Raw genomic sequence first — 72,089 nt, 5'->3', positions numbered from 1 at the left:
TGATAGGACATTTCGGCTCCACGTCGGAGAAGTTTCTCTTCTATGCCGTCTTCCGTGTGTACATGGCGTAAAATGAGGGCGTGGGGGAAACGGAGACTTGAATATATAGGGGCGTGCTATTCTAATGACGATCGTTTTCAGCCGCGGGATTTATCAAGGGCAGGTATTGCGTACACCTGGATTTCAAAGGTACGCACAGCTTCATAAATCAGGCGGTGAGAGGAGTGTAAGCATAATCTAACGCCAACATATACGCCCGTTTCTACGCAAGAATGATAAATGAGGGCCAGTGTGAGTAAAGGAGACCTCAGGCCATTTGCTGTAATAGTTAAGGTTATAGCAAACCTGCAGTCGGATAAATACCAACAATACCTACAGCCACTTTCTGCCATGGTTCATCTGGCAGCGGCACCGACTGGAGAGGAGCAGGATGTGACTTGACATTTTTGTCAGTGAGCTGACACACGTAGCAAGAACATAAAGCACCATGAACCTGAGCATCCATCCCTGGCCATCAATAGAGATCATAAAGGCGTTATTTGGTCCTCACCTCTCTCTGATGTTCTTTGTGCTCTAAGGAGACCAGCACAGATCGAAGAGCAGCAGGTACAATAAGCCGTGAGCCTCGGAAGATGGAGCTGTCCGTAATAGACAGTTCCAAGCACAGTTTATAGTACCGCAATAACTCAGCGTCCAGCCCCTTGAGTGTAGGAGGCCAACCATTGGACGAAGTTTAATTAAAGCAGGACAAGAAGCACATGCAGCATCAACATCAGCAGCAGAAAGAGAATTACAGGCAGAAAGAAAAGCAACAAACTCCTCATCATCAGGAGCTGGAGCAACGGCTTTATCTGCAGGAGAAGCATTTTGACGTGTACACGTGATTCATCAGGAAGAAGATCTTCCTCTGAAACAGTATGACCAAAGGACAGCAGGCTGGTTTGCCGGAAATGACACTTGTGTTTATTAAGCTGCAAGCCAGCAGCTTCTAGTCGTTGTAAGACCGCTTGAAGTGCTTTGTCATGCACAGACATGTCAGATCCATGGAAGATACAGTCGTCCAGGTAATTTTCAACCCCTGACAAGCTAGTCAGGATAATGGTCATCATCTTCTGAAATGCAACGGGTGCTGAAGCCAATCCATAAGGAACACGTCAAAAACGGAACAGTCCGTTGTGAGTAATAAAGGCTGTGAGGTCATGACATGCAGTGGTACTTGGTAGTAAGCATTAGTCAGGTCGATGATAAAGAAAACAGTAGAACCTTATAGTGCAGAGAGTAGTTCATCCATGTCTGGCAACAGAAAATAGTCCATAATCACTGTTTTATTTGGCTCTCTAAGGTCAATGCACATCCTAATTTTACCTGACTTTTTCTGTGTAACGACAATTGTTGACACCCATGCAAAGGCGTCAATGCGTTCTATCACCCCAACTGCTTGTAAACAATTTAATTCCTCTGACACAGCAAGACAAACAGAGAGTGGAAGATGGCAAAGTGTTTGCCGCACAGCTGACAGTTTCATCCAGCTTTACGCAGTGTATTAGGTTTTTAGCACATCCAAACTCAGTTGACTCAGCAATAGTGCACTGAAAGACTTGCACTGGAGGAACAGGCACAGGAAGGGCATTGATTGTTTTCAATCCTCACATGCAGTGCAAAAACGTATGAAAACGTAGCAGGAACTGAGTGGTCATGTAGGGAAATGTTCCAACAATCTGACAATCATCCAACCACCGGAATTTTGGCTCACAAGCCTGGCTTTGGGTTGCGATAGCACAATTGTTACTGAAATGGCATACATAAGTGCTGTAAGGCAGGATAGATATGAAAGACCCAGAGTCAACCACCAAATCCACCACAAAAGTCTGTGAGTCAGAAGTAGATATAGTCACTGTGCTTGTAATACTAGGAGTATGAGCTGAATATTCTGTGTACAGTACAGTAATTTCTGGTAATTTAATTTCACGGATCTTGCGCTTGTTTGACTGGCTGATCGGTTTAGCATAAAATCCAATGTTTTTACACTTCCAGCATGTTGCAGTTGCAGTCGGGCAGTTCACAGTGTTAGCTAAACGTGCCTCCGGTCCACAGCAAAAACATGACTTCCTCTTCCCCACCTGAACAGAATTAAGAGGTGCATGTGACGGTTTTTACCGTTGTTAATGCATTTTAATGTGTGCTGCACCGCTTGTACGGGGGGGCTAACTTAGTGTGTGATCAGTTTCCAGTAAAAGTCTCTTACATATCGGTGGGCTAAACACATTCTCAACTAACTGATCGTGAATCATTTCGTCAGTACGGGCACCAAACTCAAATGAAACAACAAGCTCTCGCAAAGCAACAACGTACTGTAAAACTGTCTTGTGAGGAGCCTCACAGCGTTTACGTTCAGCTATTGTTATAGCTTTTGGCACGAAGTTGGCTTTCAATGCATCCTCTCCATCCTTATACGTTGTACCTGTAGGCAATGATAAGAAAAGCCGTTTACCCTCTGTGTCAAAGGCAGTGAAGCAGTACAGCTCTCCATCTTTCGTCCGGCCAAGTATCCCCTGTGGCATCAATAACCTGTAGATCATTTTCAGAAATCCACAGCCATGGGTTAAACGGCATAGCTGGCTCACCGGGGCAAGGCAGGAAAAACTCAAGAAAGGCATGTTAGCAACAGCCATCTTCCTGACCAAATCTAGCGAGAAAAAAAATGCCTAATCCCCGTCGCCAATTTGTGGTGTCTCTCAGGACAGCAGCAACAAAGTACTGTAAGTACTGTGATAAAAGTTGTGTAAGCAGCAACAAAGTACGGGACAAAGGCAGGAGTAGCGAACTTCATCCATCTTGTTTTACTCTTTCACTTCCGTTCTTACACATTACATCATACAGTTCAGACTTCCTTTTTTAAAATAGTAGTCCACAATATAATTTACTTATGAACACAACATATACTGTATGTTTGACAGTCGGATATAAAATACATCCGACTTTATACAAAGAGCTGGGCGATTATACATTTGACATTTTGTGATGATATAAACAATCACACAGCTGAGATTATCACAAAATCTAAATAAATGTGTAATGTTTTAAACATTTACACACCATTTAACATGGTTTTTAATGCAAAACAACTTCCAGTACAGTAGTTCCCTTGGGGGCAATCCGGAGCCACTGATCAAGGGCACAATGGCCCTCTATAGTTCCTGGGTCACCGCTACTTGGCATCAACCTGGAACCATTGTGTAAGCAGGCCAGATCATTAACCAGTAGGCAACCACTACAACACGACTGACACCATCACAGTTAATGACATAACCTTCGGGTGACAGCTCCATCCTGGAGAGATATTGATCTTAGTTGTCACAGACGTCACTGAGAAACTACTGATCAAAACAATAAAGCCGTAGAGGAATGTTCCATGATCTATAGTTTACATAATCCAGTGAGCCAGTTATTACAGTCTACTGAGCCTCCTACACCCTCTCACGACTCTCCTCGCCGAGCGCCTGCATCACACACTCTGTTTACTGTTTGTGTTCACATGCTGTCTAGAGTTGTATTGGGGAAACAGCACTCTTCATTTCAAATAGTTGATTATTGTGCCCTATAATTACATTACAATGTACCCAGGGCCAACTCTATCGGCTACTTAATGAGGTTCAGATGAAGCTGTGCTGTAAATTGTAACTGTGCAGGTTTAGGGGTCACTGATGCACTTCTGATAATGAGAGTTTTGAAGCTTCGCTATGCACAACTGAACCATGCCAGGACCTTCCTGTCACTCCTAAATCCTGAAGCTGTCCATGTGCACCCTGTTTTCTGGGCCCTTTTCCCAACCTGTCATCATAAATCCCGAACATTTAGTGTCTACATTACATGTCCCCAAAGAGAGAAGGACGCCAGGAGAAAGGTCTCTGAAAGTTAGTCAGTGGTCTTATAAGAGTCACTGTATTAGTAATAATCATAAATTAAACAGTATAGTTCAGCAAGTGAAGTCAGGTAAGAACAGGTAACTTACCATGGCTGAATTCATCCAACAACAGTTGGGAGCACATTTTAAAGTCAGTAATCCATGTAAAAGTATCCAAAAAAAACAGTATCCAGCTGACAGAGGTTGACTGAGCTGCAGGTCGACTGAGACAGCCAGAGGGTGTCCAGAGTGGTTGTGTTGTGGATGAACACTCATCTGTTTCTGAACTCCTCCATAGTGGGCTGTTATAGGCTAAGAGAGAAGGGGGCGGGGCTTCTTCTGTGTATGGTTCTGTTATTCAGCTCCAACTCTAGTCCTTTACAGGTCACTCTACATGCACTCTTTTAAACTATCTCTCTTGATCCTTCGATCCCTCCTTATTTCCATCACTTTCTACCCATTTATCTTTCTGTCATTTAAACTACTGTGTGTTCAGTGCACATAAGCAAACTAGGAGCATTATATTTTCCTTTTTTTTGTAGACAGCAGCAGTTTGGGTGTTTGAGTTAGAGGTGAGTCAAATAAAATGAGGAATTATATATCTGTGAGAAGTTTTAGAAACACGACAGTTCACCATTGGCAAAATATTATTTCAGCTGATTGTTCTGTTCTAAAGTAGCAAGATTCCGACTAATGATTCATTTAACAGCCACACCTTATATGTTTCATATTGCATGACTAATAGGGCTGTGAATCTTTGGGTAGGCAGCGAATCGATTCGATTCACGATTCATAGGTTTTCGATTCGATTCAAGAAGGATTTTTGCAAATTCAGAAAGATTCGATTCAATGCAATTCACATTAAAATTCGATGCGATTCGATTAATTCGGTTCGATTCTTAATTTTTTATATGCATTCATAGGATTATTTAAATGCTTCCCCCAATGGGTCTTAGTCAGGGTGTGAATACAGCTGCCTTCGGGGGTCAGAGAGTGGGGGAAAAAAAACAAAAAAACAACAACAACATTTTGTCTATTGTTAATGTTAGTTCATGTTAATTTTTAATGAATCTATTATTATAAAAAATATTTCCAAAGCCTATAAATTAGCATTTGTAAAAATGTAAACCAAGATTTAAAAAGGCTTTAAAAGTATAGTTCATCATGCTAACTATTTTGTAGGAATGGATACACAACCTTAAAGTGTTCCTACATTAAACATCCTCCATTGTGAGACTAAAAATACCATGAACTTTCCCAACTAAAACCTTAACTAACGTTTCCTCATGGAATAGCTACACTCTTTGTTCTCTTTATCCGACTGAACATTTTCCTTGTGATTCTGAAAGAAAACACGCCGGCTGTCTACTTGTGCTATTAACGATTATGAATGCAACTTTAATCCGCATCTGATTGATGGATAAACCACGCGCTCTTATTTCAGTGTAATTAATGTTGTAGTTATTTCATCAGTTTTCTTCGTACATTCAGTTTAACGACATTAAGTTACATTTCATTCATCATTCATGATTAATCGGAAGCGTGTGCATTTTAGACACCTATTATACGTTTTCTCTTTCCATGTAATAAATGCGCACCCTTGAATAAGTGGGGTTTTACTTTAACTGCTCAGGACGGGTATGACCTAACCTGGCCCTTGCCAGATGAATTTCGCTCCGCCTAGCTTCACTCACATCCATCTGGAACCGATCCATTGAAATGGCGTTTCAGAAGGCTGGGCCTTATCAAAAATCCTTGCATATGATTGGATAAGCCACTTGTCTGTCATCTTTATCGACGTGCTATTTCAACCACTCACACCGAAGCCAACCCGTGACGCTGAAGAATCCGGTCGGGAGAAGGCACTGATCTATATAACATCGTTTCCACCAACAAAAGCCTTAAGAGCCGTTCTCTGATGTTCTTTTAATGAAACAATATTAGGTAGATTGGACAACACGGATGAAATCAATGTTAACAGCATCAATGTTAACGCTTGTTTCCTCGATGCGAGCCGCCATTGTTGTCTGAATCAAAACAGTCTCACGGTCGCTTCTCCACTACGTCACATCTATGAAACTCCCGCCCTGCGTCCTGATTGGCTAAACCATAAAGTTGGTTGGAGAAATCAAGGGGGTAATCCATCGACCGGAAGTTGAAGCCGGCCGGGTGCCGCCATGTTGTAGCAGAACTTCACTTGCGTTAGCATTTCCATTGACTCCCATTCATTTTTGCGTCACTTTGACAGCGAATAACTTTACATCTGAGGCGTTTAAAGACTCCATTTGTCCATTATTTATTTCTAAAGAAACACGACAATGTATAAAGGGCTCCATTACCTTCTATGTTACACTATGGCCCCGTAGAAACAGATTTAGTAAAAATAGGCTAACGATTGCGTCATAACCACTCGACTCTCTGTCGCGCTGTACAGAAGTTACCGTACAGACAGGAGGAGAAGCTCGCAGGCAATCGGGGGGACGTCCCGTCAAGGGAGAAGCCCATAGATAATGAGTCCATAAAAGCAACGGAATACTTACTCCTGCTCACTCACGCCAAAGAACTCTTTGCTCAAGTTCCCCGTCTCTGCAAGATTAACGTTGGCAGTTTTCACGCACAGCTACTAGAAGATTAACGTCTGTCAGACAGGTTGCTCACGTCATCAAGCTTAGTTTGAGTCGGTCTGAGTCTGCGCGTCAGGAACGGAAGTTCTCAAAAATCGCTAAAAGTGGGCTTCAACTGTCTCAACTGAGTTCCAATGAGATCGCTCTGTCCATTTCTTTTACTGTCTATGGGAGAAATCACTCTCAATGGAAGAGGTTCCAGATGGATGTGAGTGAAGCTAGGCGGAGCGAAATTCATCTGGCTAGGGCCAGGTTAGGTATGACCCATGTTCGTAAAACTTCAGTAGGCTATCTTATCTTAAAGAAAATAACGGCGACGTTTCCACGCAACGAACGCGTTGTTTCATAGCAGCCCGCGCAAAGATATGGCAGCTTTATCAATGGCTTGCTTTCTCGATAGAGAGCTGTCATCTGCTCATGTGAACACCAATGGCTGTCCTGAGGAGAGCTCAAACATGGACTGCTCAAAAATCTGTAGATGAGAGCTATGGGACCGAGCGCGAGCGAAATCCAGTGAAAGATGGTAAGAGTGCAGCGAGTGTGTGAGAGCTGTGAGGACGCAAAATGACGCCGCACAACGCCTCATTAATTCGCGCATGTAGTCATTTAATGTTTATATGTTTTAAAGCACTGAATCGATATAGAATCGCAAATTATTCGATTCTTAGCATTTTAAATCGAATATTGACCGAAATAAACGATTCACAATTCGAAATACATGTTTCAAGATCGATGCATATGCATCGTCAGGATTTGTAATCGATGCATCGAGAAAACGAATGAATCGTTACACCCCTAATGACTAACGTTTAGTGCACACAATAAATTAGTCTAACACAGTGCTTGTAGACAACATTAGAATCATAAATGAAATCAAAAATGACCCTATATACATGCCCTTGGCCTTATTGTGATTGATTAAAGGTGAACTAAGTAACTTTTTTACCTTAACCGAACAGCTTTGGAGTCATTGTAATGTTTATATTACTGATTTCGTGTTGAATGGTGGTCGTCTCGCACCCCCCTGGTGCCTGTGAGCCGCAAAACCACCCTTGCAACTTTGGGCCGGCATCGTGTGATATCAGGTCTCACGAGGTAACAAATTGCTTTACGGCAAAAAACAGATCTGATAAAATTCTGATAAAATGAGCATCAAACAGAAATAACCCTGCGCCGTATACATGTGGTGTTGGGCGTGCGCAGCTCTTAAAGGGGCCATACCTTATTTCCACTCGTTACAGCGTCCATCCTACTGAACAGGTACCGGTGTACAGGGGGAGGGGATCCGGCCGTGAGTGCGAGCCATCTCTGCGTGAGTGCTATTCACGACAGTACAAGTACTCCACGGCGACTCTAGGGGTCGCTGTTTGACAAAAACAGAATTCCTACTTAGTGCTGCTTTAATTATTCCAATAGGAAATAAAACAGGTTGCTCTATGTTATCTTTCCTTATTGGCTGAAGTTACCAAGTGCCTTTAACCCTTCAATTCCAACCACCTGTCATAAAGAGACCACTTTTCATGATTACATTTCAATCAGTTCCTGAGGTTTCACATTCTAGTTGGTAATACTGTACTTTATGTTTGGCATGTGAATTCGGTTCATGTTGACTTTAAGTATTCGAATACAGATGATTGTGATACACTATACAGTAGTGACCCGAAGGATCCTATTAATTCTGTTAATAACATTTAGAAAAATACAAATATAATTAGGCTGTTAAAATGTTAGTGCGGCAAAAAACACACATTATTTATACAAATAATTTAGCTAAAGTAATATTGTTTTAATAATGTCTAATTTAATACTTGTTCAAAACAATCACTTTAGCAAAGTTTGCACTATTTTTTGTTTACTTTGATAAATAAATGAGTTTTGTTCAACAAATATACTGTCATTAAAATATGTTCATTTTTAAAAACACAGAAACAAAATTATTTTAAAAAGTGAAGATTATGAAAGCACTGAATGAGATCCCACAATAATTTAATATAGCTTTACAGTAGTAACAATAAATATGATTTTTTATTATATAATATGATTAATATCATATTTTTTTTAAATATGATGGACACCCAAATATAGGATATTTACCATCTGAACCATGTCATGTCAACAAATGGAAAAGTCAGCCAGCTGTTTATTATTATCATGTTAATTATTGTGCCTTTCGCCCCAACAGCAGGGCACCTCAATTTACCCCAATTACCATACGTTTACATATTCATCCATTATTGAAAACTGTAGCTTTTATTGCCTTGAACAAAACTTTCAATAATTAAGAAGACATTTGTTTCAAAATATTTTCAATAATTGTAGTGATTCTCATTTGCTACATAAAGGGGTCATATAATGGTACATGCACTTTTACAAGTTGATTGTACTGAAATGTGTGTCGGCAGTGCCTGTACACAACCATCATAAAATGATAAAAATGCATCCAGTGTTTTTGTTTTAATCTCCTTATGTTTTCCCCTGCCTCAAATCGAGCCGTTCGGCCATGTGACGTCACACGGTCGGAAGCCCCTCCCACGATTGTTGATTGATAGCAGCGTTTCAACACAGATCCGCCCTCGCTCGTGAGCCAGCGGTCAATCATAGTCTGCGCGGACCGGCACGGTCATTGTTGATACTGGAGCACTGTCTATGAGCAGAATGGCGTCTAAGCGATTGTGGTGTTCTGTTCTTGGGTGTAATAACGAACACAGCAGTCATTTTAATGTTCCTAAATCCGAACCGCTGAAGACGCAGTGGCTGAGTTTTGTTTTCGAAGGGAATATTCCCCACAAGCAACGTCAATGCTCTCATGTTTGTGCGAATCATTTCTCACCAGACTGCTTTATAAACGAGGGTCAGTATAAAGCTGGATTTGCTAAGAAGCTGCTCATGAAAAAAGGATCGGTACCAGCTATTCGTGTTCCTGCTGAACCTCTAGAACAACTCAAGTGAGTGTAACGTTTTATTAAACTTTATATTAATATTTATATTAATCTTTCTAAATCGCTAGCTGCACGCTTCACAATGAATGCATCTAAGGTTTACACCTAGGGTACATTACGGCATGTTTTCTATGTATGATGTTCTCAATATAATTCATAATCCCACGTTTATACTGAACAACGCGTTATGGTTATTGTGTTATTGTGTTAAAAACGGTGTAGCACAGAACAGAGAGGCGGGGTGAGCAAAGCTCATTATCATTTAAAGTCATATGCACTGAAACGGCGTGCTGAAAACAGAGCTGTTTTTGACCAAGTAAAATAAGTGTTTTCTTACAATACTAATGAGAATTTTTAATTAAAGTATATTACAAACTTTTAATTTAGACCCTAAAGAATCATACTAGCTTGTACAAAAATGGCATTACATGACCCCTTTAAATCTACAATTCTTTTTTTTTTTTTTAACACATTGAATGGTAGATAATCAACTTTTTGGATCAGCCAAATTTCCACATGCATCTTGAAAAGTGAATGTTTTGTGTTATCTAGTTTAGAGAAAATTCAAATCAAAGGCGCCTTTTACCCCGGTGCGCCTTTAGCCCTGAACCATATCATATAAACACACTGGTAATTCAAGTGACAACTATTCAGTACCATAAAAAAATCAGATTGTGTACAATGGTACCCCCACAATACGTTTTTGTAGGTTCCAACTCTGAGACTGGTGCTGTTATTTTGTTGATCACAGGGGCTGTATGTCCTCAGAGGGGGCTGAACGTCTGCCACGTTTGGATGTTTACAGGAGAGAAATACCTGGGTGTGATAAAGTTACAGGTTATATGTGGGAGTTTGTGTGTCATGTTGCAGAAATCTATCTCTTTTCCTCTCTCTATCCCTCGCTAATCATCTGTCTATTTTTCTCTCCATTCTTGTCATGCCATGAGCTCTGCATGCATGTGTTAACTTTTGTATGTCCATGAGGTCAACATTTCCACTAACAGATGCTTGCATCAAGGGTGTGATGTTATCAAAATAAAAGGCTCTAAATAGTTGGCAGTAGGCCTGTGACATGTGTCTGTTAGTCTTATTACCATTTGGATTTGTGTTTCTAGCACTGAATCCAGTCACTGTCAACCTGCTTATGAGTCTGTGACAAAATAAAATCAGGTATCTTGATTCCCTTAGTTATCACACACATTTTGGAGTTGGAGAAGCAACTAGTTTGCCAAGCTACAAGCTAATAATTAAAAGTGGTTAAACTAAAATGACTCTTTTCAAACTACAGTATGCTGCAATCTAATAAATAAGTAGCAACATTGAAGTTAGCCCTGTATGGTGTTATATATTATAATTTAAACAAAAACTATGAGGAATATGTTTAACAAGAAACCATGAAAAAATCATTACATTTGCTAATGAGTGGTTTAGAAATGAGCACAATGTTAGCTGAATGCTAATGCTTATCTTTCCATACAGGCCACATAATGACAAAACTTACAAAACTTACTGATCCTTGCACCAGTTGGTGTTTCAATAAACTATTAGTTTCATAATATGTCAGTTCCATTCATTTCTGTTTTTTGATGACAGTAGCTAATAATTCCTCACTTTTACACTTTTATCTACCATACTAATAGAGCCTACTAACTTACTACAGTTTTATTCATGGAAAATTGTACTTGTGGTATTTTGTCAGAGGGCATAAACTTACACATTTTAGGGGCAGGGTCTATCAAGTCCCTGAACAAAAGAATTCTACATTTTTCCTTTTGTACAGAAATAAATTCTTACAGGTTCAGAATGACATGATGGACTTATGTAGTTGTGTTATGCCTTGGCATCAGAAATAGTTTGACCTTTCGGGACCCTGATGACATCGGTGAATCATTCATTTGCAGAGGCTGCATCAGTTTGGACTGTACCGGCCTGCACCAGCCCCTCATTACAATTCAGACTGCTGTCAGTGATTCAAAACCTTGTTTAAGATAATTAGGCATTGGGGAACACAAAGCTTTCAGCAGTGAATGAATCTTTAACTGCAAAGACTTGGAATAATAAGTGCACGTATGTGTGTTCCTCTCCTTCTCAGACAAAAATTCATGATCACATCCCGTATCCAAATATGCTGATAGCCTTGAGGCCATAGGGATTTAATAATAATAATAATAATAATTCATTACATTTATATAGCGCTTTTCTAGGCACTCAAAGCGCTTCACATGGAAGGGGGGATTTGAGTCAATGTCTTAAAGTGTTTATCTTTCAAAGCATGCCGCTGCTGATAATGAATGACACATTACAGGTTCAGACGAACACAGACTTTGACTGATTGATAGTTCCCCAAGAATAAGACCGAACTTCCTTGAATGTAAGTGTTTTGGCATACTTTTTAAGGAGGTCAAAGGATGAGTGAAGAAAAAACTACTCTAATGTGTCTTTCTTCCCATATCTGGAGCAGAGGTCACTGACATATTGTGTCATTTATCAATATGCTCCGATCTGCATGATGTATGTAGCAGGCATGATGAATGTAACAGACAGAATATTTTTTCTTCTTTGGTGAAAGTTTTGTCATGATACATTACCGACCAATTAGATTCATTTTGGGTCAAATGTCTGGACCCACTATACACATCTCAGAGCTTTTGAATGGGCTAACACACCAAAATCTATTTCTTCAACCAGCATTGACACTGTAAAGCTTGACATATGAAGTAATAGTCTGAAAAATCTCATTTTTAAAATGGAACAGTTTACTAAACTTTTAGAGAAAATATGTAAAAAGTTTGCATATGTGTTTTTGTTGAGTATCATGGAGCTTCCCTTCTGCAACTGACAAACGGCAGATCAGCTGATAAAAAGAGCAAAAGCTTTCTCAAAATAGTAAGCTCCAATCTGATTGGTTGGGAGTTAAAACCAGTTAAAACCAGGGAAATTTTAAGATACATGTCTTCTACATAGATTTAGCCATTGAATTTGACAACATTATCAAGGTTTATGTTATCAAATCTTTTAACAAAATTTAGAGTTTAATTTGAGGCACTTGTAGGGCATTTTGTCATTTTCACACCTGGCTCGTTTGGAGCATTTGTTTCGGAACCTGGTGCAATTTCTCCTTTAGTTCGGTTCATTTAGGCATATATGAACACAGAAATCACACTTGGATAAGCAAAAAAAAAAAAAAAAAAAAGGTGGTCTTGGCCCACTCTAAAACAGACTATGGAGCAGTTCGTTTGTGGTGAGAAAGCAATCCATCTCAATGGATGAACAAACCAGGCTGTATCCAAATGTAAGAAAACCTGCAGTGATTGTTTTGCTAATGCCTCTAAAAAATGAATCATGGGATAACCTGGAGCAAAGACGAAGTGAAATGCCTAAGTGAAATTTGGTTGGACTAACATTTCAGAACAAAATACAGAGGAAGCCCAGATTACTGATCAAAATGATAAAGCAATATAATGTCAGCTACAAAGAAAGCCGCAATAATTACGCACAGCTGTTCCATCCTGACGACTGACTGCTATAAGCAGAATCCCAGAACATAAACAGGTGGTCTCTGACCAGTGAGAGGACAGTTTATTTGCACTTAACTTGGATTATCAAATTTTGGTCCCTTTAGAAACGTTGCCTTGTGAAAGTCGAACCCAACCAAGCAGAATTTGCAACATTGTAAAAATTGCAATCCCTGGTTCAGAACAAAGCAAACGATCTACAGGTGTGAAAACGGCCTTAGTAGAAAATAAATAAGATATAATTGAGAGCATGTTTCAACTTTGTTTTCAGTGTTATGTCCGAGTCCATATGTTATTGCGCCTAAATTGAACATAAATCGTTTTTATGTCAGTCAGACAGTATTTTCCTGTCTAAATGGATGGTTCTTTACCAGAATGAGCTGCAAAGTGGACCAGGTCCTTTGGTGACATTCAAAACTGGATTTTTGAGAACAGAGGATAATTGTGTAAGGGCAGGTTTGGGTCAGGGATTAGCTGTCTGAGCCTATAATATTGATGGTGAGACTCTAATAAGGACAGATCTGGGGTCAGAGGTAATGTCTCTTTTAGTTTGGACAGAAACTGGGGCCAGTGAATTGTAAGAAAGAGTTGTTGGCTGCATACTGGGTTATGTTATGTAACACTGTTGTCTGCCTGGGGACAGACATTGCTGTCAAAACATGTCCTTGCGCCGAGTGCAGTTTGGGATACAGCAGAATCTGGGTTTTCTGTGATGTAACCAGATTTGCACTCACTAACCGTGCAATTTATAAACAGGAATTAGAGGTAGCCAGTCCAGCTCCTTTAGCCTTTGGACAATCCCCTTTCAGAGATTAGGAGAGCGAACCCTGCTGTAAGATTCAGCATAACCCAGCATGAATTCCATGTTGGTCCAGTTTGGTTTTTGGTTGGTTAGAGCTGGTATAGTGCTGTTCTCAAACAAATCTGTACTCTGGTCCACCAGCACTCCCACTTTCCATGTTGGGGATCAGCCAACTAGCAAACCAGCATTCCATGCTGTCCCAGCATTCAAAACATACCTGGTGTCCAGCAATGCTGGATTTTTGAGCAGGGAACGCTTGACAAGGAGGCTTTATCTTCTTCTGTTCCCTTCAGACTCCTGATTTGGTTGTGGTTGTTGTGAGTGTTTACCAGACAGCACTGCATGTGATGCTGACACACCATAAGCTAGCTTAGCTTCTGCAGCTAAATCACATGCACTTACTTACAACTGCTTTATTGCTGTAACGATTTTATTTGAACTCTTTCCCCGCCATTGACGCAATTTTCCGTCATTTATGAGACAACGCTTCCCTGCCATTGACAGAATTTCCCAAATTTCCGTGTTTTCACTGTTATATGGTAGGGGGCGCTATTACGCATCTTCTGAAAGAGTAGAGAGTTTCCGGCTCAAAACACAGGCAAAAAAGGAACAGAAACAAGAGATAAAAGCATTTGAAAAGTATTTGAAAAAAAGCAATTTTCTTCAAAAAAAGCTTTTTGTTCAAAATATTACTTTTCTTCTGAAATGTTCTCACATCAAGTGTTGATCAAAAAAAGTGCATGAAGCTAGAATAAAACCAAACCAAACCTTTTTAAAGCCAAGGCTTTGTTATTTTCTTTTTCCTTTTTGTAAATTGCATAGTCCAAAATATTCTAGGCACCATGAATGTTTTGTGAAAATGATCAAAAACGCTGGTGTTCCCTGCTGAAAAATCCACTATAAACCAGCACAAATCCCATGTTGGTCCAGGCTGGTTTAGGTTGGTTAGAGCTGGTTTAGTGCTGTTCAAGCTTGTGGACTATAGTCATACTGTTCTCAAGCAAAACTGAGCTGGTTCGCTGGTCCACCAGCACTGAAGGCTTAAAATCAGCTTGTACACCGGTACACCTAAATGTGTTTATGGTGTGAGAGACGGATCACATGATTAACCTTTATGTATTTTGTCTTAAAGTCTGTAAGAGAGATATAAATAGAAGGTTTTGTGTGTTGTTATATGTGTGATTTAGGATCAGCCTCTCTATTTGAGCTTGAAACCTGTACGTAATTATGGGTGATGCTTGCAGCATTGCCGTGGTAACAGCACCGGAGCGCTCGCCGGTGGGCCGGTTACATAATTCTCTCTCTTTATCACTGTCAGGACAACATTGCTCTTTTACCCAGCTTCCATGGTCTGTCCTTCATTTTTAGACCCATTTTATTGCCAATACAATCAGATATACACGCTGTAGGGAAACAAACTCAAGTATGACTGATTACGAGTGGTTTGCTGGCTGAGGACTTGAATGAATATTGCTCAGATGCCGAAATACCAAAGTCTGAAATCAAAAGTCAGAGATCTCAATATGAGCTCAAATCTTTCTCGTCAAATTCACCCAAGATCAAATGACCTGAGCTGTGATATTTGTTTATAGCTGTATATTCTTATAATCAAGCATAATTTGAGTAGTCTCATGAGAACGAACAACTTCTGAATAATAAAAATGTCCTCTGAAAAGTCTTAATTGGTAATCTTTTTTTCCGTTTAACCTAGTCTACTGTTAACATGTTCATTAGTTGTCCATGAACAAAACTTTTAATTTAGCTAATGCGTAACATTGCCTTAGGTGCTCTCAGAACAGGGCAGATTGGAATGAACTCAGTGGGCTGTGCAGTAAACACTACCGTCACGTCTGTCTGCCATCCATTAAAGGAATGTTTCCCTGCTCTGAACAATATGTGACTGGGTCATGGCCTGGTATTCAGAGCTGTCTATGGAGAGCCTGGTGTGCATCAATACTTTGTATAGATTTTGATTCTGTAAGCCACATTAACCAGGACAAATGGGAACAAGTGTGGTATAGATTAAACCAATAATTGACATGTAGAAATGGGCCTAGAACAGTGTGTTCTGTTCTGTCATGCTTTTGTGGTGCTCTTTTGTGCTTTAATGTGAAACAAAGCTGAACTGAAATGCAAACATTTGTGTTCAGAATCACTGTGGTTGGGATGAGCAGTTAAAAGTTTGTGAATTTGGCAGCTAATTTTAGGCTTATGGAAAGTTTTAGGCATTTAGGTTTGAGACGGCAAGGTTAAAGGGTTAATAACACGGAAAATTGTAATCTTATTAAACTCACCCTCAAGCCATCCTAGATGTATATGACTTCCTTCTTTCAGCCAAACACAATCAAAGTTATATTTAAAAAATATCCTGGCTCTTCCAAGCTTTATAATGGGAGTGGAAAGAGCCTCTTGAAAGAGGCAAAAGGGCGTCCATCCATCATAAATGTAATCCATATGCCATGGGGTTAATAAATACCTTCTGAAGCGAATAACTTTATAACTTTTTTAATAACTTTATAACTAAAGTTTATAAACTATAATCACTGGCTTCCGGTAACGGCAGTATGTGAGTTTAGTTCCAGCGGAAGAGTGACCTCTGACCTGAGGTAGGATGTAGGAGTAGCGTAAGCTTAGGTCAGAGTAAACGCCTCGCGGTTCAAACGGGCAACAAACTCAAGCTCCTTTGACATTTCTCTTTAAAAATTCTTGTTTTAGACATCTAATTCGTGACCGGTGTTATGTTATGCGCTTCCGCATTCATCAATACATCATGCTTTATGATGGATGGATGCCCTTTTTGGAGCTTTAAAATCTCAGGCTCTATTCACTCCCATTATAAAGCTTGGAAGAGTCTATTTTTTATATAACTCCGAATTATTATTTTTTGGCTGAAAGAAGAAAGTCATATGGATGGCTTGAGTGCGAGTAAATTATGGGATAATAATTTTTGGGTGAACTAACCCTTTAAGGTCAGGGTTAGTTTGGTTTCATGTAGTCTGTATATATGTAAGATTAAAATTCAAACAATGAAGCCTATCCAAAATCCAGCAATACCCATCAATTTCCATCCTGTGTGTATTTTTTTTCTTCTAGCAATTAAATGTATTGAATAATTATTGGCTATGACCTCCATTGATTAATGTAGCTCAACACTAGTTTACAACAAAGTTCCTCTGAAACCCTCCACCTCCTACAGCTCCACTTGTCTAGATCTGTTACAGGATTTATGAATTCCTATTCATGTAGCAGCAGTATATCTTACACGCTCACAGCAGTGTGTCTGTGTATCTTTTGTCAGTAGCACTCGGCTAACATTGACATGTATCTTGGCTAAAACTATTCAGAGAGTTGACATGACAGAAATTAAACCACATGCCAAATCCTGCCACATCATGCTCTACAATTGTATTTAACCTATAGAAATTATCAGATGTTATAGGTCTACTCCAGTCTTTCCAGTAAGTACAAGTATCTGTTAGAATTAAACACATTGTCATTGGTGGAACAGCATTCAACAATAACTGTCTGAACAGCTGCCTCAGAAAGTACATAATGCCAAAACAAAATCCCATTATGTCAAAACAAGGCTTTAAACTGCCCAGCTATTTATGGTTTCTTACAAGAAAATAGCTGTTTTGGAAAATTTAGAAAAGACAATATGCACAAAATTGTCTAACACGCACTTGATTAGTGACTTGATCTAGTACTTCAGTAGTGTTTTCTTGGTGTTCCCCTCAGTGAGTTTGCCATGTGTTGTGTAATCTCAGCTACCTGAGAGTACCCTACCGATTCTGGTGAATGGCACTTACGTATGCAATAAATAGTAAAAAAATTCATTAAAAAAAGCACTTTGACAAGGAAGTGTTAAAGAAAGAAAGTGTCATACTGAACTTTGACTAGTTCTGTAAATACTCTTGGAGTGAGCTAAGATTTTGTACCAAGCGTCTAAATATGTGAATGTCATGCACATGCGCCTGCTGTGCTTGGCTGTTTTCTTGGTTTCAGCCTTTTGAAGTGCAGAAACCTCAAGTAGTTAGAGTTAATCTCTCTATTGCTCCCCTGTCTTTCATTCATTTCTTCTTCTCTGTGACTTTATGACACTGTTATGTTCTCCTGAAGGTCCTTCTGGATGTTCTATTTTACACTCAGAATAACAAACAGGTTCAGTAGGTCATTTGCTTTGTTTTGTTTTCTTCCTTGTCATTCAACTCCTCACTATAGTGATCTGAGCTTTTGCTTTTTGACTGTTAGTAGTGTTGCAGTCCACGGTTAACGTGATTCACCGAGTAGAGCATGTTCCTGAATCAACATCCAACATCCTTATAGTCCACCTCGCCTTGTCAGCCCAGTTTCACAAAGGAAATATTCAAGTGACGTATATCCACATACCATTCCTCCAAGTACCATACAATTGGCTTAGTTCACTGAATTAGGCAACACATTCTCATCCTTTGGCGTCATATAGGTGACGCCAAATGACATTTCGTCGAAATCTTACGCACATTAGCGTCAATATTACACGCACTGTTATGGGTAGGTTTTGGTCTGGGGTAGGGTTACGTTTATGACGCCTTGGGATCTGCGTCTCATATTGACGCTAAAGGATGCCATGTGCGTAAGATTTCGACGAAATGTCCAAAGTGTCACATGTATGACACCTTGGGATGAGAACGGGCTCGAATTAAGCCTACTTCTTGTGGGATTTTGAACATGACAAAGTTACAACAATCCTGATTTCATGAGTTTGTTTGCATATACAATCTTTAAGCTATTAAGGTTACATATATTTGGCTTGCTGTCTGCAGTGGAGGGGCTCAAGGAAGCAGCTTCAACTCAAACTTAAAGGGCTTTTGCAGGAACTTTTTAATAGTTCCTAGAACTATTGGTGGAAGTACCAGTTTTTTGGCGTGTTCGCACCGCAGGAACTAGGAACGATTTTAGTTCCAGGAACTCCTTTCGGAGGAACTAATTTAGCTCCTACTTCAGAGTAGGGTCTGTACCAGCACTATAGGAACTACCAGTGACGTTACTGTACGTTGTACGGCCGAACGCGAAACACCAGCACCCGCCATTTTAAAAAAAGCTGTGTAAACACCCATTGGTAAACACAGATTATAGCCTATATATTTACTCCAGAAACTAACTCTACGAACATGGAAAACAGTGATAGATGCTTCTTAACCTTTACGCTAAGGAGAAAATCCAACGCAACTTTGAGGGGACCAAGCGAAGCATAACAATGTATTTCTTCTCAGCAAGCGACACTGGACATCAACCACACGGCATACACTAATACCTTTTCATATACTGTCTACATTTTACAGTATGTATAGCAGTTCTATTTAATAACGTATTAAGACAGGACTGTTAGGCCCTGTTTACTCGAAGGGAAAACGCAGATATTTCCCTGCGGTTTGGCCTCTCATTTACACGAAAACCCCGTCTTTATCACAGAAAACGATTATTTCTAAAATCTCCGGCCAAAGTGGAGATTTCTGAAAATCCCAGTTATGTGTTGTCGTGTCAACTGGGAAAAACGGGGTTTTAGGCAAGGGGGTAATCCATCCACTGGAAACTGAAGCCTCCCGGGGGCCGCCATTGTATCAGACTATCACGTGCTGTTAGCATTCCATTGACTCCCATTCATTTTGGCGTCACTTTGACAGCAAATAACTTTACATCTGAGGCGTCCAAAGACTCCCTTTGTCCATTATTTATTTCTAAAGAAACACGACAATGTATAAAAGGCTCCATTACCTTGTATCTTACGTTATGGCCCCGTAGAAGCAGTTTTTGTAAAAATAGGCTAACGATTGCGCCATAACGAATCGACTCGCCGTCGCACAGTAGAGAAATTACCATATAGACTGGACGAGAAGCTCGCAGGCAATCGGGGGGACGTGCAGGCTGTAAGTCCGATTAAAGTCAAGGGAGAAGCCCATAGAGAGTCATAAAGTTGATCCTGCTACTAGCTCATGGACAGCTAATACTCACTCTCTCCGTATCTGTGAGATTCGGAAGGGAATTATTCAGATTTCACTCGGCACAGCTACTAGAAGACATGCAGGTTGCTCACGTGACAGGCTCAATTTGAGCCTGCGCAGTACGCCTGGCGATCAACTTTTAACGGGCTTCAATTTTCTCCGTTGAAATCAATGGGGTCGCTGTGTCCATTTCTTTTACTGTCTATGGTTTTAGGTTCTCTCTTGTCGATTCTGAGGATTCTGATTGGCTTGCATGGCTTTATCCTTCTCCCTACACTGCCGCCCATAGGTTTGGCATAGTTATGATGGCGCTCGACGGCGTATTTATGCGGGTGTGTGCACGAGGTTATTATTGAAAACGGGGGGGGGGGGGAATATTCGTTTCTCTAAATACCCGGCTTTGTGTAAACCTTAGACAGATCGTAAACTAATGAATACGGAGAATGCGAGCACTGTGTGCTCAGGCTCTGGCAGGCGTTCTCAGCGCCATCAAAATAAAGGTCCACCGTCAAAATAAAAATCACAGCAACAAGCGCGGCTTACGTCACTTCAAAGTTCCTACTGGCGTTGCGAATGCAACCAGGAAAATGTGCCTAACGGTGCGTGTCCACTGGCGCAAAGCAAGCGGAGCAGAGCAGAGTGGGATTGACTGCGGGCCGGAGAAAGCGTTGAGAGCGCTGAAAGGTGAGTGGGTACTTATATAATCTGGCAGTTAACTGTAAGATTAGATTGGTTCACTCCTCCCAAAATTACTCTTTGGAACTTCACGACTGTGCTAGATTACACAATAACAGCCGCTTATGACATAAACTGTATATCTCTCTCTCTTGCTCTCAGCCTGTGCCATTAGAGTCATAAATGAACTGATCAATAATGGGTAGACAGGACATGGAATGTGATCTATTTTAAGCTGCTCAAGAATTAGACTTCATCCTTATTTGGTCACGTCCATCAGCTGAGTTACAGAAACCTGAATCCCTCTAACCAGGATACATATCTCTCAATATTGGGTGGAAATTACAATAACTATAGCTTGCCGGTTACAAATAAAATACATATAAAAAAAACTTAAACATGTTTTATTTCAGCTAGTTGCCTAGTTAACCCTAACTTTCTTTTAGTTTATATGTACATATATATATATATATATATATATATATATATATATATATATATATATATATATATATATATATATATATATGTATATAATGAACAAAATGAAAAACGCAACACTTTTGTTTTTGCCCCCATTTTTCATGAGCTGAACTCAAAGATCTAAGACATTTTCTATGTACACAAAAGGCCTATTTCTCTATAAAATATTGTTCACAAATCTGTCTAAATCTGTGTTAGTGAGCACTTCTCCTTTGCCGAGATAATCGATCCACCTCACATGTGTGGCATATCAAGATACTGATTAGACAGTATGATTTTTGCACAGGTGTGCCTTAGGCTGGCCACAATAAAAGGTCACTCTAAAATGTGAAGTTTTACTCTATTGGGGGGTCCGGGTGTGCCAGTGCTAAAGTGCCAGACACCATCGAATGTGAGCATTTGCCTAGTCAAGTCGGTTACGACGACGAACTGCAGTCAGGTCGAGACCCTGATGAGGAGGACAAGCATAAAGATGAGCTTCCCTGAGACGGTTTCTGACAGTTTGTGCAGAAATTCTTTGGTTATGCAAACCGAGTGTTGCAACAGCTGCGATGCTGGATGTGGAGGTCCTGGGCTGGTGTGGTTACACGTGGTCTGCAGTTGTGAGGCCGGTTGAATGTACTACCAAATTCCCCCCGGAATTTTTATCTGTTGGTATTTTATCGAATCCATGATGCCATGTATCTGGACAAGATGTCCAGGACCTCTGGCAGAAAATTAGGCCCACAGCATTAAAAATACAGCAGAGTATTTCATTTTACACATGGGGTACTTTTTTTATCCCTGTGTGCACCAAACTGATCTTAAGTGTTTGCTGCCAAAAAAGCTATTTTTTTTTGTTTCATCTGACCAAAAAAAAATATATTTTTTTTTATATTACAAAAACACAGAAAATTTACTAAATACACAAACTATAATAGTATATCAATGATACTAAAATAACACTGATAATTTCCATCTATACACAAATCTCTCATTTTTTTTGTAATAATGTAAAAGTTTATATTCACTCGTATTCAATTTCATGTCTTCTTGCTGAATAAAAGTTTTAATTTCTTTTAAAAAAAATTACTGACCCGAAACTGTTTGCAGAAGTCACTGTCATCATACATTACTCAGTATATGTGTAACCATCTATGTGAAATTTTTCCTATTCAAAAAATAAAAATAATAATAAATCAGTTCACTATTCTTGATTTATACTATATTCATAAAAAGTGAATAAAAAATATATGAATAATTAATCAAATATATTTATTTTATAAATATATATATATTTTATAAATATATGTAATTACTTTATAGATTTATTTTATTTAATAAATATATTTAAATGAATAAAATGTTTCCATATTCATAAAAAAATGGCTTATTCAAAAAAAGCCATTTTTCGCTTGCATTTAATGCTTGGCAAATGTGATTTTTTTTTTAACCCATGCATGCAACGTATGAATGGATTTGAAGACAATTTTATTTGTATTCCTATGTGTTTAACAAAAAAAAAATAGCAGTTGTAGGTAATAGTTGTGTCACTCTGACCTGAGGTGATTGTTTTATATGTGATATAACAGTGTATGTCTGACAAAGAGGTTGTTCTGGCTCTGAAAGTGTTTATGCAATAGCATGGAATACAGTTTCCCCTGATTCACACTGATTGTAATCACTCATGATTGGGCCGTTAGGTGTCCTCTATCAGGGGCGTTGTTTTCTGCAACAACACTCTCTGAAAAAGTTGCATAACTCTTGTTAATGATCACTAAACTTTAGACTTCTGGGTGTGATGGCGTCATTTGAAGCACACTTCTAGGAAACTTTAAGTTAAAAGACTGTTGCACCATTGTTTGATCTGACTGATGGTTTTATACCGTTGTACTGCCTGACGTCCAACATGATATTATGGGTTCAATAACCTTCTGATTTTGCAACACATGCATTGTTAGCCATAAGAAAGGCTGACATCACAATGCTCTGGACACAAAAGAGTGTGGTAAGACATCAAAGGGGGGTATTAGTATATGTGGCCTACTTAAAAATCTCATAGGATTGCTCCTGTAGACTTTGGATGCATGACAGTAGAGGAAAGGATAGGCAGATAATCATAGTATATCACTTGGTGATTGCAGGTTAGTTTATAAATATTTGAAGTATATTCTTAACTGAGGCATCTCAAACAAGGAACTCTGGAAAAGTGTTGTTGTCCATAAAGGTTTGATAAACTAACAAGCAGGTTTTGGTACTTCATTTGGTACCACCACACTGATGATGATTAAAATGTCCAAGTAGAGAATGGATGCAGGGACGGAATGTATCTGTCTTCTGAAAAGAGGCTGGGAAGAGTGTCAGTTTCATCCAAGGAGAAGGCCAAGTGTAGGTTGTAACTAAAAAGATTGGTAACACTTTATTTGATGGTCCCTTTTGAACATTCTTCTGACTACAAGTAACTTTGCAACTACATGTCAACTAACTCTCATTAGAGTATTAGTAAACTGTCTGCTTAATATCTGCTAACTCTTTATTGTGATGCTCCTCCAACAGACATTCTACTGAGTAACTTTAAGACTACATGGCCGCTTAACCAGACCAATCTACTAATACTCTATTAATAATCTAATGAGAGTTACAGTAGTAGACATGATCAATGTTACTTATCAGAAAGTTCAAAGGGTGATATTGTCACAATGTGAAATTCGTAGAATGCATGGTCAGTTCTGGAAATGGAAAGATGCAGAATTTCCCTCAGCACTGCCTTAACCTGAGTCCTGTGGAATTTGAGAAGTGTAACCCGAGATAGTTTCTTGATTACTACAGATTTGAGTTAAAGGAAAGACATGGATGGACATCATTTTGGCATTGGCTGAAACAATCACCTAATTTCTCTGACAAAAAAGATGAGCATTTTAACAGAACAAGACATACAGGACACAAAATATTAATGGAGGATATTTCATAACCTCCCATTACATAATCTTTTCTACATAGGCCTAAACCTTCTTTCATCTCTCTGTCAATCACCTCTTGGTACTTTGTGTTTATGCATAGTTGGTTATATGGCTCTTTGGGTTGATTAAAAGTTGTTGATGTTCTTTAGGTACGGTTTAAAGCACAAGTATGTTCTTAACATGGAGAGTTCTTAAAACGTTCTGTAGAACTTTAAAAAATCCTCTATGGACTCGGGCTTTAAAACCATTTTGCTTAATGAGAGCCTTTGTGTTCGAGAGTGTTCTTTGTTTAGCAGTCTCTAAACTAATAAAATGATCAAAACTTTGTAAGTAAGTAAAGTTTATTTATAAAGCGCTTTTCACAGATAAAATCACAAAGTGCTGTACAAGAGAATAAGTAAAAACAAACTATATAAAATGTACATATGTAAAATTAAAGTGACACTAGTGAAAACCCATCAACCAAAAGCCTTCCTAAATAAACATGTTTTCAGATCCTTTTTAAAAGAGACAACAGTGTCTGCCAGACGCATGGACAGGGGCAGGGCTGGGAGCAACAGACTGAAACGACATGTCCCCTCGTGTCTTAAAACGAGTCTTAGGGACTGCAAGCAGGTTCTGGCCAGAGGACCGGAGAGTGCGGTCAGAGGAATACGGCTTCAAAAGGTCCAGGATGTAATGTGGGGCCTGACCGTTTAAGGCTCTGAAAATCAGCACTAAAATCTTCAAATCAATCCTGAATTTTACAGGGAGCCAATGGAGATCCAATAAGACTGGTGTGATATGAGAGCTTCGAGGGGCACCTGTTAAAAGTCTAGCAGCAGAATTTTGAACAATTTGCAATTTGTTCAAAGCAGACTTATTTAGACAGGTAAAAACAGAGTTGTAGTAGTCAAGTCTTGTTGATATGAAAGCGTGAATTATCATTTCCAGATCCTTCTTTGACAACATTTTGCGAATTTTAGAGATGTTCCTAAGATGATAAAAGCAATTTCGGACGAGCTGTTTTGAGTGTGTCTCCAAATCAGATTGATAGAGACGATCCAGAGGTATATTAAAAAAACGTCCTGGCTCTTCCAAGCTTGATAATGGGAGTGAATGGCTGGATGTTTGGAAGTCCATCAAAGTGAATGTATTCATGATTAAAGTGCTCCACGCGTCTCTGATTGATAGTTTATACATTTTTAGCACGTAAAAGTTATTTTATTATAATTCTAAAAATGTCTCCCTTCAGGTCATGGTACTCATGTTTTGTTTTGCTGATTTTAAAGTAAAAGAAAGAAAACATTTTATCTTGTTAGTATTTCAAGATGGACACTAACTGGACTCAAGCACTTGGGTTTACTGGATTATTCAAACATTTTTTTTTTTTTTTTTTTTGAAAAGTCATGTTAAAATGTGAATATCAAATATGATAATTTGGACTTTTGAGAAACGATTATTTGTACATCTCTCAATCACCTTGTATTGCAAAAAAAAAAAAAACACACACACAAAAAAAAAACAGAGCTTTGATCATAAAACAAACCATTTAAATGGGAGCTCATTTCTGATAGCTGCCTGGAGGCACAAAAAGAGGGGCTCATGGTAGGAAATTACCCAGAATCCCTCTCAGATTTGAAGGAAAAGCAGAGATGCTGTATGTGATCCCCTCACTGTCCTCCAGTCCAGAGACTGAAGCGCTGCACAGACGGACAGAGGATGATGACGCCAGCTGACAAATCAGTGAGTCAGTGATGTGTCTCAGTGTAGAGCTCAGAGACCCTGAATATAAGGACACCAGACGCAGTGTCCGCGGGTGCAAAAGTCATGGAGCTCGAGAATCAGAGGCAGAAACTGCTAGAGGCATGAACTCAACTGAAGGGTTGTCAGAGAGTCAAACAAGCACAAGTGTTGTGTAAGTCAGTGGCTTTAAAAAGAAACTTCCTTTGCCTTGACTTCAGGCGTTGGAAGTGTCTTTACATGCCTGCAAACTTATACAATTAAACAATTATAACAATAAGAAGCAAACGTAACCCTTAAATGCAAGAATGTTTCAGCAATCATTATTACACATTCGGGTCTTTAGCGACCCGGATCTATATCTAACATCTGTCGCAATAATATAAAACTCTCCTGATATTAGAGTAACAATTACAGAAGAATAAAATAAAGCATATGGCTGACAGCTTCTTCACCAGATCCATCATCACGTGACAGTGACTCTAATATTTGATTGCGTTCAGTACTTGCTCTGCAGTAAATTGCTGAGCCGTTTCAAGTTTTTCTGACTTCCTATTCTTTTGTTTTCTGCCTGCTGTACTATGAGTGAAACGTCACTTCATCCTTGTGAAATAAAGGTGAATTGCACTTATTCGGTCATCAGATTTAATTATTGTTGTGTATAAAAAATATACTTACACTATTACACACCTCATGTTGTTAGCGACCCAATACAATTTTTACAAAAAAGAGTAATATGTCTAACTTTAAAATAAGAATGAGGAGGAGGGTAGAACTAAAGACCCGAGGTATGCGTTTAAGGGTTAAACAATTATATTATTAATCAAGTTTTTTTTGTGGCCAAAACAGTAAAATTTTTAACATTTTAAAGATAATTTTCACCATTGTCTGCCCTTTCTCTGACACGTTACAATTAAACCGGCTGTTGGGTCTTAGAGAGTCCTATGGAAACATACTATTCACATGGGAAATGAGCTACAGTGCTTTGCTCCATCTATTCATGAGCTGTGGGTTGCTGTCGTGCAGCTATTTTTTAAGTCCTCCATCCTTCAGCCTTTTTGAAAAGCATGAATTGCATTGTGACAGATTCATAAACAGTCTTTCATCCTGTTGTTTCCAACATTGTAATCCTCCTTTTCTTAGTTACAAAAAGGTCTTTATGGCTGAATGAGTTTGCTGAAGGCGTAGTGACTTCGTAATAATGGAAATCACAGGCTTGTTTCTTGACATGACAGAAACAAAAATAAAAGTGTTATTTGAACTTTTTTTTTTTTTTTTTTAGTAAGAATTATTAGCAGAAAACTTCATGTAGTGATTGAGATGGGATTGCATCCATTGAGCAGTCCAAATGGTCAAAATGAAGTAAAAAAAAAATCTTGTTTTACATGGAAACATTAACAGTGATTAATGATTTTAATGTTACGCCATTTAGAAATGTCCGTGTTTTTCTGCCTACAAGTAAATTCCCAGCCGATACTTTTGTATTTTTTGACGGATGTGCGGTAATCCCTCTTCAAAGTTTAAAAGCCGTAATTAATCAGAAAAATCATTTTAGAATTTTTTTCTGATTATGGCACTGCACACAATACGATTTTGCCCTTTTGTATATATAAATATTATAAATTATATTTTACTATTAGGGCCATATCATTATACTTGCGCTTTTTCTTTTACAGACGCCATCTTTAAACACAATTGCCATTCATGTAGTGCATAGGTTCACAAAAACAGTAGGCCTATGTAATTTGCTCCATAAGTTTCACCGATGTTGTGTCTATCAACAAGAATCTAATGGGATTAAAATAAATAAAGTGCCTGCCCTCCTCAGGTAAAACTAGTCCCATCTGAATAGGGCTTAAAAACCATCTCCAGATAATTCATAAGAACAAACAAACAGATTTCACTCTTTCTCTTCCATTACTCCTTGCGTATAAGACTCCACTCTTATTTCTCTCGAGGACAGCTGAATTGGTCTTTAGGGTGTATGTGCGATCTTTCCATGTGTTTTTATACGCATGTTCTGCATGAGGTCTTGGAATAATGAGTGTGTTTAAGCGTTCTTTTGTGTGTTTCTGCTGAGTGTACTAGGGTGTGTGTGTGATCAGGTGTTCTCACAGGGGTGCCTCCATACCCTGAGACATTCTTCCCACCCTCTGTTTAACCGTCCGCCTATGTCTTTCTCTTTCTCTCTCTCTCTCTCTCGAAAATATCTGTGGTGAGTGTGGTCAGCGTAGCAAGATTTTTTCACCCACTTGAGAAATACACCAATCTTTTACATAACAAATGAAACCCATGCACACTTCAGGTGCACACAGCATTCTGTGAACCCAAATGCAGAAACAATTGTACTCCAGTAACGTGATGTATATTATCAAGTAAAACAGCACTTTTAATAAGAAAATAGATGGGAATTGTTCTGACTGGCTAGTAAAAAAGGGGAGGGGCCGGACAATAAGAGGACTTGGTGAAGGGCAGAGATATTATTACATTCTCATATTCCTTTGATTTTTGTTTTACCTGTACTAACCCTGTAAAGCCTGACATATGAAAAATAGCCATAAAACTAAAACATTTTTGTGGTTGAGGCTTGCTCATATTCAGATATGAAAATGAAGTAAACAATGGTTAACCTCAGTCAGAATTGAACCTACAGGTCACCTACACTTAAAGGGATAGTTCACCCAAAAATTTAAATTAGCCCATGATTTACTCACCCTGAAGCCATCCAAGGTGTATATGACATTCTTCTTTCAGACGAATACAATCGGAGGTATATTAAAAAAATGTCCTGGCTCTTCCAAGCTTGATAATGGGAGTGAATGGGTGGATGTCTTTGGAAGTCCATCAAAGTGAATGTATTCATGATTGAAGTGCTCCACGCGTCTCTCTGGGTTAATAAAGTTGGAAAAAATGGGGGTAAAAAAAAATTAAGGTTTAAAGGGGGTTTACAAATTAACTTGACGCACAACGTAATGACAACGTTCGTCTGAAAGAAGAATGTAATACACACCTAGGATGGTTTCAGGGTGAGTAAATCATGGGCTAATTCAAATTTTTGGCTGAACTATCCCTTTAAGTCTCTTATAGAGAGATGAATAATTGTAATCATGGAGTTTAGCTAATCTGAATCTAACAGTATGCATCTGTGACAGGCTCTCTGATTTTGCATCTGTATGACAACATAAAAGGACAGGCTTTTATTTGTCCAGTATTACACACGCTACTTACAGGGTTAGACCGACCTGTTTGCAGACCTCATTTTTTTTACTCTGAATCTCTTTGTCATTCTTTCCGTTTATCAACCTCGGTTTATTTCATGAACAAAAAATATACGTAAAATGTGAAGTATGCAGTACAAGTTGTATAATGATTGTTTTATGAACATAGCCAGGAAGAATGTAATCACCATTAAGTTTCTATGAGTTTCTATTTCTATTCAGTTCAGAGTGACTTGACTGAAACAGGCCTGGCGTTAATGCTCCCTCTGAAATGTACGAGTTATCAGGTCACAGACTGACATTATATCATTTAGGAGCAGCGTGATCCATTTGGGGTGGAAAACTCAATGTCATCTGCTATCTATGAAGCAATATCAAAGAGAGAGAGAGAAAGAAAAATAGAGAGACATGAGGGCTTTAAAAGCTGGCTTCTATTTATAGCTGCTCTGGTGTTTGCTGGAAGGGTGCTCCATAAGGACAGACAGAGACAGACAGATAGTGAGGGGGTGGCTAAATGGCAGATGGTGTGAAACTGAAATGGCAAGAGTGAAGGAGCATCAAGGATAAAGGGTTAATTTGGGAAACAGCACTTGGCGTGTTAGCACATCCAACATTTCAGATTAAATCTGGCTAAATTAATAATACTGTTTAATGATGTCTAATCTAATGAACTTAATGATAGCCTTGTACTTTGTATCAAGTCAAACATATTTGCATTTTGTAGTGTCTTTTCTTAGGTCACTGCTTTTAGCTGTACACCTAGTTGACTTTCATAACACATCAGGCAAAGAAATGGTTCAGTCACAGTTAGAGTCTACACAACAGTATGAAGGAGTTTTACCTAGTGTACCCAGACCTGACCATTTGGAAAACATGAGCCTTTAGCTGTTCTCAACACTAAACAGTAAAGTAGTAGTTCTGGAAACCACCATTTTATCTATGGCATTCCATTGTAGGAGAACATGGTCTCTCACCAGCATGAAACTACAACCCAACAGGTTGCTGTGGATTCCGGCCAACCTACTTTATTGCCAGTATCTCCTCAGTTGATGCATAACAACAAATGACAGATCCCAGACAGATCTCTAAAGTGTTGGTCTGGAGAATAAATGGTTGGCTGAAGTTGTGGGGCATGGAGAACCACATCTCATGTTAATGTACCTTTCAAGGTATTTAATGATTTTTCCTAATTAGGCACGATTGATAGGGTTTAAGGATGACGTCTTTCTTAACTCACCGAGTTCATTTAAATTGTCATAAAATTGGAAAGAGCTGCATTTGGGACAATACCAACAGGACTGGACCAAGGGCTATGAAACTCCTTGATAATTCCCAGCTGTAATATATTCAGGACTTACAATAGCTTATCCACTTACTGCTGGGCATGTAGAAATTGAAGCACGTGTTTGTGGATAAGGGGCATCAACCTGTTCATCTGCGCTTGTGTCTCGTACATGCCCAGTAATAGAGCATTGGGAGGAAAAAATACCCGGCAAATCAAAATTGCAGTGTGACCTGAATTCGTTTGGTCATATCTCCCCCTTTGCAACCTCTTATTCATATGCATAGAATAAGTTGGTTGGGACTACTGGGCAGGTTGTGTGCGCCCATTCTTCCCATCCCTAGTGTTTGATCACCATCTCCAATATGAGGGAGAGGGACTGTTCGTGTGAATGTGAAAGCAACTCGAACTCTGCTCCACATTTGTTCAGGAAGTAACATCCGCAAGCATTTTAGCCAATGACAAAGTGTAAGAGATAACCTTGAAGATTGTGAAAAGAAGATTTACCTTGGAGAAGGGTGCAGTGTAATTTTGCAGAGTAAGTCAAATCAGAGCGGCAAATGAATAGCTGGCAATCATCTGTCTCCTTAAAAGAGTTTGTTTGCAAGGAGAAGAAAGATGCCTTCATGTGATGCACATGGGCGCATGTAATTCACTTTGCATGCAATTAATAGCACCAATTTAATTAAAAAACACACACACACACACAATTTATTGACCTGTGTTAAAAGACACAAATCTGAAACAAGTTCAATGATTCAGGGATACTGGTAACAATCTCACGGATTCAGACCGCAGCAAATGTTATTTCAGGGGGCTTCCACACTGGGCACATTTTCTGCGGTCCGGATCCGAGTGAGATTGTTCCCGGTACCCCTGCATTATTGAGGAAACCACAGCACCATAGAGAACATGCAAACTCTATAAAGAAAGGTCTCAGGGTTCAGGTGGGACTTGAGTAGGTGAGGAAAAAGTGCTACCCACAATGCCACCATTCTACATTGGAAGCCCTGGTAACACTTTACATTACGGGTGCACCGTGCACTGATATGCATTAATTCATGCTTAACTAATGCACAGATAATCACGTGTTAATGTATGACTCATGAAGAACTAAACCATTAATTAATGATTACTGCATCAGCAACTAATGAAGAGTCTATACGATTAATAGAGTTATGTAGAAATAAAGTAACATATTAATTGCTATGAATTAAATGTGTCATCATGTATTAATTCCGTAATAACATATAGTATTAACTAATAGTGTCAATTAATATGTAATTACCACAATTTAATTAATCATTAGCTAATGATTTGCAAATGTATGATTATGATATGACTACTTGTTGAGGCACATGACTATTAACTAATTAAGTAGTATGTTATTATGGTTATGGGTTTTGACATCCCCTCTGATGGTCTGTGGGGCAGTTGCACATGCAGTGAGTGTAATGTCAGAGAATGTGTAGGTTGGGCTGCACAAAAATATCAGCACACCAGAATCTGAACTACTGACCACTGTTACACCGTGTTTAAACTCAACGTGACCATTATCGCGTCATGCCGCAACAGCTGTCTATACTGGACGTGACAAACCATTGCAAGTCAATTTGTCCTTCATAACAGAAGCAGCACAGGAGGTTGGAGTACCTCAGAAATAGAATGTGGCATCAGTTTACTGTCAGGGTTTTGTGTCATGTAGCGTTGTGCCGCATCCAGTGTAGTATCACGGATAATAATGAGTTCTATTGTCTTTGTCCGGTCTAGACATAGAAATTGAAATCCATGGCTTAGTGTGGATGTCAAAACCAAAATGACATTGTTAATAGTTATGTGCCTCAACAAGTAAAGTAATAACCTAATGATACTTTTGCAAATCTTTAGCTAATGATTAATCAAAGCAGATAACTGGAAGTTGAAGTATATAGCTTCGACTCATTGTGGTAATTGACACATTAATTCACACAATAAAGCTATATGTTATTAAAGGGTTAGTTCACCCAAAAATGAAAATTCTGTCAGTATTTACTCACCCTCATGTTGTTCCAACCCCGTAAGACCTTCGTTCATCTTCGGAACACGAATTAAGATATTTTTGATGAAATCTGAGAGCTGGATCACTCCTCCATACTAGTCCATTGGCTTCTTCAGGGATTGAACTTGCCGGCCTCGAAAAGTTATTAAAGACATCGTTAAAATAGTCCAAGTGACTACAGTGGCTCAATCTTAAATTTATCAAGCGACGGGAATACTTTTTGTGCGCAAAAACAAACAAAAATAACGACTTTATTTCAACTATTCATTTCCTTCTCTTTGGGCCTCTAGTCAGTTAACGTAGTGTGATTCTGTAGAGCTACGTCACACGTAGGCTCACTATTGGCCGACGCTGGTCATGTGCGTGATGCGTGTGACGTATAACAACAGAAGCTTACGCTATTACACTAGTGAACTGACTCGAGCCCCACAGAGAAGGAAATGAATAGTTGAAATAAAGTCGTTATTATTTTTTTTTTTTTGCGTGATACATGATGACATTTATTCAATGTTGACAGAAATGCAATATCATATACATAACTATGTTTTCAGTGGTGTATAAAGACCTTACTTAATGAAACGTTATGTTTTTATTACCTTGGAATGAGCCATTTCTATCTACATACACCGACATGTTTCTACAGTAGCCCTAAATGGACAAACTCGTTTCGTCACTATGTTGTTCTTCGTGCAAAGAAGCTAGCTAAAGTCAGCGAACAAAACACTGACACAATGATGAACAAGTAACTATAATATTCGCAATAACAAATCGTTATTAACTGGCTACTCTCTGCCGTCTTAGACGACGACATCTTTTCTTGTCGGCCACCGTAACTTCTGTTGGTTGCAATTCGCAACCTCACCACTAGATGCTGCTTAAAATCACACAGTGCACCTTTAAGCATGAATAAATGCATATTAGTGCACCCGTATTGCAAAGTGTTCCCGATGCTCTTTTGCTACTTTTGATGCAACATGCTACTACTCTCATTGAAATGACAAAAATAGAACAATTGCAGTAAGCAACCTCAAATATTACTATATTGGGCTGAGTGAAAAGCTGGTTTTTCTGCCTTGTCTGGATGTTCTAGGAGTGCCTCTTCATCTCCTACATGCAAATTTGTTTTTAGCATGCTAAGATAAGATTTCTGTATGCATTTACTTTAACTCCTAGCTTTTATTGCACTGTTTAGATACATTTACCTGCAGTAAACCTATAATCCTAATAGATCTGATGATGTTCAAAATGAGTCAAATAACAAAGATGTGGGAAAGTTTCCTTTAAGTGTTAAAACTAGTAAAGCAGCCCTTTAAACTGCCTAAGGTGCAGTTTCATGTTGCATGTCAGATTACCGTCAAGCAGGAGGTCACCTGCATGTTATGAAAGAGATCTGAATCCAGGCTCAGAGCTACAATAGCAGGCTCTGTTCAGCCCAACCAGCCCGTCATCAGCTTTTATTCTGCAAGAGCCAGTAACAGTGTGTTGGACATTAGTTATATTAGCGTTCAAAGCTGGTTCTCATTACAGATGTCCCTTGCAGCAGAGAAGAGGGGGGAGATTACGCCATTGAATGGTTTTTTTATATAAACACACTTATGCAATTGAGGTGGCGCTGACCGACTTTTCATCTGGTGTGTATTTTACTGAGTTTAATATGTTATCTAAATTATTAAGCCTACCATGTACTGGCCAAACCTGAGTGCATGTGTGATCTGGAGATAGCTAGTTTAACTCAAATGGCAGTTGCTATAGCGTATGCATGCAGTGACCTGCAAGCATATGACCTGCATGACCTGCATGAAAAGCAAAACTTTTCAACTCACAAGCAAAACTTTTCAACTGGCAAGCAAAAGATTTAGACTGCATGGCAAAAAAAGACAGCAGAAAAGAGAGCAAAATGTGTCCATTTGTGATGAAAAGTGTTCGAAATGCACAAAGAAAAATAAAGGTTTTCAAAGATTTACATGCACCGCAAATAATTTTATCAACTTCTTTATTTTTAAAGTTCAAGAATACTTTTTTGGAATCTTTTAATTTTTTTAATTGCAAAATAATTAGTTTTACTCTCAAACGCAGTATTGTTTGATTGAATAAAAAAGACACAAAGGGAACTCCATAGACAAATCCCCCATTTATTTATTTTTATTTTTTACTTTTGCTTCTCTAAAATCTTAAATATTTAGTTGAATCCTTAACCAAAAGAATTCCAGCCCAGCGAGTTGATAACCACTGTAACCAATTCAACAAGTCATTCAGTTGAATCAAGTTTAGAACTATCTGTCAGGAGTAGATCGGTATCTCCAGCAGTCACTACGCAACGATCACTCTCCCCGGATTACTAATCACCTGCACCTGTTCATCCATCCCGGCATAAAAACACCCAGCTCACTCTCAGTCATTGTCAAGCCTCCAACAGGAACAGACCCAAACCCAGTCACTAAGAAACTCTCCGTGTCATCCAGCAGCAAGTAACGTAACGTATACTTACCTATAGTATACTAACCTTTCTATCCATGTTCTGATGTCCTCAGGATTCACGCTACGGTCCCTGCCCGGTCCTGAATCCATGTCTCCTTCCTGAATCTCGTTCGCCAATGGATAACCTGAAAGAAAGAAAGCAAGTATCACAGAACTGAGTTAGTTTGATGTAAAGCACCCTGAAGAGGATCTGCTCACCTGAAAGTCTACACGCCAGAGTATCCTCCTTCTATTCACCTTTGAGCACGCACCTTGTATGTGACGAAATAAAGTTTATGTTCATTCACTTACCTCTGTCTCCGAGCCTGTATCCTGACAGAAGGCTTGACCTTAAACAGAAAGAGGTGAAGAAAAGATGGATTCAAATCAACCTGTCGTTGCTGCAACAAGTTCCACACCAGCTACCACGGTAAATCCAGTGTTACCTTCGGCTAGCACTTCCACAAACGCCGCTTCTTCGATCACCTGCTTCGCGAGTCCACCGTCGCGCCAAGCGCCATTCTCTGGTCGGGCGGAGGATTGCAATGGATTCCTGTTGCAGTGTTCGCTGGCGCTGGAACAACAAGCCCAACTATATCCTACGGAACGATCGAAAGTGGCATTTATTATCCAGCAATTATCTGGAGCGGCGTTGAGATGGGCTGAGGCGTTGTGGATGAAGGAATCACCCGTGGTAGTTTCAGTTCCAGATTCCGTGAGGCATTTCAAAGAAGTTTTTGGACGCCCAGTGGATGATTCCTCGTTCGGTGAACAACTGCTGCAGCTGCGTCAAGGGAAGAAAACAGTTTCTGACTATTCTGTGGAATTTCGCACTCTAGCCTCTAACAGTGGATGGAATGAGAGGGCACTCATCTCAGTCTATCGCCGTGGTTTGAATCCAGCTCTGCGTCTTCAAATGGCGATTTATGATGACAACTTGGGAATTGAAAAATTCATCCAGCAGACGATACGAGTGAATCAAAGGTCTCAGGGTTGTTACAAAGAATATCCGGTTGTCAGTCTACACTACAACAGAGCACAGGAAGTTCTACATCCGAGAGTCAAGTTGAAGAGATGCAAGTCGATACTTCACGACTTTCCCAGACAGAACGTACTCGGAGGAGAGAACTGAGACTGTGCATGTACTGTGGTGCCAAGGGACATTTCAGACTTACCTGTCCAATTCGACCAGGGAGGATGATGGTAAGCTCAGTTTTTGATCACACCATTGTATCAGCACCCCTCACGATTCAGGTTATCATAAAGACTAAAAAATTCTGCGTATCTGTGACAGCCATCGTCGACTCTGGTTCAGCGGGAAATTTCATCTCCGGAAAACTCTGCCAAGATCTCAACCTCCCACAAGTAAACACTCCAAAGTCCTACTCCATTTACGCCGTGACTGGTGAGTTGATTAATCAGGAAAATGTCACAACAAAGATAAATCCCATTCAATTATGTGTGGAAAATACGCATCAAGAACTGTTTGAACCATTTGTTCTCCAAAATAGCCAAACAGACTTGATCTTAGGTCGACCATGGTTAATTCGCCATCAACCCACCATAAATTGGCAGTCTGGAAAGATAAAGGAATGGGGCTGTGCCTGTTCCCTCAATCGAGCTCCACTCCTGACCCTTTCCAGTGAGTCAAGATCTCCAGCCATCACTGTAAATTCCACTTCCATAGAAAGTCCCACTGAAAATCTGTCCACGAACATTCCTGCCTGCTATTCCTCGTTCTCTGATGTTTTTAATCCTGTCACTGCTTCCAAATTACCACCTCATCGGCACTGGGATTGTGCCATTGATCTGGTTCCTGAGGCACGATTTCCCAAGGGTAGGATCTACTCTCTCTCCATTCCCGAACAGGAATCCATGAGAAAGTATATCAAGGAAGCCCTAGATCAGGGATACATTCGTCCTTCCACCTCTCCTGCAGCTGCTAGCTTCTTTTTTGTGGCCAAAAAGGATGGTGGTTTGAGACCATGTATTGATTACAGAGCCCTGAATCAAGTCACTGTGAAGTTCAGTTATCCTTTGCCACTCATTCCAGCAACCCTTGAACAGATCCGAGAAGCCACGATATTCACCAAACTCGATTTACGGAGTGCATACAATCTAATCAGTATTTAAAGAAGGAGATGAGTGGAAAACAGCTTTCATAACACCTGCAGGGCACTACGAATACCTCGTCATGCCGTATGGTCTGGTCAACGCTCCTTCTGTATTCCAGAGTTTCATGGACGAGGTTCTCAGAGATTTCCTGGGAAAGTTTGTACTAGTGTACATTGATGATATCTTGATTTACTCAAAAGATCCCGCGACCCACCAACGCCATGTATCTCTGGTACTTCAAAGACTCCGCGACTTCACCCTGTTCCTAAAGGCTGAGAAATGTATCTTTCATCAGACCACTGTCGATTTCCTGGGTTACATCCTTAGTGACAGAGGAGTCGAAATGGATAAACGCAAGACTGAAACCATCTTGTCTTGGCCCATTCCCCAGTCCGTTAAGGAGCTCCAGAGATTTCTAGGCTTCGCAAATTTCTATCGAAGGTTTATTCAGCAGTACAGTATTCTCACAGCTCCTTTGACCTCCTTGTTGAAAGGAAAACCAAAGATGTTGCTCTGGACTCCAGAAGCTGAAACTGCGTTTAACTCCCTAAAGACCGCCTTCACTACGGCACCATTGCTACATCATCCAGACCCTGAGAAACCATTTTTGGTAGAAGTCGATGCCTCCACCACCGGGGTCGGTGGAATTCTATCACAATACTCTGAACTTTCCTCCAAACCCTTGCCATGCGCATTCTTTTCTAAGAAGTTATCCACAGCGGAAGCTAACTATGACATTGGGAATCGAGAGCTCCTAGCAGTTAAACTTGCCCTGGAAGAGTGGCGACATTGGCTAGAGGGAGCAAAGCATCCATTCCTAGTACTTACAGACCACAAGAACCTCCAATATCTGAGAGACGCAAAGAGACTCAATCCACGCCAGGCCAGATGGGCATTGTTCTTCACACGTTTTCACTTCAAGATATCATATCGCCCGGGCTCCAAGAATATCAGAGCTGACGCTCTCTCTCGACTCTATGCCTCAGAAACCCCAGTAGAAGAACCAGAGACCATCTTACCCGAGAGATTGTTTGTTAATCCCATTCAGTGGGAAATTAATGAGCAACTTCTAGAACTGTCTCGACAGCAGCCCAGAATTCCAGGATGTCCTCCCGAAAAGATCTACGTGCCCGAAGAATTCCGAACTTCCTTAATTGATTCTGCTCATTCTTCGGTGGGAACCGGTCATCCGGGCATAAACAAGACTCTAGCAACCCTTCAAGCCAAGTACTGGTGGCCCCACATGCACAACGATATCATGAGTTTTATTCAAGGTTGTATCCCCTGTGCCATGTCCAAGGTTCCAAGAAACCTTCCGGTGGGAAAGTTAGTACCCTTGCCTGTCCCACATAGACCCTGGTCACATATTGGAGTTGATTTCATCACCGATCTTCCTATGTCTGAGGGAAACACCTGCATCCTAGTAGCCATCGACCGATTTTCAAAGGCATGCAAGCTAATTCCTTTGAGAGGACTCCCTACGGCTTTTGTCACCGCCGAGTTATTGATGGAGCATGTTTTCCGCAATTTCGGTCTCCCAGAAGACATAGTCTCAGACAGAGGACCCCAGTTCATTTCCCGGGTCTGGCGAACTTTCTTCAATCTCATGAATGTGACAGTGAGTCTATCTTCCGGATATCATCCACAAACCAATGGACAAACCGAGCGGAAAATTCAAGACATCGGGCGGTTCCTGCGCACATTCTGCCACTCGAATCAAAACATCTGGAGCCGTTATCTCATCTGGGCAGAATATGCCCAAAACTCGCTCAGACAGTCATCCACACAGTTAACCCCTTTCCAATGTATCCTTGGTTATCAGCCCCCGCTTTTCCCATGGTCCGGTGAGCCATCAGAGGTACCCGCAGTGAATAAGTGGTTTCAAGAGAGCGAAAGAGTCTGGGATCAAACCCACCAGCACATTCAACATGCCGTCAATCTTCAACAGCACTTCGCTGATGTTCGCCGCCGCCCAAACCTTGAGTACCAACCTGGACAACTAGTCTGGCTCGCTACGAGGGACATTCGGTTACGTCAACCCTGTCGCAAGTTAAATCCCAAGTACATCGGGCCCTTTCCCATTGTTAAACAGATCAATCCAGTCACCTACCAACTTCGTCTGCCCCCGGAATATCGGATCCATCCCACGTTCCACGTATCCCTGCTGAAACCCCATCATCCATCAGTATCTCACTCAGTCACAGAGGCCGCTCCAGAGGATAACCCCCCGGTACCATCTATTGAACCAGATTCCATCTATTTAATAAAGGAGGTATTGGACTCTCGACGTCGAGGGGGTCAGTTAGAGTATCTCATCGACTGGGAGGGATATGGACCAGAAGAAAGAAGTTGGGTACCCCGAAATGACGTTCTTGATCCTAGTCTGCTCCTTGAATTCCATGCTCAGCATCCTGAGAAACCTGCACCACGGCCCAGAGGTAGACCCCCACGGCGTCGGGGTCCAAGGTCCGCTGGCGCGGACTCTGGAGGGGGGGGGGGTAATGTCAGGAGTAGATCGGTATCTCCAGCAGTCACTACGCAACGATCACTCTCCCCGGATTACTAATCACCTGCACCTGTTCACAATTAGTAGTCACATCCATCCCGGCATAAAAACACCCAGCTCACTCTCAGTCATTGTCAAGCCTCCAACAGGAACAGACCCAAACCCAGTCACTAAGAAACTCTCCGTGTCATCCAGCAGCAAGTAACGTAACGTATACTTACCTATAGTATACTAACCTTTCTATCCATGTTCTGATGTCCTCAGGATTCACGCTACGGTCCCTGCCCGGTCCTGAATCCATGTCTCCTTCCTGAATCTCGTTCGCCAATGGATAACCTGAAAGAAAGAAAGCAAGTATCACAGAACTGAGTTAGTTTGATGTAAAGCACCCTGAAGAGGATCTGCTCACCTGAAAGTCTACACGCCAGAGTATCCTCCTTCTATTCACCTTTGTGCACGCACCTTGTATGTGACGAAATAAAGTTTATGTTCATTCACTTACCTCTGTCTCCGAGCCTGTATCCTGACACTATCAGTCCGATTTGTGAATAAATCAGACCTGATTTATGAAGCCAGATCAACTGATTCCCTGAAAATATCAGACTAAAAACAGTGATTTGTTCACAAATTAGATGCCAGAATTTTAAGGTACCAAAAACGATTAGATGTAAAAAAATGTTTTTAAAAAATAAAAAATCATCATATTCTCCCAAGATTGAATTATCCGAATTATGCTATCACAAGGGAGTATGCTTTGTTTGAAAGCTAGTTGGGACATGCAAGGAGGCAGGTGACAACTGAGATTATAGTTTTTAACACAAATCACCAATTAACACGAATTGCAGAAGACAGAAGAGAAAAGCAACTAAAATTATAAGAACATAAATTGTATAATAATAGATGAGAGGGAGACAGAAAAGGCTAGAGCTTTGTTTATCAGTCAGTCACAGTTATCAATTTCTCGAGTCCTTGGCTGCCAGTAGCAGAGCTAGAACTGACTCGTGCTCTCTATACAAAAGAATACAAAATCACTCTATACAAAACTGCTACCACATCTGAGAAAATCAGGAACTGCAGCTGCTCCAAGGACACGCACAGCTACGAAATGCGTCATAAATGACCCTGTTTCATTTCAATTATCATGCATGATTATGATGCAGAATGATTGAGATGTGGGTGTAAAAACACATTATTAAGGCTCATCACAGATATCTGTACCAATGTTATGCTCTTATTTGGACTGGCTGATCACATGGCTGCTGTGATCTGACTGCTGCATGGGAAAACAGTCCATTTCCATTTATTCCCCCTCTAACAGAGAAGCTCCACAACTTGATTCTTGTGTAATTTTCTCTCTGTTTCTCCGGTTACCTAATCTCCCAGTCGGACGTGAGTTTGGGAGAGACGAGGGATGCGGGGAAAGAGGGCTGATATGTGTTTCTCACTGTTTGACTCAAGTTAATGGTTCTGTCAGGGCGCTGATCACAGTTAGGTACCAGATTCCACAGATGTGTAGGTTATGAACCGCCCTGAGAATCTTTGTCAGCATATTCTAAATCGCAGGGCAAAAAAAAGAAAAAAAAAGAGATCTCTTTAAAGAAAAAAAAAAGATTAAAAAAAATTATATAAAAATAAAATAGATAAAGTAGTATAAGAAACAGTAAACTATAAAAAATATATATATTTTTGCATTTTAGTGATTCAGTAGAAATGATTATTTTTTTTTTTTTTGTAAGTGCTTTATTTGTGAAAATTGCATAAAATATGAAGGGGCAGATTTACTAAACAGGGCAAATTATTAGAGGCTGTTTACACAACACCGTTTTCAACTAAAAACTTAGGCCCCGTTTACACGAGAACGATTCCGGGTGAAAACGCAAAAATATTTTATCGGATGTGCCTTTCGTTTACACGGCAACGGCGTTTTGGGGACATAAAAACGCAAAAAAGTGAAACCACCCTCCAGAGTGGAAATCTTAAAAACGCTCCACCGTCGCGTTCCCGTCTAAACGGTAAAAACGCAAATCTGCTCACGGTGGCTCTCGTCGCGTACGCGTTTACGTCACATGCATGCGCCAGTACAGGAAAATAACAACCAACATGTCAGATTATTTCCGTACGTCGGACCTTCAAGTTGCCCTAGCAGCTCTGAAAAACATACAAGAGTCTTTTCAGCAGTTGTACAAAATATTCTAAGATATTGGTGTTGTTGTGTGGCAGTGCTTCACATTGCCACCTAGCCGCCTGGAGTGCATACTACATCGAATTTCACACACTTTTGCGTCACCATATGCACGCGGATTTCCCAACCATAACGCTCGTCTAAACGCAGAATAAAAAGTGATAACGCAACGCCACTTTTGCGTTTTCTCTTTAGATCGTTTCCGTGTAAACATAGCCTTAAACTTTGTATGCGTTTTTGGCCGTTCGTTTACATGACAACAGCGTTTTGGGTGCCTGAAAACGCAAACTTTCAAAAACGGGTTTCAGTGCAAGTTTTTGAAAACGGTCTCCGTGTAAACAACAAAAACGTGAATCTCTGAAGACGATGACGTCATGCACATGCATAGTACGTGTTCAATCTATAGTGTTGCATCGCCATCTAATGGCCTGGCAGCAGAACACAGGGTTTTTAGTCGTTTTCGCGGATCCGTGTGAATGGGGATCGTTTTGACAATGAGACGCAAAATCGTTTAGACGCAGCCGAATCATTTCCATAATGACAAACGCAATCTACCGAGAGCAGCGCAAATTAGCGTCTGGTTTAAGAAATGCTTTTTTTGAGACGTAAATAATGGCACAAATACCAGTAAATTGACTAGCGCAAACCTTAGTAAATCACCTTGCGTGATTCATTTAAATACTCTCCTCCCATATATTTTGCATCTGAAAGGGAAACTCCTATGCATATGCAATAATGTCAGCCGCAAAAATAACCGTGCCCACGCCTTTTCAGCACAAATTTTTCACAGTGTGTCTTAAGTAAATCCTGACGGTAGTTTTTTTTAATGCCAAAAAGTGGGTTGCGTTGGCGCTAGCTCTTAGTAAATCTGGCCCTAAGACTTCTTTTCAGAGAATTCATCTTGAATATATTTTGAATTAAGTTCATTTATACCCCACTGGATTTATCCAACGAGGTCAAGAAGATCAGTTGCCAGCTCATTCTTCCCCCTGAGCTATGATTCTGCAGTTCTGTTCTCCACCAAATCCATTGTAATGTGCAAGTTGATTCTCGACAGTATTCCAACAGAAAAAACATGGAGGAAGAGCTTGCAGCTGTTTTTGCACTGATTTGCACATAAAATAAGTAGAAAAAAAAGGCAAAAACTGCCAAGTTTGTAGTGTGCATCTAGCTTATGGGAAGATCTACTAAGGTGATATTTGGTATCCCAATGTATAAATTATAAATGTAAGTATATTGTATTTAGAGCATTAAACTCACTTGTTGTGATTAGTTTAATCCAAATACATAAATACTTCAATAATAACTCAACAAATCGTTTCTCATTTAAATAAATAAACTTCTAAACACCAAGCTGAGGTACATGTAGAATCTGATAATGTGCTTAATAAACAATTTGCGCTCTGTAGATTGATATTATTATTATTATTTACTTTTAACATCACCAGTAAAATGATTGTTCTGGTTCCACTGTGTAAAATGTAATTGTACTGCAATTAATATGAATGTGCAAATCAGGCCATAAATCCACAAGTGCATGGATGCTTGCTTTGGTGTTGCCACTTCTCATAGTCCTCATGCCATTCCCTTGCCACCCCATAAATCATTTTCTAGATCTGCTCCTGGCTTGACTCTTGTTTCTCAGATGTTTCTCCTGGGAAGAACAGTCATTTCCTCTAGAGTGTTTCGATGTGTCATCCAATTTAATGCAAAGACCGATTCCAATATTAATTTTTCTAAATCCTTCCAAGACCAAATTCTCCCGAGCTGTGCCTATACGAAGATTTGTGCAATTCCCAAAGCAAAATATCCCAGCAAGCAATAGCCGTCATTTCACTGTCTTGGTTAACCCCATATAGTTCAGCTATTAGTAACTCACTTCTAGACAAAATAACCTTGAATTTGGTTACATGTCGTTTTTGCCAAAATAACTTGCGAGACGTATGATATTCCATCATGTAAGCAAAGTCAACAGTGATGACAAGGTGTTTGGTTTTATTTATTGGACATGTTATCTAACTGATGACTCTATTCTTGGGCTATGGTTTTCACTGACAGCCCAAATTTAGCCTTGTTTTAGCCTAGACGTCAGGGATGTGTTTGGACAGCTATTAGACGTCTTTAAAATGCAAAATTGCTTGCTTGGATTCTAGAATCTTCTCCATTTAAAGAGATAGTTTACCCCATTTACTCACCCTTATGTTGTTCCAAAACTGTATGACTTTCTTATGGAAGCCTGTTTCAGCCACAGAATGAAAAAAGAATTGTAAGAAATAAATTTGTAATTAAAAAAGGAAGTAATATATTTTTTGTTTTACAATTCTGACCTTTTTCTCACAATTGCGAGTTTATATCTCACAATTCTGACTTTTTTTCTTGCAGTTCCTGAGAATAAAGTCAGAATTGTTAGTTATTAACTCAAGTCAGAATCGTGAGATATAACTTTTACCGCAAATTGCAAGTTTATATCTCACAATTCAGCCTTTGTAACTTATATGAAGTTTATATCTACAATTCAGATTTTAAAAAAGTCAGAATTGCAAGATACAAAAGTCAGAATAGTCAGATATAAACTCGCAATTGCGAAAAAAAAAAGGTCAGAAATGTTAGACAAAAAGTCGCGATTACCTTTTTAATTTTTATTCTGTGACAGAAACAAGCTTCCATACTTCTGTGGAACATAAAAGAAGATATTTTGAGAAATGCCTGAGTGTTTATTTGGTTTTCTTTTTCCTCTTTGTGACCTTGCAATGGAAGTATGGCTCCAATGAAATGAAGATGACTTGACTAGACAATGTTGTTCAATGTTCTTCAGAACAACTTTTGTGTTCCAGATGAAATAAAGTCATGCAGGTTTGGAACAACACAAGTATTAACAGAATGTTCACTTTTGGATGAACTATCCCTTTAATTCAGGGGTTAAAGAGCCAAATCTAACAGTAATTTCAATGAAATAAGTATAAAATTGTTGAAATGTAATTGTAAAAACGATAGTCTGATCCATGCTAATGTAAATTATCTGTCAAAACATTGCTGTCTTCAATAAAAACTTTCTACAGGAAGTCTAATGTAAATCTACATGGGAACGCATAGTATGTGGAATATTCCTCACATCAAAGCAACAAAAACATTTTGGACACTGTTTGGACACAATTCTAATTGAGTAGAAATCATGTTTGAATCATGCACAGGTCATATCCACAGTGATTACGCCCATTTCTCTGAAAGTGCTCTAACATTAACCAAGTGTGACCCTCCAGGTAAAGCTATCGTCTGATAAGTCGGTCTTATAAAGTGCTTGGCTCTGTGCACAGTTTCTGACGCACATTAGATGATGTTGTCCTTGAATAGTAACCCTCTGAACCAAATCACCATGCTATCACATTTATTCCATGTATAAAGTACATGCGACTTTACAGGCAGCAAGCTTAAGTCCATTGGTGTGGTACTGTATGATAGTAGCATTATTGCAGGGATGGGAAGACTCTGACCTTTTACAGCCAGACCCGAAAGACACAAAGGAGAAAAATTTGATAAGATACTAGTTATATTAATAAGGTTAGAGGTTGCACCAAGTTTGAAGAGTTAAGAAAGTGCAATCAAACAATAGCACCAGTCTCTTATCATCCACGTCTGGACTTCCAGGAATAATTAAAGGTGCCATGAGTAACCCCTCCATAAAATGTTTTTCACCTATACATAATTACACGTCAAGGTAATCTCGTCATTAAAATCATAAAACACAATGAAATGTGCTTTTGCTTCTTAATATACAGTATTGTGCACCGTAGCGTGACCATCTGGGATATGAACCCGGTTCTCCACAAGATTATTAACTTTCAATCATCAAAAAAGTGTTGAACTATTGATGTTTAGATGTTCAAATACATTAATAGACATTATTTTCCCTTGTGAAAAGTAAACTTTAGCATACTTTTTTTTTTTTAAAGTGCTATGTACAGAGATAATATACTTAAATGCCCGGTTTCACAAACATGGCTTGTTCACCCGAAAATGAAATTACTCGTCCTCCATCAAGTCGTTCCCAACCCCTAAGACCTTTGTTCATCTTCGGAACACAAATTACGATATTTTTGATGAAATCCGAGAGTTTTCTGACCCCACATAAGGTAGCAACGTCATTGCAACTTTCAAGGCCCAAAAAGGTAGTAAAGACATAGTTAAAATAGTCCATGTGACTACAGTGGTGTAACCTTAATGTTATGAAGCGACAATACTTTTTGTGCCCAAAAATAACGACTTTATTCAACCAATCTCTTTTCTTTCACGTCATTCTCCTGTTGACGTAGTAAATACAGTGCAACGCTTCAAGGTTCTACGTCAGAACGCCAGAACTTAAGTACAACATTTTTTATTTAAGTAAAAGTATTGCTATACTTAAAGCAACACTAAGTAGGAATTCCGTTTTTGTCAAACAGCGACCCCTAGAGTCGCTGTGGAGTACTTGTACTGTCGTGAATAGCACTCACGCAGAGATGGCTCGCACTCACGGCCGGATCCCCTCCCCCTGTACACTGGTACCTGTTCAGTAGGATGGACGCTGTAACGAGTGGAAATAAGGTATGGCCCCTTTAAGAGCTGCGCGCGCCCAACACCACATGTATACGGCGCCGGGTTATTTCTGTTTGATGCTCATTTTATCAGAATTTTATCAGATCTGTTTTTTGCCGTAAAGCAATTCGTTACCTCGCGAGACCTGATATCACACGATATCCGGCCCCGCCGGCCCAAAGTTGCAAGGGTGGTTTTGCGGCTCACAGGCACCAGGGGGGTGCGAGATGACCACCATTCAACACGAAATCAGTAATATAAACATTACAATGACTCCAAAGCTGTTCGGTTAAGGTAAAAAAGTTACTTAATTCACCTTTAAGAAATCATTTACTTGAGTACAAGTAGAAGTACTGAAAAATAAAATGAAAAATATACAATTTTCTATTTTTACACAAAATGTGGGAATGTTAGCAATATGGACGCTAAACACTCTCATGCAATTTCTGTTTCATTCATACTGGAAGCCAGTGGACACCCTCATGCAGAAAGTCCACAAGTAAGATTCAAAGTAGTATTAAAAATCTCATATTCTCATATCTCTCTATTATGGTCTTTAGCGTCTATGATCTATATCTAAAACGGGTGGATCTCTAACTGTCACGATAATATAAAACTCTCCTGATTTTAATAACAATTACAGAAGAATAAAATAAAACATATTTTGTTACCTTTTAGAGCTCGTAAGGGTTCAGTTTGAGCAAATGTTTTATACCATCATCATTGTCATTGTCAGAGCTCATTTCCCAGTACATTAAGCATCTGGCTGATGTTCGCGATATAAAACATATTATTAAAACTATTATTTGCAACATCTTCAAAATCAATATTTTAATCGCTGACAGCTTCTTCACCAGATCCATCATCAAGTGACAGTGACTCTAATATTTGATTGCGTTCAGTACTTGCTCTGAAGTAAATCGCTGAGCCATTTCAAGTTTTGCTGATGATACTTCCTATTCTTTTGTTTTCTGCCTGCTGTACTATGAGTGAAACGTCACTTCATCATTGTGTACCAGACATCACCACCTCGTGGAATAATGTGAATTGCACGTATTCAGGCATCAAAGATTCAATTATTGTTGTGCAGAAAATATACTTACACTGTTACACACCTATACAATTTGTACAAACAAATGAATGGAAAAACAAGCCTTCTTTCATAATTTTATAATTTTGTCTTGTTTTATTCTTTATAATGAATTGATTGAGCAATACTAAGAAGGCTGATGTCTAACTTTAAAAAAAATGAATGAGGAGGAGGGTAGTGAATGACGTCACTAAAGACCCGAAGGTGTGCGTTGAATGGTTAAAATATGTCAGTGTCATTGTTTTGACTCAAGATGTACACCCGTATTGTTTTTTTCTTAAGAACATTTATAAAAGGTACTAAAATGTCCTATCTGAACTAAGGCATAATCCTGGCTTAATCTAAGCCCTGTCTGTGAAACCAGGCCTAATTTCATAATTAGGCCTACTTCAATTGTCTTTAAAATATGGTTAAAGTGTACAGCTGAATGTACTTACAATTTAGTACATTTAAAACTTTAAATGTAATGAATAACTACAGTTATAATTACATGTGCTTTAGTGTGTTCATCAAAATGTACTGCTTTAAAGCACGACAAAATATTTATAAAAAATTATGATTTAAAATGGGATTAAAATGGGATTTAAGGCACTTAAAGGTTCTCTAAGCGATCCTGGGTGACGTCACTTCTTGTTGACGTTCGAACTCTTGTCAAACAAAACGGAGGCTAGCTAGACCCTCCCTCCTCCTCATCCGCACACTAACCCCCCAAACCCCGCCCCCAAGTCCTTCTTGTCGGTGATTGGCTGGAACAGTTTGTTATGTTTCGGGGAGCGGGTCGCCGCAGTTTGTTTTTGTTGCTGTTTGTGGAGCATGGGCCGTCTACAGAGTTCGCGTTTCTTTACAGTGTGTTCATGGGACAAAATGTTTTGGCCTAAAAAATGCGTGAGATCGCTTAGAGCACCTTTAAGGACTTAACTCTCTTTAAGAACACTTAAGTGCCCTTTTTACATTAATATATTATCTGTCATTTAAAAAAAAAAAAGATTGTTTAAAGTATTCAATAAAATTAAGTGCACTTCTCTTTCATAAAAAATGGAAAATGAAGCTTCCCTTGGGGGCCGCCATTGTAGCAGACTATCACCTGCTGTTAGCATTCCATTGACTCCCATTAATTTTGGCGTCACTTTGACAGCGAATAACTTTACATCTGAGGCGTCCAAAGACTCCATTTGTCCATTATTTATTTCTAAAGAATAATTCACGACAATAAAAGGCTCCATTACTTTGTATCTTTATGGCCCCGTAGAAGCCGTTTTTGTAAAAATAGGCTATTGTGTCATAGTCACGGGACTCTGTCGCACAGTAGAGAAATTACCGTATAGACAGGAGGAGAAGCTCGCAGGCAATCGGGGGGACGTGGAGGCATAAAGTCAAGGGAGAAGCCCACAGAGAGTCATAAAGTTGATCCTGCTGCTAGCTCATGGACAGCTCCTACTCACACTCTCCATCTCTGCAAGATTCGGAAGGGAATGATTTAGATTTCACTTGGCACAGCTACTAGAAGACTTACAACTGTCAGACAGGTTGCTCACGTCACATCTACGCCGTCAAGCTCAGTTTGAGCCTGCGCCGTACGCTCAGCCATCAGGAAGTGAGTGCTTCTAATTGGCTTCACTTTTCTCCGTTGAAATCTATAGGGTTGCTGTGTCCATTTCTTTTACTGTCTATGATAGCGGCCCATTGAAACGGCTAATGAGGTGCCTAATGAGGTATATAATCTATGGTTTCTACAAGCGGAAACCGAGGATCGAGCGAATATTACGTATATGCGACAATGACGAGGGACGAGCCATTATTTAAAACTGGAATTTCTCTGGATTTACAAATCCTTGGGAACCTTTGGGATAATGAATGTATAGTCCTACACAACTGCATGAAATATTACACTGTGCAAGTGTTTTTTTTATATATATATTTTATTACAAAAATCTTACATTGACTGGCTTTTGTTTACTGCCGTTTTAAAAAGAAAATACTCCACAGTGGTGTTGATTTATGAATTTGCACTTCTTAAAGCATATTAAAAACACCACATAGACATATGAACAACATTAAAAGCTTAATTTTCACCACAGGGGGACTTTAAGCTAATGAAATACATGATAATAAAACCAGTTCAGGAAATGATTACAGAGACATATGTGTAAAACATGGTAAATAATGTCTGTTTCCATGTTGTATCCATGCAGAGCAAAGGCTAGCATAGCATGGTTTGTTTATCCTCCTCAGTTCGGTTGCTACAAAGCTAACAGAAGGAGTGCGATTGTTTTTTTAAATCATCATCCTCTTTTAAGTGTCAGGTAATGGAACAGCATTTATGGTCGGAAGGGGATATGACGGAATATTCTTAATACGACTTTGAATGGGATTCAGCAGAAAACCATGTGAGATGTTTCCAGCATTAATGGGCTCTTATGTTGCTTCCTACGATTATACTTTCCCCAGAAGCTTGAGGGGAAAAAAGGGAAAACAAGACGGATGAGGAACATTTGTGCGTCTACACAGAGCTCATATGACTTTCCAAGAAGGCCTGGCAGCAGAGAACTACTCGAGGCTGAGTGAACCTCTAATAGCCATCATGATACAAGAGATTAGGTCCAATTACATATATTTTGTACTTTGCAAAAACATGTTGAAGACACACTGGACAAAAGCAAGTTTTTCTTTTCTCTCATAAAATGACTTTGTACACTAAGATGCATCAAAAGATACTAAGTTTTGTGGCTAAAAGGGTCAGATGGGAACTATAAAATCAATATATAGTTCAATATAAGTTCATTACGTTCAAGTAATAATTAGACTGGGCCAAATTATAGGCCAGAGAATAGATTCAGAGGTGAATTCATTACACAGTTGTGGTACTTTAGTCCATATTTTAGCACAAATACCTCCGTCTTATTCACGAACCACCCACAGTCTTAACCAATTCCCACACACACTAGTGCTTTTAGTGCTACATTAGGCATATTAAGTCATTCTTTTTCAATACACACCAATGCAAAATACTTATTATAGATTGTACCTTATTCACTTACCGCCTGCCATAAATAGAAAGCAGATGGTAAATATAATTTTAATTAAGTGATGTTTGTTTACTTTTTCGAGTGATTGTGGCAGCAGCAATTCATCAAAATCATAATCAAGGCAAATAACCAGGCATATATCCAGACAAATAAGCAGCCACCTTCAGCATTTAAAGAGTTTATTCAGGTGCCGCAGTCCTTTTATATCTTCAGTTTAAGTATTTTTTTAGGCTACATTTTTTTTTTCAAGTAATGAATGTGTGTGTGTGTGTGTGTGTGTGTGTGTGTGTGTGTGTGTGTGTGTGTGTGTGTGTGTGTGTGTGTGTGTGTGTGTGTGTGTGTGTGTGTGTGTGTGTGTGTGTGTGTGTGACATAATAACCCTGAAATCCACAATAGATTGAGATCATGTGTGTGTTGTGTGTTAGTAGATGAGTGTTCCTTGGGTCTTCTTATCTGACTCATTCATCGAATTCAGAATAGCAATGCTAGCTTACTAGTATATCTAATCTTTATATGGCAGAAATTGCAAGAGTTGAATGCTAATATGCTATTCTGAATCAAGCCATTCATTGTGTAAGATTATGGAGACACCGTAGTGTCAAGTGTCAAGTGTCAAGGGGTCAAGGTTTGGCTTTCTATCATGAGCCCATTAGCCCCTGCTGGTAGATGTCATAACTACATCATTAAAATGGGCAAAAAGCATCATGCTTTTATTGATTGCCATCCAAAAGCTGCTGGATATTCTGACAGAATACTTGAGCAAACATGGTAGAATTCAAAATGTATCATTCTTGCACCAGATGTTCATATAAATTTGAATGCTAATGGGTTAGCTCTCTTCAGGTTTTATAGAGCTCCTTGTTTTTAACATTCTTTTCTAAGATGACCAGATGTCCGGGTAGCCTCCATTTATCGTGGCCTGTCCCAGCTGGACCTGTCCTTGGAAATGTCCCTTTTTTTCTTTTTTTTTTAGCTGTGCATTCAAAACATCCTGACATCCTAGATAGTTTATTGTTTAAAAACAATACATTACACAATGTATTTTATTATTGGAAATGTATTTTCTGGTCCCTTAAAGTACACATTTTGCAATATATATTTGCATTTGAAGGTTTTTAAAATATATATATATATTTCATCTTTATTTAAAAAAAAAAATTGTGAAGTTCATTGAGACCTTTTTGTTATTCAGTATTAGGCCTATACATTTTTGATATGTGAGTCAATATAGCAGTGTCTTTCTTCACACATACGAAAATCATTTAAACTCAAATTAATAATTCAACTCCATTATGTAAATAATGCTAAATAAATCAGCAGTAAGCAGTAGCAGCTAAGCAAATTATCAATAAACTATACGTTTTCCCCCACTTGATGATTGCTGCCTGTTTCACACAGTATCTTTAAAAACAGCATTATATAGGGACTGCACAGCATGCAGTAAAGTACATTCCATTTTGAATACAGCTCTCAACTGCAGCACTGGCCACAGTGAAGCGGGATGCAGACGGTGAGGCAATGTTGCAGAAGTCTGAACCCCCCCAGTCTGTGTCCATGGCCAACCAGCACTGCCACACCATTACATAACACTACTGCAGAGAGAGAGAGGGAGAGAGAGGGACAGAGCGTTTAATAAATCACGCACAGACACACTGCAGGATTCTCCACAGCTTCAGCTGCAGCCTGCACACATACACCCATTTCACACCGCAACGACAATAGACAATATTTTGGACTTACTACGAATGTTCAACATTCTTATTATGTGACGCAGCTGTGGACTTATTTGGCACACCTGAACAACACAAAACACTCCCGTCAGCATCTGTGAGAAACGTGTGTGTTTGTGCGTGTGTGCGTGTGTGTTTACAGACGAAGAAGCACGAGTGCAGCCGCAATGTAGGCCTACGCTTACGTGCGTTCATATGATTTCATAGCTACAGTTCAGTACAGCCCTGAGGCAAAATGAAGATGAAATGGGGATTCCTCTGTGTGCAGATGAACGGAGGAGAGTGCTGTGGAATGAATATCAAGCAATTTACGCAAGCACGACTGTTTGCCTGAGCAAAATTCATCGCCATGATGCTGATGTTGTGGGCCGTTGCCAGGACATTTATGCGTTTGCTAAGGCGTTGCATTTTTAGGTTGCATTTGAATAAAAAATGCTTGATTTTGTGTAAAGAGGTCTGTAAGTGAGGTCTATTTTAAAGTCCATTTTCATAGTTAACCCTGAAAAGACTGATAATAAATAATAGTAAAAAAAAAAAAAGGCTTAGGCCTACAGTTTATGAAAACCTTTTCACAATATTCTAATTTTGAATTTGGGTTTTTATAAGCTGTAAGCCATAATCATCCAAATTATAACAATTAAAGGCCTGAAATATCTCACTTTGCATGTAATGAGTCTATATCATATATTAGTTTCACATTTTAAGTTGCTGAAATAAATTAACTTTTGCACGATATTCTAATTTTTCGAGTTTCACCTGTAATAGTTAATCTTATGTTTACTTAATAAAAATCAGTAAAGATTTCACAGCAAATAGACACATGTACCACAAACTGAAGGTGTAAATTTTTACTTAAAGTTAATTGCTAAAAAAAAGTATAAACTATCAATCAGATAGTAAGGTTTTGCATATACTGTAGAATTTATGGGGTTAAGCACACTTTATCACCAACTTCTTATACTGTCTGGATTTTTAAGACATTTATGTCATGTAGGGGAAATTTACTTTTAAAAGAAATGCGTTACAATCAGCACTTGGAGTAAATAACAGTATAGTACATTTTTAATAATACATTTTTCAGGTAACTACTAAAGCATTACTTTTATATTTACAACAAAATATGAGTTACTTTTTCAATAAGTAAAGCCACTTACTCTGTTTTCCCATTTATTGACTGACACCTCTCCTGTCCCCAAGTTGAGAGAAATCGGCAGGGAGTGCAGAGGTGTTGTGTGGTTATTGCAGTTCTAGACTAAATGTGAGCGTGCATTTACTGATCTCACTTGTACAAATAGATTCAGTATTCCTCAAAATGAATAAAAACAGTGAAATGCAAACTCAGGTTATTACACGAACCTGCAATAATTCAAATTGTTAAATAACACAAAAATACTTTATAGTTTTAATCTCACTTTAAGCAATGTCTTCACTGCTGACCTACTCAACTATACTAATAAGCAAAGATAACTTTAAAAATGCACACCTGTGATGGATGTGGATGTGATGGATATAGCATTCATAAATTACAAGTTATAATTAGGTCATAAACTCCTGCTCAAATTAATCTGCACACACAAAGTTAACATATTTCTATTGTAGATAACATATTTATAACCTTTTAATACATTCTAATATTTTCCTATATATGGCTTGGACATTTTTTTTAATTGTCCAAGATACATTTAAAAACCACATTTTGCATTTACTCAAAATGTATTTTAATATTGGAAATGTATTTTATTGCCCCCAGAGGTACACTTTGTAATATAGTTTGGCATGTGAAGGTTTAAATGAAATTTAAGATTTCCGCAGCAACTCTTTTTACTACATATTTTGCATATTTGAAATGCCCAACACATAAAGAGTGTCCTTTCTGTTTTATCTTTATTTTCATAAAAATAAAATAAAACACTGAACCGATGACAAAAAAAGTGAAGTTCTTTCAGTGTCGAGTAGAGCAGCGTTCCTCAACCTTTTTTGTCTTTCATAAGTTTTACAGTTCAGGAGTCAAACTTTCAGAACAGTGATTTTATTATAAAATGAACATTAAACATATTACAGTGTAATATTTCAGTTACACATTTAATAAACCACAAGCAGGCCACATCGAGGTTATTGCGCTTTATTGTTTTGTTGTAATGATGAGCATCTTCAATCCTTATAAAATATACAAATAACTGCAGATTTTATTTTATGGATTAACCACCTACTTTATTGTGATTAAACAAGCACAAAACTATATATATATAAAAAAAAAATCACTCGTCTTCCTCCACATCCTCCACATCCTCTACCTCCTCCACCTCCTCTACCTCCCCCACCTCCCCCACCTCCCCCACCTCCCCCACCTCCTCCTCCTCTTCTTCATCACTGATGACATATTTTTTGGGTTTCTTGGCAGCTGCAGATTCATCATCTTCCTCTGCCTTTCGCTTTCCAGAGTTCTCTCCCTCCTGAAAAAAAAAGATAAATATACATTTTTAATTCCCTAAAGTGCACTTATGGTGTTAGTCAAGGTGTCTTAGAGACAAGTCAGAAGTTTTCCAGTCTCTCAGAGCATTAGAATTGTTTTTGATACTGTATCTTTAAGACTTCTATATGTAAATGACTTCTGTTATGATTGGCTAGCCTATTAACCTTTGAAAAAAAGCATAACTACAACTTTATTCAGGTTCTGTTGTCAATCCGCGTTCACGAGTCCGCAGCGTGCGTCTCCCTCAGACTGTAAACGAAGCTCGGGCACACGCGTCATCAGAGTCACTGCGGACTCGTGAACGCGGATTGACAACAGAACCGGAAGAGAATACAATGCTGAATAAAGTCGTCGTTTTTGTTATTTTTGGACCAAAATGTATTTTCGATGCTTCAAAAAATTCTAACTAACCCACTGATGTCACATGGACTACTTTGATGATGTCTTTATTACCTTTCTGGACAAGGACAGTATACCGTACATACATTTTCAATGGAGGGACAGAAAGCTCTCGGACTAAATCTAAAATATCTTAAACCGAAGAGTTCCGAAGATGAACGGAGGTCTGACGGGCTTGGAACGACATAAGGGTGAGTCATTAATGACAATTTTCATTTTTGGGTGAACTAAGCAGGATTCAGTTACCAAAGAAACAAGAATCATGGCGAAAAATTCAAATATTGTGATTCATCTTAAAGGGGCAGTTCACCCAAAATTAAAAATTCTGTCATTTACTCAACCTCATGTCAGTCCATATACACATGACTTTCAGTCATCTTTGGAACAAACACATTTTTTTTATTTTTGCCAATCTATTGAAAGTCCACGCCAAAATGTTCAAGCTTCAAAAAGAACATTAAGACATTGTAGAATTAATATATATAAATTGAGTGGTTTAGATCAGTCTTCTGAAGAGAGACAATCACTTTACATGATGATACGATATGTCTTTTTATTCACATATAAACATTGATCAAACAAAAGCTCAAATGTACTTGCTTGACCGGTGAGAATGAACCTCATTGGTTTTTGCATGCAGTGGCCACTGGATAACGATGACTTTTTGAAGCTTGAAAGTTTTGGTTGCATGGACTTTCAATGAATAGTAGGGGTGTGATGAAACACTTAGCTCATGAGATGATACACAATATTGGGTTCACGAGAAGGCGATATTTTAACACTATTATTAAGAAAACTTCAATGACAAAATATGTGATTGAAAGTCACAAAATGCAAGACTATGCAGGTGCAATTTTAATGTTTTAACAAATATAGGGCTGCCACTAACGATTATTTTGGTAATCGAGTAATCGTTCGATTATTTTGAGTAAGCGGATAATATTTTTTGTGGTAATAAAAATTTATCCAAGAGAACAATAGCTTTTAAAGTTATTCAAAATACATATATGACAATGAGGCAATTCTAATTGGTTCAAATAAAGCATCAAAAGAAAGTAATCCAATTTATTGAACAACTGTTAAAATAGATCATCATGTAATATACTATAAACAACAATGAACTTCATTACGCATTATAACAAATGCCTGCAGAGGGCGCCAACGGACTGGTGATTTTTGTTGTTACACTTTACAGCATGATCAAATCCTTGTTTATTATTTGCCAAACAATATTTAATTAAAATGTCCACTTAATATTTAATATTTGGCCACTTCTTTCCAATAGAAATGCCAGTGTAATTTCTTGAACAAGAACATTTTGATGTCCACATGCAAACTCAAAGCGAGGGTTTAAACTTTTACTTTGAAATTGCAATGAACGACAATTCACTCCGAAACCCGCAGCGCATTTATTTATTTATTTAATTTCACAATAACACTATGAAAAGGTTAAATCGCACAGTGGCTGCCGCCTTAGAAAACAGTCTAATAATGCGGTCCATTGATTCTTAAGGCCACTTCCCGTATTTTGCTGGTTAAACGACGTGGGTAAATTAAAATCGAGGATTTTTTTATTATATGTATATCTTTTTAAATCGCGCACTCAAATTTAGTCGAGGAATCATGACAGCCATATCTTGTAACGAATGTGACTTCAGTTTTACTTTCTTAGTATGAGACAGAACAACATAATGCAAGCACTATAAAAGGTTTTGCCACAAACTCAACTCTATGATATCACCAAACAGCTTTCACCTTGACGAGAAATATCGTCACGTTTCTATCGCAAGATCTCATCACACCTCTAATGAATAATAGACAAAAATTATGAGAGAATATTAAAAACATCTTCATTTGTGTTTAAAAGATGAAAGAAAGCCTTACGGGTTTGAAACGACAGAAGCAAATGATGACAGAATTTTAACTTTTGTGTGAAGCAAACCTTTAAAGTCGTTAACTTTGATTCATGGCTTTGATCTCTTTACTGAAGAAAACGAATGGGAAATATACTTTTGTAACCAAGGATGCTGAAAAAGTGGGCGGCCAGTCAGAGTCGTGCTAATGGTTAAGACATATCATATATATTTCTTTTTCCAAGTTCTTTTTTAATAAACATGAACAGTCTGTTTGGACGGAAAGTTTCACCTCATCACTGTCCAGTCTCTTGGCCTTCATCAGCCGCTGGGCCTTGTCTTCATCGGAACCTTCATCGCTGTCTGACGAATAGATCCTGGCACGCTCCTCTATGACCCACAAACAAACAAACAAACATTTTAGCACAGCTCAGAATTCAAGACACATTTTCAAGCATTCCAGAGAGATGTTCTTTCAGTAAATACCTCTTACTGGCACAAACAAATCAAACTGAACAAACTAATCTAAATCTCAGTTGGACTCCGACATAATGCAGTATTAAGGAGTCGGCAGGTAATCGGCTAACGGCTGTAACGGTTACTGTCGGTGAGAAAGTGTGCGCGTGTGAGACGTACTGTTTTGGGAACACAAGCTGTTGTTGCTGTACAAAATGTTCTAGCTGATCGCAGCAGGTCTCAATCTCACTCAAAGAATCTGTTGTGCAGAAACACTGACCCACGGGGAAGCGATGGAATACAATATAGAGGACAGACACAGCACCCCACCGCAGTTCAGAGGCCATTTCAACTGACCTACTTCCTATAGAGGCTATCATTTTCACACTAAAGCTATTGGTGCAGATGCAATTCGGAGTTGTTTGTTTAGTTGGTGTAAAGGGTTTTTCCTCAAAAAAGAGGTTTACAGGTACCATATGTCTGAATGGCTACAAGCATATGGAAATGATTAGTGATGCACAGAAATCCCGTCAACCAAAAACTATGTCCCAATATACAGCATGTTGGATGGTTTTGGAGGCCCGAAATCATTGACCAAAATGCGCTGACCAAAGTGTCCATTTCGTGCTCACAACGTGGATAAACTACATGTCAGCTGTGTGGATGCTAGGGCTGGGTTGACAATATAATTGAATACATTTTAATCAATCTTCATTTTGATGAATTGATATCAATTCTTAAATCCCAAGATTAATCTTTTATTCTATGCTGTTTTCAGTTGATGAGTGAACAAAACTACACCATCCAATAATCACAATACGCTTTGTGACTTTTGATGTGAAAGTCTAAACTTAAAGGGGTCATATAATGGTACATGCACTTTTACAAGGACGTCATGCAATTTGTTGGACGTCACACGGTCGGAAGCCCCTCCCACGATTGTTGATTGACAGCAGCGTTTCAACACAGACCCTCCCTCGCTCGTGAGCGAGCTGTCAATCATAGTCCGCGCGGACCGGTGCGGTCATTGTTGATATGCTGGAGCACTGTCTATGAGCAGAATGGCGTCTAAGCGATTGTGTTGTTCTGTTCTGTTCTTGGGTGTAATAACGAACACAGCAGTCATTTTAATGTTCCTAAATCCGAACCGCTGAAGACGCAGTGGCTGAGTTTGTTTTCGAAGGGAATATTCCCCACGAGCAACGTCAATGCTCTCATGTTTGCCGAATCCTTTCTCACCAGACTGCTTTATAAACGAGGGTCAGTATAAAGCTGGATTTGCTAAGAAGCTGATCATGAAAAAAGGATCGGTACCAGCTATTCGTGTTCCTGCTGAACCTCTAGAACAACTGAAGTGAGTGTAACGTTTTATTAAACTTTATATTAATATTTATATTAATCTTTGCAAATCGCTAGCTGCACGCTTCACAATGAATGCGTCTAAGGTTTACACTTAGGGTACATTACGGCATGTTTTCTATGTATGATGTTCTCAATATAATTCATAATCCCACGTTTATACTGAACAACGCGTTATGGTTATTGTGTTACAAACGGTGTACGCACAGAACAGAGAGGCGGAGTGAGCAAAGCTCATTATCATTTAAAGTCATGTGCACTGAAACGGCGTGCTGAAAACAGAGCTGTTTTTGACCAAGTAAAATAAGTGTTTTCTTACAATACTAATGAGAATTTTTAATTAAAGTATATTACAAACTTTTAATTTAGACCCTAAATAATCATACTAGCTTGTACAAAAATGGCATTATATGACCCCTTTAACTTAACCTGTTATATCTCCTTTACAGAATGTTTCAATAAATCGGTCATTATAGACACCCTGTTTAAATGTTTATATTTCAACAATTATTTGTTGATTACTAAACAATTTGATTAATGAATTGATTATTAAATAAACCTTGTGTTCAGCTAAATTAACTAAGTTTGGTTTTGGAAAAAAAAAAATTTTCCGTGCATCACTAGAAATAAAAAGGGGTGTTGATAAACATAATTCCCAAGAGAATACAGATATTCATTGTCACAAGTTTCAAGACGTTATGGTGATTATTGAGCACTGAAATTATTCTCCAAAGTTTTGCTTTATGACCCGGTATAAAGTTTAAAATACATTTTGTAGAATTTTGAGTTCATACATTCATTGGTTTCAAGAGCGTTTTCCCAGTTACCACAATTATCTGATGGTAGCCATACGTGTAAAATACAGTTTTGATCGACTTCTGAGATGTAATGTGTGTGATATGTGCACCACATGAACGCTGAACACAGTGTCATTAGATTGCAATTGGCGTCGGCCTGGGGCTTATTGCCTTTTAATATAAAACACGTCAAGCTCGCGATTATCTTATTCATCCAATAATTGTTTATCGTGTCAGTAACTTTAAGCAGTTCTGAAAAGCTGGATATGTTTACATACCACAAAATAAACGATAAAGCAATATCTAAATCGACTGACTGTCTCATCCTCAGGGCCGTCGCTAGTGGGGTGAAAGGTGGTGACAATTATAGGGGCCCCCGCTGCCCAGGGGGCCCCACAAAATCATACTAGTTATACTATTTAGGCCCCTGTAGTATGAATAATTCTAATATTTATATTAGTTGTATGCCTGAGATTTAAATGAAAACCACAAAAACGTGCAATTTGGGTAAATATTTTTCCAAATATCTGCTTCTCTTACCTCCATAAAAATGGTTTAGTCCGACCTAAAGTATTTATTAATTATTCAGTCAGAGTCAGTGACAAACATCAGATGGACCCAATAAAATTGTAAGTCCCACCCCAGCTCGTGAACAGAACCAATCAGAGTTGAGGCGGCAGCCTGAAGTTAACGATGAACTTGGTGGAAGAGCAGGAGACTAACTGACTGAAAAATGTCGGGGAAAAGAAAACATAAATCAGGGAACCAGAAATGCCAGGAAAAGACGGAGAGGGAGGCAAGGAGAGTGGTTGTATCCCAGTCGATCAAGACGTTCTTAAAGACCGGTTATATTGTTATTTCGCTGGGAATTAGAAAACTTCCGTCTACAGTCTGCCGTGTACAGTCTTTTTTTATTATCGGTGCGCGCCGCAATCGACCGAATGATTACGTGGTCTAAATTCCTGTCTTTTTACACTATTGTAACTAGAGTTTTAAAAAAATTACACGAGTCACGACGCATTGCATTATGCATCTGACCTGCCGGCTGATGATATTTAAAACATCGAGAAAACACGAATACAACACACTGCACTTGGATGAATAAATGTATTCGCTTTATTTAATAATATTACCAGTTCCATAATATCTTTATTAAAAAATAAGACAATGAATGGTTTTATTTTTTGAATTAGACTGCATTCTTGTCAATTTCTAAATGTTTACTTTTTGATTTATGAATTATAACAGACTGATGGGGAAAAAAATTATTACTTTTTAAAAATTGGTTTTATTATTATTTAGCAATTTCTTGCTTTTTTGTTAGTTTTTATTAGTTGTAATTTTTATATAAACATTTAACTTTTAAAATAAAGGTTTTACAACAACATCACCATCTTCTGTTATGTGGGCCTCCATGTTCATCTATTGTACAGTATATGATATTGGTGGAGGGTGGTGGGGGCCCACATCAATATTTTTTCAGGGGGCCCCGAATCCTCTAGCTACGGCCCTGCTCATCCTCATTACATAATTAAGTAACTTCTGTTTTGTCACTTTCCAGATGTGATGCAGGGAAGCTTTGTCATTAAATGCTAGTTTTTATTTGCAGTTTTCTTTACCACGTAAAGACATCCTGTTACGCAGAAGACTTCTTGAATGTATTCAGTGTTGTTATGTTTTGTGTTTCATACATGTTTTCTTTTGGGACAGTGAGAAATAAAATTGCAACTAAAATTTAAAACATTTAATTGGACCAACAACACGGTTTGGTAAACTACATTTTTCCATTGGATCAACATATTTCTAATGGAGCCCATGTTAAAAGACTGTTGCCACAATAGATACAATTCAATTCACAGAAATTCAATTAGGCCAATTGAAAAATTTAGATGTGACCAGTCAATAGAAATTTCTGAGTTGGAGAGGTCTGACATTTTTTACAGTGTACAATCGGAAAATGTTTGAGCATTTTATACACAACGCCCAATGTGTAATATTTTCCACCTTACCCCTCAGACCTCCACCCTTATATTTGCTCTTGATGGCGGCTAGGCTGATGGATTCGTCACCCTCCTCATCCTCATCATAGCGGTCTGGCTCCAGGTACCCGGCGTTCAGACCTCGCTGATGCTGTTTCTCTCTCATGCGCCTCTGCTGGGACTCACGGCGGATAGATGCACGTAATCTCTCCTCTTCTTTCTGCACAGAGAGAGAAAAAGAAACTGATGTCACTGCAGGATTACACTGAACGAACACATCCCTTCCTAGTTTATCAGTCAAAGAGGAGATAAACAGACACATTTTATCTGAGTAATGAAAAAGGATTTAAGAACTAAACCTTATTGGATTTAATAAATATTTTCATTTATTAAATTTTTCAGCAGAGAAGTTCCACGACTTTCCCATGAAACTGCAGACAATCAAGATTTTCTTTTTAATACAATCATTTTACAGAGATTGCTGGGGTTTGTCAGATACTAAACTTTTACATTGAAACACTAAAATCATAAATGCCGTTGATGCCACCTGGAATGTATTGTATTTGTATATTGTATTGAATTTGTATTGTATATACTCTACTGTTAAAAATACTTTTTTGAAATAATTTTCTTATGATATCCGAGGCTATTTATTTGATTTAAAATACGGTAAAAACGGTAATATTGTAAACAATCATTACAATTCAAAAGAACAGTTTTCTACTTTAATATTTTTTAAATGCAATTTATTAAGATTTTTCAGCAGTCATTACTCTAGTCCTCAGTGTCACATGACCTTCAGAAATCATTCTGATATGCTGATAAGGAGTGCTGCTTAATATTGTTCTGGAAATCGTGATTTAAAAAAAAATAGAAAGTTAAAAAATAACAGCATTTATTGGAAATACAAATCTTTTGTAACAAAATAAAAGTCTTTACTGGCATTTTTCATAAGTTTAATGCACCCTCGCTGAATAAAAGTATTTATATATATAAAAAAAATCTTACTGACCCCAAAGGTTTGAAGGGTAGTGTATATATACAATGTAAATTCAGGCCAAGTTGAATCAAAAACAGGTCCAGGCGTTTATGCATGATTTATGCATGATTATTATCTCTCAAAATCACTTTCAATAAAACCTGAAATCCTTTTATAGCTCTTCATTTATGACACATCAACATTTATGAAAGTAAGACTGTCTAATGGTGTCTAGGTCTTTGACTGACTTATCGTCATTCATCTGATATGAAATATGGCTCGTCATTCATCTGATATGAAATATGGCTCTTTGGACATTAGAAGTAGGAAGTTAAATGCGGAAATAGATCAAACATTTACAGTACTCCACTTCAGTTGTCAGACAATCTGTTTAGATAACACAGCTCAAATCATACGTGCATAACCTGCTGCTGCCAAGATCTGCTGTGTGTGTGTGTGTGTGTGTGTGTTAGAGTGTGAGAGAAAACGTGCTGTGAGCCGAGATGGCCTGGTCTTCACAGACTCTGATAAGTCTGTTATGTTACTGCTGCTGTCTTATGCAATAGCTTATCAGATTTTAACAATGAGATTTTCTGAAATGAAATGACAAGAGCGGAGTCATTGTATGTAATGTTGTTCTTTAAAGGCCCCGATATACTCAGTCAAGGCCAAGTTCTTTTTCATTCCTCGCTTAGGAGTAAAAAGAAGCTCGAAAAACGTGACCAGTTAGCAAAAATCCGCACGTTTAGATGAATATGTAATATGTGAAATATGTGAATTCCCTTTCAACAACAACAAACACAGCGAAAATGACAGCAGTGAGAAAACAGCCATTGAGAAAGCATCTGATAATGGTGATGTGCTTATGTTTGCAAAAGCTCTTCAACAAAGATCATTTTAAAGCAAGGATAGTCCTGCATGCACATGGGTTCCTGCAGGTACTCGACGGGTGAATCGCTAATATTTGATGTAACAGGTGGAATAATATTTACCTTGGTTAGGAATCAATAGGAAAGAATATTCGACTCAATTGATAGGCAGCGGCTTTTAAACGATCCCCTGCTTATTTGTGTTAACGTTCTGTAGTCTGAAGACAGTCAAAGGTCTCACATTACAATGTGAATTGCAGCATTGGATGTTCTAGCATTGTCGCTGTAACTGAAGTGATTGACAGATTTCAGTCATTATAAAGGGAACGCTCTTTGCTCGCTTAAGTTTCTGTATATAATCTATTAAAAATTTTAATAAAAGTTGTATTTTACATGTTTGTAAGAGGACCAACGGCCACATATACACTGCAGAGTTTCAGGAGAGACAACCGCATTTAAATGCAGAGTGAATCCGCTAAAATATCCCCGATATATATATGACAGTAAAGGCTCATATTTTGCTATGTTCTTTGCCTTTATGGAGACATCTCAGCATCTTTGATTTATGCACACTTGTTCAAAATAGCCTGTATGGGCAGATTGTTAAGAAAAGTTGTTTATTTTTCTTAAATGTCTATCAACTCAGAAATAATTGACTGCTGTTGGATAACAGCTCGGGTGTTCTGTTAAAGTCCCCCTGTGGTGAAAATCAAGCTTTTAATGTTGTTTATGTGTCTATGTGGTGTTTTTAGTGTGCTTTAAGACAAACCATGTACAAATTCATAACTCAACAAACACCATTGCTTAGTATTTTCTCCTTAAAACTGAAGTCTAGTCTAAACTTAAAGACAGTCTCAAAGTCACGGTTTTGAAATAGCTGGTGTTTCTGATGTCACAAAATAACCAATCACAATTGTAACCAATCACATTAACGTGTGATCATCAATGAGTGGGTCTCTGAGCTGGTGCGAGTCTGTGGAGGCGGAGCTAATTTGAATATTCATAGAACTGTGAATACTAAATGAGGCAAAGGTGTAGAGTTACATTCAAGCTATTTTAAGGCATGAAGAATTTATTTTTTAAGGAAAACTTTTAAATATGTAACTGATGATTAAAGATGAGTTTTAAGGGATAAGTTGATTTACTACAGGGGACTTTAAGTAATGCGGGTGCGGGGCGGGTGCAGGTTTACCAAACAGGACCAGTGCAGGACTCTGCTTTACAGCATTAAAGGTTGTATCAGCGATTTCAGGCCCAAACATAAATGATCCCATTCATCTAATCTTTTCTAACGATCCGCTAGCTGCCCGCCCCATAAGCAGGCCGTCAAAAAAACGCGTCTCTGTAGGCAGCCTAGGCTGTGAGATCTGCACACAAAAACAATTGGGTTCACCAACCACTCAAAACCAAAATAAATAGTGTTCCAACCAATCACCGACAGGGGTTCGTTGATAGACGCTGGCTTCTTCTTCAGCTCCGCCTTCTTGGTTGGATTGGTTTATTTTGGTTTTGAGTGGTTGGTGTACCCAATTGTTTTTGTGTGCAGATCTCAGAACCTAGGCTGCCTACAGAGACGCGGTTTTTTGACGGCCTGCTTATGGGGCGGACAGCTAGCGGATCGTTAGAAAAGATTAGATGAATGGGATCATTTATGTTTGGGCCTTTTTTGGGCCTGAAATCGCTGATACAACCTTTAAACATGAAAAAAAAACATGTCAGTGTCCCTTTCAATTAGAATTACAACTTCAGTTTCTACTATAAAGCGACTCTCCAGTGCGTTCATGTTTTTACTCGCCGATGTACGACCTCGAGGAACAGAACAGAAGAAATGGACCGGAGATGATTTCCACGTCAGAAAAGGCGGAGCTTCAGAGCCACACCTTCCTATTAAATCATCGCCAAGGACCAATGGTAGTTCGATGGTGTTTACCAGGCAGAGCAAACTTTTCCGGAAAGTCAGAGAAGCGGTTTCGAACTCCCGAAAAAAAAGAAAAAAAAACTTTGTTTTGCCTGATTTTGTTCGAAATGACATCACACCAGTTTGTTCTTTGATTTGGCTTCAAGTATATCGGGGCCTTAAAATTCAAAACATGATGCTTAAACTCCCTAGGAGGACATTTCTATGACCTCGTTTCCTCCTACAACTCCAGGGTTTCAGAAAGAAGAGCTTTTTATTAAGGAGGATACACGTTGTGAAATAACCTCCCCCTGAAAACACAGCATTTCTGTGTTGATATGAATTTTTTCCATCAGTCTTGGTCTAAACTCAAATCTCTTTGCCGAGTTCAAGTTCGTGTGTGTTTGTTTTACCTTGATCATCTCATTTCTCTGGGACTCTGGGTCCCTGCCAGCCATGGGCAGAATTCGGATCTTCTGTGTCTTTGAGCAGCGGTCAGCAAGAGAGAGGGTCATTTTCCTGTGTGTGGCGCTGTCTGTGGAGTGAGGTCTACAAACACACATACATGTCAGCTACGTGTAGAAATACACATCGAGGCATCCTGAAGTGTGATATGCTTTAATTAATAACTCATTTTAGAATTATTACAAATGCATATTACTTGAGCATAGGACATTTTGTTCTTTTAAAAATGTCACATAACAAAAAAGGCTTAAAGATGATTAAAAATGTTGAACAACTAGGACAAAAGTTCTGCTAAAACTCTTTACAAACTAAACTTAAAGATCTTTCAATGAAACAGGTTTTATCCTGGGAATATTATATATTATATGTAAACAAAAAGGCTTTCTTTTCGATGAGGGCGTTTGTTTGGGCTTTGTTTTCAGGCGCTATACTCAAACTTAAGTAAAAAAAAAAAAGTAAAATAAGATTAAATACATTTATTAAATGTATATATGCTTGCAATATTGGTTACATCATTTGAGGGATAATTCCAGTATGAAATTTTATACTGGCTTAAATGAAGGAACATCATGATTGAAACTTACTTAAAAACAACAACAGTTCCTATATCAAATACCGTAATAAATAGAATAGCACTAAATAATGTATAGGGGTTTTTATTGCCATCATGCAGCCTCTCCTGTGTAGAGGTACTTTTCATACACAAAATGTAAATTCAATGCAGATGTGCAAGCGGTTATGATGGTAACAAAGAATACCTGCTTATGACAGTGAGTGAAACTGTCACTAAAAGACGATGAGGACTTGGATGATGAAACCGGAAGAGCTAAAGTGCTAACTTGTGTCCAGGTTGTGGCCTACAAAAACATGTGATCCTGTAGCACTGGTTTGCAAAGATTACCCAATAGCACCACCTAGCGTCCAACCAGTGATATATCATCACTACCAATACTATGGCTGTGTCCGAAAGCTGAAAAATGCTGCCACTGCAAGCAGGAAGGCAACAAGACACGTACTGAAATATCATTATTTGGTCGATTTTTGAAGGCAGCATAGATGTATCCTTCGCTGCCTTTGATATCCCATAATCCTGTGCGTTTCATTCCATAAGAGAAATATGGTGTCGGAAAGTTGCGGTTGGTGGTCAGTTTGTATGTAAATGTCCATTTTTGACAAACTTTTGATGTCATTTCTAGCAAGAAATTAGTATTAGGGATTATACATTTGTTTATTTATCACCAAAGCTCTCTTTATTTTGTTGTAGTAGATCAGTAAACCACTATGCTGCCTCAGAAGTCTGTCCGAAATTAGTTTAGTGAGGTACCGTCCTTCATGCGCCTGCAAGGTCATTGTCTGATATGGCAGCGAGGCAACAAGTCAGCTGTCTAAGCTTTCAGATGCAGCCTATAACCGCGCGCGCGCGTGTGTGTGTGTGTGTGTGACGCACCTGAAGGTGAGTTTAGTCTTGAACACAGCCTGACCCTGCAGTCCTGTGCCCTGGCGGATGAACAGGTGGTTGTGGTCACCCTGTAGTGGAGCTTTATACACATCAAACACCTCATTCCCCAGGTGCAGAGACATGCTGCAGAAAGAGAAAGAGTGATGCTGATTTCCAGATTTCTGCTGAATTTTATCATCCGAGCAATAATCAGCACCTGCCGAAATGATTCTGTGCAGTTTTCCAGCACCGAATTCTGCATGCATCTCCTCACCTGCCGTCTGACCATTTAACAATCCTTGCGTTGCTCTCCTTGACTTCGATGCCCTCCTCGTCGCGCCTAGAGCGCCACCTGATGGTGTTCTCCACCTTCAGCTTGAGACGGGTCCGTCCTTCCTCATCCAACATCTCCTCATCCTCAAACTCATCCTCATAGTATTGAGGGTCAAACGGCCTGTGGAGAGACAGTGAGAGATGAGACAAACTGCTGACTGACTGGCATTGTAAGGATGGAGCATTTAGAAACTCCTTCAGTTCTCCAGGAGACATTCACACACCTGGGCTCCACACTGAGAAAGTTGGGCAACTTGACAAAGTAGAGCTCACTGCCCAGATCTGTGCTGACTTTGGGAATCTCCACTTCGATCCTCGTCTCTGGAGCCGGCTCCTCCTCGGGATGATCTCCCTCCAGACCGTCCTCACCATCCTATTTATTCAGTTCAGATTCATTCAATTGATTAGTAATTTGCATATTGAAGGGTTGCAGTTTATTTTAAGGTGATATTGTTACAGTGTAATTACACAAATAAGTAGAGAGTAATATTTACTATACTATAGGGTTAGGATTAGTTATTTGTAATTATGCATAATTTACTGTTATTACTATAGCAAGTGCATACTAACGTGGAATTACGTCACCATAAAATAAAGTATTACCTACTGAAAATACAGTAAAATATAAAAACTCGTTTAATTCTAGGTGTTAGAGAGGGTGAATATGGTGTAAATCTAAATTATGACAAGAAATAGGAATTAAACCTTTTCAAGGGTGAGAAAGATGACAAGATGCCCAAGATGTAATTACTATTTTTTTAATAAAAAAAATTCATTAAATTATAAAAATCAATAAAGAAATATATTACAATAGTAATAATACTATTGTGCAGTAAACTAAATAAATACATGAATGAATAAATAAATACATTCATTTTAGAAAACAACAGTAAAATTACAATAGTAATATTTAAGGCCGTCTTAATTTGTTAGTACACTGTTAGTACATCATCTTCCTGAAAAACAAAGCACTGTTTATTTAATTTTTTGTATTTTTGTTCTGTTGTATTTTTTGTCAGTTTTGTTTGCAATTAGTTTCTTTGTTCGTATTGTATTGCTGACTGTTTACTTGTCTTCTGTAACTGTTTTGAGGACTTTTTACTTACATTAACTAACCTGGTACTAGTTTTAGCTGAAGTATCGATAATTGTGAAAGTTCACAGACATTTACAATGACTCATATCATGAAATTAGACTTTGACCATATCCCCCACCAATAATCATGTTTAATAATCATGATTTCAATAATAGACCAAAATAATCAATTGTGATTTTTGCCATAATCAAGTGCCGTCCTGCATTTTTTCCTGTTCGTGAAGCCGTTCCACTCTGATATGTACATGCCAACAGTGAAGAAAAGCCTACCACAAATTCTGTTTAATTATATTTCAAACCCCCTAAGAAAGGTAGCTTGTTTGAGAAAATATATAGTTAGTTATTTAGCAGATTCATTTATATGCGTGTAAATGTCTCACCATTGGTTGCCCAGGTGTGAGAGGTTTCTCTGCGTCGCTGTCTGATGAAATATCATCTGCTTCCCCGAACAGATCATTTGCCGCGGGCTTCTTACCTTCACGCACACAAACACAGATTTTAACAGAGCTGCTGTGTGTGTGACACTGCGTTCCATCACAGCAAGTGTCTGTCACTCACCCCTCTGTGAATCACGGTCAGAATCCGAGTCAGAGTCTGAAGCGATTTTTTTCTTTTTCTTGCGTGTGAAATCCTCTTCGCTGTCACTGCCCTTGATAGACTCTGAAATAAATGATCACAAACAGAAAGATTTGTTAGAATAAACATGTTAATAATATCAGATGAGAACAGATCTATGACATCTCAGGTTTTGTCTGAGAAGGTAGACCTTTCGTTTTTGACACAAATACAATAGCTACGTTTAATATTAATAATATTAATCATATTGATTGCTCAGTCGGATTGAAAAGGTTTCACATAAACACCTCCATTCAATTGAGTTTGATCTAAATCTAATCAAATCGAAAGTTGTGGTGTAGACCTGAAATAATCTGATCAAAGGGAATAAATAAGCATATAAACGCTTTAATCCCACCATCGTTTTTTTTAGATATGTCACCAAGGCAAAAACGACAAAAAAACCGACTCTTCTTCTGAGTCGTATTTACCACTGGGAAGTAAACATGGCGGAGGGGAGAACGACTGCTTCTGTGACTTGCTATTCATTATTTTGTTTTTCACAACAGCTACAACATCTTGTCTTAGCATATTTACATACATGTATAATCATTTTGAGTCATACTGTATTATCCACAGCAAATATAGCCTGTATTTGACCGATTCGTCAAAAAAACTGACTATACTGTAGATAGCGTGGTGAATGTTTATATGGTTGACAATGAATATGGGATGCTAAATATAATTTTGCCATTTATCAAATTTTCCCAATAAATTGGCAATAATAAACCTGGTGTCCTCCATGGTTCCTGTTCTTTCTGACAACAAAGCACTTGAATGCGACAAGCTCGTAATCATGACTTCAGAAGTGGGAAGTAAGACATTTCCGATAGCAGGTGAAGGCAGCATTAGTATAAATTATAACATTATGCACTGTGATTTAAATGACAAATAAAATCCAGCTTAGGGGCGAAAAATAAATAAAAATAAAATCAAGTCGCGAATATAACACACCTGATTTTTGTCTTTCCCTTTCTTCATCAGAATGGTCCCTTTCATCATCCGAGTTCTGCGGTTTGTCCTCGTCCTCTGATTGGTCACTTTTTCCATCCCCGCCCCACTTCTCATCTCCGGAATGGACATCTTTCCCTGACCCCTCTCCATCTGAATGAGGTGTGCCAGGGTCTGAATGACCACTTCCAGCTTCTGAGCGTGGGCTGCCCGCCTCTGACACTGGACTTGCACTTCCTCTGTCAGACCTGTGGCTTCCTGCTCCTGAGACGGGACTCGCTACATCTGACCTGTGGCCCCTGTCATCATCATCGCCGTCCTCCTCGTGATGGCCCTCTGACCCACTGTGCTCGTTGTCCGAACGCATGCTCGCCTCTGATTGGTTGCCTGATCGCCCTGACGGGCTGCCGCTGTGCTGGCTGCCGCTGTGCTGGCTGCCACTGTGCCGGCTGCCGCTGTGCTGGCTGCCACTGTGCTGGCTGCCACTGTGCTGGCTCCCGCGCTCGTCTTCACTGTCGTCTCCAAACAGCTCTTTATTGCTTGGCTTTCCCCCATCTTCATCCTCATCTTCGTCATGATCCCTGTCACTCTCGCTGCCAGAAGCATTGCTGGCAGATCTGGGTCTCTCATGCTCCGATTCAGACCCAGAGCCAGAGCCAGAACCAGAGACGGACGCTGGAAGAAACACATCAAAGCATACACAAATTTATTAACTTGCTTTAATATTTTTAACTTGCTTTTATGCTAATATGCCTTTATCCGAATTGACTTAAAGCTTCAATATGAAACACATACCATAAACAAGTACTTCAGAAACATTTCACATGCCAAAAAGAGCTACATAATGAGGATTTTTTCCAAATGTAACAGCTAATTTTACAACTAGTTACTGTTTATTCATTTTAATTAATTCGTCAATGCCATAAGAGTGTCTTCAATTAAAGAATATTTTTTTTTTTTTTTTTTTTTACAAATATCATAAAGTAATAAATATTTTTGAGATTATGGGAAGTTGCACCACGTGACATTTTAAAACCTGAACTAAGCTTGCCTTGTTATACAAACTATTCTGTACAAATTATTATATTACATTAAATTATTTGATATTTAAAGATATAGGGTTTTTGAGATTTATCTTGACGGGAGATCATATGGGGACTCTTACATCGCTTGGTTGGACCATTATAACTTTGATAGAATATGAATTATATATATATATATATATATAAAAAAAATCAAGACAGTTGTATAAATGATCATGACATATAATTTCTAATGGCAAAGAAATGAGCAACATACACATAGTGAAAGAGGTTTATTCAAGTCAAATTTTTGCACTTGTTTATGCATTTTACAATAAATATTTTGATGAGGAACAAATGTCCATCTACCCTATTATAATTTATATTTCAAAATGTATAATAAATATTATAGAAAATAGATGTATTTGGAAAGACTACTACTTTTTTTTTAAATACATCATAACATTTTCAAATACTTCTAATTGTGGGCGATATCTTTGATTACTTCGTTATTTTGTGAAGATAATAACTGATCTGACCATACCGATAAATCTGATGAAAAATTGTCTGCAGTGCTGAAGCAATGACCGTCTTACAGCTGTCTGCACATATCGCTAAACGAGAGCTCTGCTGAGATAAATATACTAAACACATAAATGAAACACATTTTCAATGATTAATGCAATAATCCAAGTGTAAAAACTACCTCGTTGCTCATTGTCACTATCGCCATCACTACCGAAAAGCTCGTCCATGTCCGCCATTTTCACCGGCTGTAAATAACGATCAACATCCGGTTGAAGGTTTGTAAACCCAGAGCTCCGGTAACACTTTATAAAATAAAAGCCCTTTTAATAAAGTAAAAGCCCTGGAGATATCTTATAGACAAAAGCCTCTTACATGCAGTGATTCATTCCATTCGGCCCAGTAATGAATTACCACACTGCATTGAAGTGTAGTGATATTAGTTCATAAGAATTGTATGTGATTTATTATAGCTACTGTGTAGCTTACTGTACAGCTAACATGAATAAGCTGATTCACATAACATGTTTATATAGCCCAGCCCACACAAGTTACACAAATGATCAAAAGTTCACACACCCAATATAGCCTACCGTGTTTTGTTACCTGGATGATCAAGATGAGTCCTTTGTTCCCTTTCGAACGGTCACTTCGTATTGCGTAGCTATACGCAGTGGGGAAACTCCTTTTCCTCGATTTACTGAAGCCTATATGTAAAACGCATTTGCAGCTGCACAGCTAGCACACTGAGCGTCTGACCCGCTCATAGGCTGTGCTGCAG

General features: G+C 38.8%; 1 protein-coding gene and 1 long non-coding RNA gene across 3 annotated transcripts; both read right to left on the bottom strand.

The window, feature by feature from the left end:
• Positions 1-2,945: 2,945 nt before the first annotated feature.
• On the bottom strand, positions 2,946-4,154 carry LOC130089412 (uncharacterized). The gene is made up of 2 exons (XR_008807567.1): positions 4,013-4,154; positions 2,946-3,908 (listed from the first exon to the last, which is right to left on the bottom strand). It is a non-coding gene; the product is annotated as an uncharacterized LOC130089412 (long non-coding RNA).
• A 49,755-nt stretch (positions 4,155-53,909) lies between these two features.
• leo1 (LEO1 homolog, Paf1/RNA polymerase II complex component) lies at positions 53,910-71,600 on the bottom strand. 2 transcript variants are annotated; one of them, XM_056256712.1, is made up of 13 exons: positions 71,490-71,600; positions 70,258-70,436; positions 69,765-70,227; positions 68,754-68,855; positions 68,576-68,670; positions 67,325-67,473; positions 67,042-67,221; positions 66,777-66,911; positions 65,278-65,413; positions 61,150-61,339; positions 56,821-56,918; positions 54,143-54,256; positions 53,910-54,106 (listed from the first exon to the last, which is right to left on the bottom strand). In XM_056256712.1, exons 1-13 carry the CDS (start codon positions 71,545-71,547, stop codon positions 54,062-54,064), a joined length of 1,944 nt encoding a protein of 647 aa, XP_056112687.1. In that variant the 5' UTR covers positions 71,548-71,600; the 3' UTR covers positions 53,910-54,061. The 2 variants fall into 2 exon arrangements, with proteins under 2 accessions (XP_056112687.1, XP_056112686.1); XM_056256711.1 differs by having other exon boundaries at positions 69,765-70,436.
• Positions 71,601-72,089: the final 489 nt, after the last annotated feature.

Source organism: Rhinichthys klamathensis, unplaced genomic scaffold (genome assembly GCF_029890125.1).
Source record: "Rhinichthys klamathensis goyatoka isolate OS25496 unplaced genomic scaffold, OSU_Roscu_1.1 h1tg000131l_1, whole genome shotgun sequence".
Classification (NCBI taxonomy): domain Eukaryota; kingdom Metazoa; phylum Chordata; class Actinopteri; order Cypriniformes; family Leuciscidae; genus Rhinichthys; species Rhinichthys klamathensis.
The sequence above is the reverse complement of the archived record's forward strand: the minus strand, read 5'-3'. Positions and strand labels throughout refer to the sequence as shown.

What these genes read in the sequence shown, in the direction of transcription:
- leo1 (XM_056256711.1), bottom strand. Translation starts at nt 71,547, where the DNA reads ATGGCGGACATGGACGAGCTTTTCGGTAGTGATGGCGATAGTGACAAT. An exon ending in TCACACCTGGGCAACCAATG is followed by an intron (nt 67,474 to 68,575) that starts GTGAGACATTTA and finishes CTGAATAAATAG; the next exon opens with GATGGTGAGGACGGTCTGGA. An exon ending in AGAGAAATGAGATGATCAAG is followed by an intron (nt 61,340 to 65,277) that starts GTAAAACAAACA and finishes CTCTCTGTGCAG; the next exon opens with AAAGAAGAGGAGAGATTACG.